Raw genomic sequence first — 61,296 nt, forward strand, 5'->3', positions numbered from 1 at the left:
CTGGGGTGGGTTGCAGTAAATACTGAATGACTCCAAACATTAAGGAGGAACAGAGATAAATTGTATCAAGCTCCCTCTGTGTTGGGTGCTTTACCAATCACATCAACTTATTTAATACCACAGGTCTTATGGCCCAATTCAGATTAGACTCTGAGGTTCAAGAAGTTAGGTGACTTATCTAAAGCAACACAGCTAGTAAGGGGGCAGAGCTAGGACTCAAACCCTTGTCTTGCTACTTCAGGACCCAAAAGAGTTGCTATGCACAGAGTGAATCCTAGGCTATCTCTGTTGGGGGAAGGTTTGGGGAGGTGAGCCAGATGGTGGGTGACGGGATAAGAACATATAGAGAAGGTCATGGATGTGGCATTTAACATGTTATGTTGACCAACACTCGCGGTCACTGCTTTTGGCATTGTGACTATGGGTTTCTTAAATTCCAGTCTAAGAAGTTCTCACGTGTAAGATCATCTGAAGAATTTTTTGTCTCGATTGCTACTTCCCAGGTCCAGAGATTTTGTGATGTGAACACTGCTGATGTTTGCATGCCCAGAGCTTCACCTGGGATGTAAAAGGTTCCCTTTGAACCACTTAAGCAAGGAGAACCTGCAAGATGGGTTTTTAGGTTGCAAATTTCTGCCACTGAAACTCTGGTTCCCACTTTTGAGGCAGACCTCGCCCCCTAGTGGAAAGGGGTGGACTCTGCATCACAATAAATTGTCCACCCATAGAAGTGGAAGTGAAAGTCGCTCAGTCCGGTCTTGACTCTTTGCGACCCCATGGACTATACAACCCATGGAATTCCCCAGGCCAGAATACTGAAGATTCCGTTCTCCAGGGGATCTTCCCAATCCAGGGAAAAACCCAAGTCTCCCGCCCTGCAGGCAGATTCTTTACCAGCTGAGCCACAAGGGAAGCCCAAGAATACTGGATGGGGTAGCCTATCCCTTCTCAAGCGGATCTTCCTGACCCAGGAATCGAACCGGGGTCTCCTGAATTGCTAGTGGATTCTGTACCAGCTGAGCTACCATGCTCAACCCATAGGGGAGTGCCTCATTAATTTTCTCTATTTCACATTACAGGAAATTTAGTTTTAAAAATAAAATTGGCCAATGTGGTGAAATAGATTCACAGGTTTGTTGCTGTTGTTGAATTTTTTTCACTGGTGGAGGAAGACAGTTGGGTGTGTGGGGTTCAGTGGGGAACCCTGCTGGGGAACTGACATATTCAGATCAGAGTTGTTTCTGGGTGTGACCCCAGACCTCCTGCATCAAGACCTCCCAGCAGCCCAGGAGATAAAAATGCAGGTTCTTGCCAATGAATAGCCCTGTTGGGGTGAATATTAGGTGTTCAAGAAATACTTCAATGAAACACCTTAAAACTTCTGGGTCTTCCCAGGTGCTGCTAATGGTAAAGAACCTGCCTGCCAGTGCAGGAGACGTAAGAGACAAGGGTTCAATCCTTGGGTTGGGAAGACCCCCTGGAGAGGGGCATGGTAACCCACTGCAGGATTCTTGCCTGGAGAATCCTATGGACAGAGGAGCCTGGTGGGTTATGGTCCATAGGGCCGCAAAGAGTTGGACACGACTGAAGCGACTTAGCACACAGCACTAAACTTTCACCTCTTCTCACTGGGCTGTGGAGGGAAGTGGAAACAGGTGGGCTCTCTGGCCAGACCTGAGGGGCCTCCCCCAGCTCTGCCAGTCCGAGGAAACTGGGATGCACAAATTTTGAACTCGCTGAGGCTCAGCTGCCATTCTCCCCGAGGTGGAAAATATACCTACCTTACGGGGAGTTGGGAGGATTCAGGGAGGGTGTCGAGTGTAGCATCTTTGTAATTTTATTTATTGGCTGTTCTGGGTCTTCACTGCTGCATAGGCTTTTCTGTAGTTGTGATGTATGAGCTTCTCATTGTGAAAGCTTCTCTTACTGGGCCCGAGGGCTCAGTAGCTGTGGCTCCGGGACTCTAGATTAAGGCTCAGTAGTTCTGACAAGCGCCTAGTTGTTCCGCAGCATCTTCCCAGACCAGGGAACAAACCCGTGTCTCTGCTCTGGCAGGTAAATTATTTACCGCTGAGCCACCAGGGAAGCCCAAGTGTAGCTTCTTCGAACCAGAACTGTCACTCTGGGCCTGACCCTCCCCACCCCATATGGAAATGACATCATCCCCTGTCCCTGACGCCCTAGGTCCGTTTTGAGTGTCTCCAACTGCTGTTCCTGGAGGCAAAGGATAAAGCATCAGCCCTTTAGACCCTTCCCCATCCTTTGCGAGGATATCTTTCTCCCACATCCCTGGCTGTTGGAGTCTCACAGTTCAACTAGTCACCCTACAGGGGCCTTTTTGGGAACTGACGTTCTGCAAGTTATTCCCAGTCCTGCGCACTCTGGGAAAACTGACATTGCGTATTCCAAACAGCTGAGCCAGGACAGGGGTTTCCCTCAGCAAGTGGGCAATCGTTCATGTCTCAGCAGCACTTCCTCACAGCGTCTTCCCTCTTGGACATCTGCAGACTTGCTTTTCAGAAGCTTTTAGTTCTTATCTTCCCTGTTACCCCCTGGACCATGGTAAAAATGCCACCAGGCTGCTCTGTCTCCAGACCCAGTGATGTCGATCCCCATCCCCTCGTCTGCCTGGGAGGCTGCTCCAGCGGGAGCTGTTACATGCAGGAGTGGCTGCAGGGCTTACAGCACCTGGAGAGATGGGAGACGGAGGGGCTGCCTTATCCCCCTTTTATAGACAAGGAAGCACCATTCAGAGACAGGAAGTGACAAGCGACTTTTCTGACTTGGCACAATTATTTTGGAGGCAAGGCAAATTTATCGTTGTTTCTTCTCCCAAGGCTGTGCTTCTCTGTGAAAAAAAAAACAACAACCCATCCTATTTAAGAACCATCAGGTTCTAAGGAAGAACTCATTGCATAATCCCATTTTGAATGGGAAGAAAACTCTAAGTACATCAAAAATAATTCAGGAAGGTCACCTGCCAAATGTCTGAATGATGGGAGTCCCACTGGATTTTATTCTTTGAATTTTCTCATTTTTTTCAGACAAGCCTATATTATTATACAGAAGTAGCATTTCAGGTATAAAAAGGAAATGATCTTGCTTATTTGAAAATAAACTGCAGCTCCCTATGAAGACTCAGATGTCTCTTAAACATAACATTGAACAAAAGGATGCAGGCATGTAAGAGGGCACGCTGCACAATCTGGTTCATTAAATATTCAAACTAAACAGCCGACATAATGAATGTGAGAGTTGGGATGGTGTTTACCTTCGAGGACCAGCAGTGCCTGGGAAAGGGTTCAAGTTGGGGGGGGGGCACCTGGGGTGCTGATCGTGCTCTGGTTTTGATCAGGTGGCTGGGATGGGGGTGTGTTCACCTGCGGTGATTCATCAACCTACATCATAGCTTTTTAGCATTGGTTTTGAGTTTTTATGATAATTCACCAAGTTCCTATTTGAAAGATGGTATATTTTGACACAAGGAGACTGCCTCACTTGCCTGGCCTTGTCCCAGCCCTGCAGGGGTGGGAGGAATAATTGAAGCCATGTTTTCCAACAGGCTACCCCACTGGGTCACACCTATCAGTTTATCAAAACACTTCATATCAGGGACAGTCTGAAAAGCATAAAGTATTCCAGGGTTTTCAAACAGAATAAATATAATAGAGAGAACAGATTACACAGATGAAGGAAGACCTCTGAAGGCAAACAGAGGAGAATGAGGCAACCTGGAGACCAGCAGGAAATCTTCACTGCCCTGGGGCTGGAGGGATACACAGGTGGTGTCCCCAGAAGCAGAGCAAGGCTATCTGATGGTCCTGAAACCACAGCAGGAGTCTGCCAGGTAGGTACTGGGATGACAGCGTGAGCTGGAGCCATAGACGAGACACAGCTCCTGCTGGAAAATGCTGTCCACAGCCCAGAGGGTGAGAAATCCCCAAGTTTCTCCCAGTCTCCTATTCTCCAAACTCCCAACACCAGTTCCTGTTGGCTGGACCTGGCCAGATGCAAGCGGGGGAACAGGCCTGCAGGACAGACCCATCTCCCAGTTCCTTTGTCCAAGTCTTCCACTAGGCCCCTTCTCACACTCCCACCAACCTCTCTCCCTGCCAGATCACTCTGCCCAGGGCATCGCTCCTCTGCTGGGAAGGGGGCTCCTTTAGCCCATCTGCTTCTAAGGTGATCATTAGACTAAGTTTTGTCTACCACCTTGTTGTCCATACAGCATCAGCAATGCTCCATCACGTTCCCAAAGACACCGGATAACACTCTGTGATGGACACACTCTAAAGTGATCCCTTGTATAAGCCTCTCCCCTTGAGTATAGGTACAACACGTGACTCTCTTGTAGCCCAGAGAACATGGTCAAGGTGATGGGTCATCACCAAGATAACCTTAGATTATGCAAGGCTCTGTCTTAGCAGACCACAGTGAGAGAAACTCTCCTGCTGGCCTTGAAGGACAAACAGCCATGCTCTGAAATGTCTCTAGAGAGCCCCATGTGGCAGGGAAGTGCAGGAGGATTCTAGAACCTGGGTGGCTTCTTCCCAATAACCAGTAAGCAGTCAGGCCCTCAGTCATACAGCTGTGAGGAAATGAATCTGCCAGCAACCTCACGAGCTTGCACATGGCTTCTCCCCACTCATGTCTTCAGATGAGAACACAGCCCAGCCACCACTGGATTGTAGACCTGACCCTGAGCAGGTGATGCAGCAAAGCTACCTGGACTATTGAGTCACCACAACTGTATAATAATAAATACACTCTGTTTTATGCCACTAAACTTGTGGTGCTTGACTACACTGAGATAGAAAACTAATCCACAGAGTGAGAAGAGAAACTCTCTTCCCTTGTTTTCTCCAAACCACAGAGTTCCATTTAAAAAGGTGGGACAGTCAATAAGTCACTCCATACCTTATAATTACTGTTGTCCCTTCCTACCTCTTCTTCTGCCATGGTCAATGGTCAGGTATGTTGTTCTGTGTAGCAGGCAGAGAATGCGTCACGAAAGGGGAATCCCTGCAGCTCCCCACTGGACTATGTTGTTGCTGCTGGTGCTCCCTTCAGAGTGCTCCTGAATGTAATCAAGTTAGAGCTGAACTCAGGGAGCTTTGGGGTCAGTGATGGCAACAGACTCATGGCTCTGGTACTTTCCATCCTCAAACAACACAAATGGGAGTGCTATAGTTTGAACATGTCTCCCCAGAATTCACGTGTTGAATGCTAACCTCCCAAGGTAATCTCATTAGGAAATGGGGCCTTTGGGAGGTGAATAGGTCTGGAGGGCAAGGCCCTCCCTATGGGATTAGTGCTCTCATTAAAAGAGGCCCCAGAGTGCTCCCTACCCCCTCCACCATGTGAGGACATGGGGAGAAGACAGCCGTCTACGAATCAGAAAGCAAGTTCTCACCAGACAGCACGTGGAATCTGCAGGCATCTTGACCTTGGACTTCCAGCCTCCAGACTGTGAGTAATCCAGTTCTGTTGTTTATAAGCCCCCCGCCCCCACAGTCTGCGGTGGTTTGTTATAGCAGCCCAACAGACCAAGACAGCGAACAAAAGGGCTAATGCGACCACTGCTAACAAGGAGAGTCAGCTGAGTATTTGAGCAGTCCCTTTCATGTTATTTTATTTCTTCTTATGTGGACCAGTGGAAGAAATTCTTCTGAAAACTGTTATGATAATGAGAAGACAAATGAAAAACTTGCATAGATAGGGATGCCCACAGTCTGGATTTTCAAGGCCTAAAAGATAAAACAAAGCAAATGAAACTTTTAGGATAAATGCAATCACCCTCTAGAAGGGTTGAAAAGAGGAAGGCCTAGCAACTGTGTAAGGTGCTTGCTTCTCAACTCTGGCTGCACACCAAGAATCATGTAGAGAAGGTTTTTAAAACAAACCTGAAAAAATTAAGTCTAACTTGAACACAAGAGAGTGCACCAAACTTAAGGATACATCTTAATGGATTTTCCCAGGTGAGCACTCCTATGTGGTCACCATCCTGATCATAATAAAGACCATTTCAGTTACTTCTGAAATCTCTCTCATATTCCCTCCTGGTCAACATTCCAGCTTCCCCTGCTCCCGCCTCCACAGTTCCGTTCAGTCACTCAGTCGTATCTGACTCTTTGCGACCCCATGGACTGTGGCACGCTAGGCTTCCCTGTCCCTCACCAACTCCCGGAGCTTGCTCAAACTCATGTCTATCGAGTCGGTGATGCCACCCAACCATCTCATCCTCTGTCGTCCCCTTCTCCTCCTGCCTCCCACCTGCACAAGGAAATTGCTATTCTGATTTCTAACATCATAGAGAATAACTTGAGAAGCTTTGAAAAATACTAATACTTGGGCCCCCCCCACAACCCCCACAGGATATCTGTTCAAGTCTGGGAGGCACTCAGACCTGGGAACTTTGCAAAGGACCAGGTGATTCTGATTGCAGCCAGGACTGGTGTGCACACACACACCTATTCCCTGAAGGGCAGTGAGGGCTTGGATTCACAGCCTCCCAGCACTGCAGACAGGCTCTCCGGCAGGTTCTGGATTGCAGTCATCAGGAGCAAAGCCAGGTACTGAATCCACCTGGATGCCAGGGCAGCCCACTGAGGCAGATGACCTCAGTTCTTCTCGGATGAGCAACAGGCAGGTGGGCTGGGCTGTGGATTTCGCTGGAAGTGATAGGTGATGTCCAGGCAAGAGTGGAGGTGCTGGCAGCAAATACCCTCCACCAAACATCCTGCTTCCCCCTAAAAGTACCCTTCCATATTTATAAAAAGAACCTGCGTGCATATGTGCTCAGCCACTTCAGTCATGTCTGACTCTTTTTGACCCTATGGACTGTAGCCCACCAGGCTCCTCTGTCCATGGGGTTCTCCAAGCAAGAATACTGGAGTGGGTTGCTATGCTCTCCTCCAGGGGATCTTCCCGATCCAGGGATTGAACACATGCCTCCTGTATCTCCTGTACTGCAGGATTCTTTACTGCGGAGCCACTAGGGAAGCTGGAGAAAGGACCTGGTGTGACCCAAGTCAAGCAGTCTGGTTTGACTTAAGAGTTTTCAGTATGCCCAGATTTCATTCTAGGAGGTTTCTCTTTAGTGTAATTTGAAGCTGTGATAATCCTTTAAAAACCTAACAAACTTCTCCCGTAGAGCACTGGAGATGTAAAGCCAGTGATCCCAAAAAAGGTGCGGAGAGAAAGAGCAAAAAAAAGAAATCAAAGAGAAAAGACGAGCACGCACGTGGCTTTTGCAGGATGGCTCGGCCAGCCCGAACTTCTGCGTGATCTGGTTCGTCCTGAACTCTTGCCACTTGCCGTCCACCGTGGTCTGGGCTCTGATCTCGTATGTCACCAGGCGCTCGGCTCTTAGGCTGATGGGAGTGTTCTCATAGACCGTGGAGGCACATTCCAAGTCAGTGTGCCTTATTCTCTGCAAGAAGGGGGACCCGCCTTAGGTGGGACTGAAACCAGGGACCCAGAGTCAGCGAAACCTGGTTCCTGGCAAGCCCTCCTGTCTGATGTGTGCAGGGAGCAAGCACTTCCCCATGGCCCCATTTCCCGAGCACACTTGCTGCTGAGTCAGTTGGCATTTGAACCCTCACCGTGAGTAACGGCCGATGGACTGGGGTTTGGACAATTCAGGAAAATGCCAGGAAGTCAATCTGTATTGAATTGGAAGGTCTTCACATGGCTTTGCCAGAATTTAGAAACTGACATAGTATTCATATGAGCTCTTCGACTACTGTTAAATAATTCATCTCTTCCATCCAGTAAAATCCATCATGTACGGAAATGCCTGAGTCACTGAAGACCAAGGACTGGCCCAAGGAAGAGAGGTGACCCACTCAAGGACACATAAAGAGGTGTGGCTAAGCTGGAAGAAAACCCAGGTTTCTCATTCATGTATCCATTCATGATCCAAATGTACCACCCCTACCTTCTTGATACTGTGATTGGCAGTGGTAATAGATATGATAGGACCTCCCTGGTGGGCCAGTGGTTAAGAATCTGCCTGCCAATGAAGGGGACAAGGGTTTGATTCCTGGTCTGGGACAATCCCTCATGCCATGGGGCAACTAAGCCCATGTGCCACCACTACTGAAGCCTAGAACCCGTGCTCAGCAACCACAGAAGCCAACGCACTTTGCAAAGAGGAGCCCGCACACTGCAACCAGAGAAAGCTCTCTCACAGCAATGAAGACTCAGTGCAGCTGAGAATAAATAAATTTTAAAGAGATATGGTAGTATTAAAGATACGGTTTCTCAAGGAGCTTAAAGTTTACGAGACTTCTAATCCAATCCCAAGTGGAGCATAAGGATCCACCATCAGAGTTGTCACCATCATCATGGGGCCTGTTCCAAGGTTTTTGCACAATTTAACACATTTAATACTCACAACAACCGAGGGAGGTAGGTTGTATTACCTTCTCTATCTTAAAGTTCTGGAGAGTGGACCTTAGGAGGTTCCTGAGCTCACCAAGATCATGCAGCTCACCAGGCAGTTTGAATTCAGTCTCTACTCTGAAAACCAGCTCTCCTGCCTCTCCTCAAAGTCCAGCAGGAGCTTGGAAGTGAAGGCCTTCACCCTCGTGCCTCCTCCAGGGTCCTGTCCACAGCTCTGCTTTGCCACCCTAAACAAGACCATTCCCTCTGTCTTTACAAGCACTACGCGCTACCTCCATGAAAGAAGGGCCACCTGTAAGGCATCACCCAGCATGTACAAGTTGAAAGCAAGTTGAAAGATTTTCCTGGCAGTCCAGTGGTTAAGACTTCGCCTTCCAATGCAGGGGATAGGGGTTCAATTCCTGGTTGGGGAGCTAAGATCCCGCATGCCTCATGGCCAAAAAACCAAAGCAGAAGCAATACTGTAACAAATTTAATAAAGACTTTTAAAATGGTCCATATAAAAAATCCTTAAAATAAAAAAAGAAAGAAAATGAATTGAGCCCCAGATGTGGTTTCAGAGGACTAGCATTTAACCCTGGCCTTAGCAGTGGAAGCCATACAAACGTGAAGACATTCAGTTTTGAGATCCTTATCCGTTAAATGGGCTAATAGCAGCAACCTCACCACGTTGTTGCAAAAATCAAATGACGTCAAATCTATCAGCCTGATTAACACCAGGCCTACAACACATTCCAAATGAATTAGCAATTCATGTTTAATCAATTATTATTAATTCAATATGAATTGACTGAATCTCAAAGGCTGTTTCAGAGACATGCCTCTCAACACCAGGCCTACAACACATTCCAAATGAATTAGCAATTCATGTTTAATCAATTATTATTAATTCAATATGAATTGACTGAATCTCAAAGGCTGTTTCAGAGACATACCTCTCTTAACACCAGGCCTACAACACATTCCAAATGAATTAGCAATTCATGTTTAATCAATTATTCAATATGAATCAACTGAATCTCAAAGGCTGTTTCAGAGACATACCTCTGCTCTGCTGTCTTTCTTACCTGCATATGAAAACTATAGGAGGTAGTGTCATGCTTGATTCCTTTTATCTCAAAGAAGAATCCATATAAGGTAATCACTTTTGAATGTGTTGTATACTCCTAAATGAGGAAAGGTAAGCAACAAAGTGACAGGAAAAAAAAAAATCTCCAGTATTCAAAGGGAAGAGGACATAGCAAAACCAATTTTAGATGAGAAAGACTAAAGGGACTGATTTGTGATGTAAAACACGGCAACAATTTTAGTCTAGGAAGGAGAAGAAAGGACAAACTGTAGTGACTTTACAAAGCTCTACAGGTTGGCACTCAGGGGCTATACTTTTCACTCTACATGCCCCTTAGTGGGGAGAAGAAGGAGTTAAGCACGTTCTTGGATGACCCTCAGTCTGCAGACCTTTAAAACAGAGTGTTTTGCTACAATTCAGTGGGCCTAAGAGACCCTCCATGCCCACAGCATTACAGGGTGTCCTGGCCACTGCTGTCTGCAGTCTGTCCACTTGGACAGATCTCTGCAAGCAAGGGGCTGGACCCAGCCCTTCCAGGCTTGACCCAGGGGCAGTATCTGATGATAGATTCAGGACCCCAAACCCCTAAAATATGAACTCTTTTGAGGTCACTTCTTAGTGGCTTTAGTGAAGAGGGAGGGTTGCAGTCATTTCCTGGAGAGCCACGCCTATCCAGGGAGCCCGAGACAGTGCAGCTGCTGGCCCCTTGGGCTCCTCCGGCTGTTGAGCCCCCGGGTGCTCTGCAGCCGAGCTCACGACTCACAGCTGGTTCGAGTCTGGGCTCCAACAAAATAGCTGCCCAGATTAGCCACCTTGGCAACCTTAACCATGGGCTTGGAGTGGAATCTCTTCTTGAGCGGTTGGCAGCTCACCATATTTGTGGTGAAGAGGATGACCAACTCATCCCAGGTTGCCCAGGTCTTTCCTGACTTTAGAACAGAAAGTTCCACATCCCCAGGGAAATGACTCCAATCCTGAAAACTGAGACAGCTGGTCAACCTCATGGGGTGCTGTAGCTGTGTATATCAAGTTACTGAATGGCCTATCCCAGGGCCCTGTCTTGTGAATTTTACCCCTGAGCAGATGGTGAGTGTTCAAGAGCGACACCTACAAGTTCCTTTTCTGCCTTGGCCATCTTGCCACAGGTAATAATTGACCACGGTCATTGTACAAAGGTCTCTAACCAAGCACGAGGTGGGATGGTCCTTCCCCTTGCTCAGTCTGGTGGTCAGTACCTGGTTAAAAAGCAGCCCGAATCTCACCGCCTGGGTGCTTAGGTCTTTCACGTGGGCCATGTCGCCCCCATTCTCCAGCTGAAAGGAAAACACACACCACTTACCAGCAACCTGATTCCCCAACAACATCTTCACTGCATCGATCCCAACATCCCTCACTGTGTTCAAAAGAGTTCTGTCTCTGGAGCCTACATTCACCCATGAATCCAGTCCACAGTACTTACTGAAAACCTGCTAGTCGGGTACCCTGCTCAAGGATTTCCCAGGATGCAAAGATGAGGACACGAAAAATGCCCCAGCATTTTTTTCTTAGCTGAGAAATAAAATGTGTTCATTGGGAGCCCAATCACAAGGCAGAGCATATTCTTGGCTACAAACTCAAGACCAGGTATGGCCCCACGTGGCAGGCTCCACGTGATGACTGGGGTCAGGAGGGAGCACATTTCAGGAGGATGACATTGGTGGTAGAGGGCAAAGGGAAGGAGGTGTGTGGGCCAGAGGATATGAAGAGGGAGGTGGGGGACTCCCTGAAGTGTCCAGCTCCAGCTCCGAGACTGTCCCCCCTCTCTCTGTCACCCCTCTCCTTCTCTGCTCCATCAGAGCACAGTTCTGAGTTACACCCCAGAAGAGCACAGTTCCGTGGAGACCTTATCTGCTGTGCGGGGGCCATTGAGCCCTGTGGTTTGCACATTACAATACGTGTTTGTTGAGCTGAATTGAATTTTAACTAGTGACTCATAAACCTTCAGAACTCAAACACTGCCCCATTTCATCTCTGAAAATGCACGATTGGAAGCACATAAGAAGCACAATAGTTTGCACGGACAATTCACAAAGGGGGAAACACCACATGGAAAAATATTCATATTTACTAGTAATAAAAGGGGTGCCTATTAAAAAATGAGATGCCATTGTTCACTTCACAATTGACGCAAGTGATGGAAAAGGAAAATGCTCTGTGTTACTGAGCTCAAAGGAAGGCACCTCATTTATCACTGGGGAAGGAGTAATTTGGTCCCAAGTTTGCTAATATATATCAAGAACAAAAGTGCACACTCCTTTTGGAGCCAGTATTTTTTACTCTTCAAATTATCCTATAAGAAAATAATTCTCAGTCAAAATAAACCATCATGTGCAAATGCATTCACCATACAGTCTATTTATAATAGTTAACAATCAGAAACACCATGACTTCTCTACAATAAAGAAGAAGCCAAGTAGCACTGGCCAGTCACCAAGTGGTAGGGTTAGGGTTAGGTTTTGTAGCACATCCTTTTGGTGAGTTTGCAGCCATTAAAAATGGTGATAAAAGAACATTTCATTACGCATTTCTTTTTTAAGACTGGAAGGTCATATGCAATGAGATGTTAGCAGTAGTTGTTTTGGGTGATGGGTCTGAGGGTATGCGTTTGCTTTCTTTCAATTTCTCTGCATTTTGAAAATGTCCAATAATAAGTACATGACATTTGCTTTGGTGAGGGGACTCAGTGTGGAGGGCCATGTGGCCAATGGTCTCTGACTCTTCAGGTCAACAGGGCTGATGCTCTAAACACCTGGGCTCCAAGGCGGGGCCACCTCCCTCCTCCCCTCCAGGCTTGGCTCTGTCCACTTCCCCTGGGGAAGGATCCAGATACTTCCCAACCTCAGAAGCCCAGAGGTTTCAAATGCAAAACACATCCCCAGAAAAAAGCAAAGGCAATAAATTTTGCTAACTGTTTCCTTGTTGAGTTGGCGACTTACCGCGTGGTAGTGGTTGGCTGTAACCCGGACCAGCCAGGATTCAGGGAAGAAGTTTATGTGCCTAAGCTCTTCCAGATCCTTGCCTGGGAAGATGCACAAAGGGAACATTCTTATGGATTTATTCCTCACAGAACTGCAAAAGTCTTGCTTACAGAGGAGAAGAGGAGGAAGTCAGGAGCTGAGAATGGGAGAGCATTCCTATCCCATCCTTAGACATGCGGGACCCAAGTGGGACATTCCAAGGCACTTTCTCCCAAAGTGTCCACAGCCAGCCTCCCCCATGCCCCGCCCACAATCCTGCCCAGGAAGGAGGGTTGAGATCCTATAAACAAGTGTTTTTGGAGTGTCTAGAAGCCATTTGGACAAATCTAGCTGGGCTCCATCAACCATTTGTTGGGTTTAGAGCTACTCATTCAATCTGGATGACTAGAAATGGCTTTGAAAAAGTTCTCCAATGTCCTTTCAGATGCAAAAACCTCACTGAGTGGCCACCTGGGCTGCCCCAAACACACTCCCCAAGAGTGCCCTCTTTTTCCAAGTCACAGCTGCCTTGCCTTGGGCCCAGAGCATAAGGATGAGGAAACTCTAGCCCGGAGCACAGACCCACCGAGCAAGGGAATGACCCAGAGGGGCTGCCGCACTAAGAGGCCAGGCACTTGGTTAGTTGGCAACAACCCAGTCCTGGGTGCCGAGTGCACTTTCACAATCACTGGGTCTCTTCCATCCATCGTCATGTTTCACAGAAACTCTGATTATCCCCGTTTTACAGACAAGGAAACTGAGGCTGGGTGGCTAAATGACTTTCCCCAAATCACACACTTTGGAAGTGATAGAGCCAGATCTCGATCTCGGCTGACTCTTTTGGAAATGGCTGGTGGGCTTCTCTGGGAGTGCTGAGGGGCGGGGCAGCCAACAGCCTCCCCTGGACGCCCTCCCACGGGCAGGACTTACCTTTGGTGATGCTGTGCAGACGCAGGCAAAGGAAGAGCGGGATCAAGTTCTGTCCCACATCACGGTCCAGAAAGGCACAGTTCTTGGGGAAGCTTAGCAGAGGTGCAAAGAGGATAAAAGGCTTTCAGAACCCTCCTTTCTGGAATAGGCTGGGGCTCATGAAAGTCACATCAGGGGCTAAGTGAGTCCACCCACCAGAGGTAGATGGTGCCTGGTTCTCTCTTGGATGGATGGGGAGTGTGGAAGCAGAGGGCAGCTGCCACTGAGGTTTTTACGAGACAAAAGGCTATATATCCCTGTGTGTACCACGTAGTGGGTGCTTGACAAATACTTATTAAGTGATGATGGAACACATGGGACTGTACAGGGTTTCAAAATACATTTTCTCACTTGAGTCTCACAAGCTTCTCAAGGGGGCAGACAGGACTAATACCATCGGCTCCATTTTACAGAGGAAAAAACGATGACTCAGCCAGGACTTGAACCTGTAGCTGCTGATTCTTCCTGCACACATGCTGCCCTTTGAGTAACTGGCCAAAGGGCAGCTGAGGCATTTCAAGAGCACTTTCTGGGACTTCCCTGGTGTTTCAGTGGTAAAGCAGCCGCCTGTCAATGCGGGAGACACCAGAGACACGGGTTCTGTCCCTGATTCTGGAGGATCTCACGTGCCATGAAGCAACTAAGCCCATGTGCCACAAATGTCGAGCTGCTCTAGAGCCCAGGAGCCACAACTACTGGAGCCCAAATGCCCTAGATCCCGTGCTCTGCAACGAGAAACCACTTCAGTGAGAAGCCCCCAATTGAAAAGCCCATGCAGCAACAAAGACCCAGCACAGTCAAAACTAAATAAAACTGTTTTTAAAGAAGCACTTTCTGGTAGAATTAAAAGGCAAGGTCAGATGAGTGGGTAACTCATTTTAGCAGCTGGTTCCGGGATCAGCTCTGCAACACTGTTAATACTAAACTCGGTTAATTTCCACACGTGGCTGACGTCAGGGCCGGGCTGAGATCACACTCACCTTGAGAAGACACGTACACACATCCACTCCTGTTTTGAAACAACTTGCTTTGTAAAATAGTCACTTTTGACCAGTGGGGACAACAAGGGATAATTTTCCAAGTCCCTTTGGAAACGTAGCCATTCCCTCAAGTCAGTTCCTGTATGAGACCAGCCAAGGGCACTTTTAGGATATTTTTCCATGAATCAGGAGTGGTGTCCAAATCACACCCTGTCCCAGCCAGACTGAACGCTCCATTGGCTCTGTGTCCTGCCTCTGCTGGGGGTGCCTACTGCCCTGCCTGGGGACCATTTGTTTTCACAAGATCTGAGAATTCCTGGGGCTCTCCAACTCCTCTTCATGGCAGTGGTCCCAGGAGAGAAGATCAGGGATGCTGAGGCATCGGGAGAGGGGATGGAGCACGAGGACGAGTGAGCAAATGCAAATTCAATGACTATTTATTAGAATCCACTGGGGACCTGGGCTTCCCCGGTGGTGCTAGTGGTAAAGAACCTGCCCACCAATGCAGGGGACATAAGGGACATAGGGTTCGATCCCTGGGTCAGGAAGATCCCCTGGAGGAGGGCATGGCAACCCACTTCACGGTATTCTTGCCTGGAGAATCCCATGGACAGAGGAACCTGTCAAGCTACAGTCCATAGGGTTGCACAGAGCTGGACACAACTGAAGCAGCTTAGCAAGCAAGCACTGGGGACCTATCTCTGGAGTGGATGGACCTGGCATAAATAAAGGAAGGCTGATACTTCCAGGAGTGCAGGGCTATTGATCCTGGAACCAGCCCTCCATTACCCAGGGCAGTAAGAGCTGGGCTGGTGGGGGCCATGCCAGTACCCCGAGAAACATGGACCTCTTAGCTGGACCAAAAACTCTTGCTTGCCTCCTTTTTCTGATTTGAATGCCACTTCCTTCTCTGCCTCTTTCTTACCATTTAATGGAAGAAGAAGCTGGGCAGCATTGTGGCAGGTTCAGGCATCAAGGAGGGAAGAAGGGGCTGATGGCACAGCCCCCCAGTCCAGATTCGTGCTCTGAGGAATAAGCCTGTACTCTCGGCAAGGGCTCCCCCAACCCAGAGCAGCCTGGGAGAAGACCAAACCTGCTGGAGCTGCAGGTTAATATGGTCTCAGCCCAGAAGGGAAAGGACCACCTAGAAGACAGATTTCCCCTCCAGCTCAGAAGCCCCCAGGTGACAACTCCACAGATTGTGGGAAGGATGCTGGGAGGGTAAGGAGGGACCCGAGGCTCCCTGCAAGAGGCGCTCAGACCTAACAACCATTAGCCAGGACCTCTACGGACAGACCTCCTCCCCGAGAGGACCCTGGAAGGGTTTTGTTAAGACAGGCCCCTTTGGGTCACAGGAAGTGGGACTGATGGTGGCTGACTTGGCTAGGTCACAAGTCAGCTCATCCATTGCCCAGCCATGCTTGGGGTCCCGGAGCTCGGGCCCTGGAGTCAGACAGACCAGGTTCCAGTGCTGGGGCAGCCAGCCATCAGCCACGGGATCCCGCCTCCCCAGGCTTCCATCTTCTTCTCCGTCGGGGGGGACAATAGTCAGTGTACTTCCCTGGGAGAAGCAGAGGTGACAGTTCTTGTGAAGTGCTGGGCACAGCTGCTGGTCCCAGTGGTCCTCCCAATCACCACCACCGTCTCCTCCTCCCAGGGAGAGACCTGGACTGGAGCCGGTCAAATGCAGATCAGGCTTTTGGTGGCGCTCATTATCACTTATTGTTCAGTCGCTCGGTCGTGTCTGACTCTTTGGGACCCCACGAACTGCAGCACACCAGGCTTCCCTGTCCTTCCCCATCTCCCGGAGTTTGCTTAAACTCATGTCCACAGAGTCAGTGATGCCATCCAACCATCTCATCCTCTGACGTCCCCTTCTCCTCCTGCCCTCAATCTTTCCCAGCATCAGGGTCTTTTCCAATGAGTCGGCGCTTCGAATCAGGTGGCCAAAGTATTGGAGCTTCAGCTTCAGCATCAGTCCTTCCAGTGAATATTCAGGGTTGATATCTTTTAAGACTGACTGGTTTGATCTCCTTGCTGTCCAAAGCTGCCACCCTCTAACTCAATGGAGCTCCAGGCCACATCAAAGGAAGTAAACAGTGGCCTCAGCTGCTAATTCTCTATATTCCCCAAACATCTGAGTGGTGTGGTCCAACCCCTTGAATCAATGGGCATAATCTTGCCACTAGAGCCAAGGGGGTGGACCACAGCAGAGCCCGGACTCTGTTGAGACTTCTGGAGACAGCCCGAGCATATCAGTCTAACTCAATTCCGCTGGTCAGGGTGGGGAGGGGGTGGCATCTGGATTTTCTAGGCCAAGGATAAACACACTCATCAGTCTCTTTATGTCACATAAAGTGGGGAAGCTGGCTGTGGAGTTAGAGCCCCTTTGCATGGCTGTTTGGTGGACTCAAAGGCTGGCCTGGCTTCCCCTGGTGCTGTGTTCTGTCTGTACAGACACTTTGGGGTTAGCAAGGGCATGGCAACCCAGTCTAGTATTCTTGCCTGGAGAATTCCATGGACAGAGGAGCCTGGTGGGCTACAGTCCATGGGGTCGAAAGGAGTTGAACATGACTGAGCAACTGAGCACGCACTGACTAACGTTTCTGAGAAAAGCTTCAGGCTATGGTGTCTGACTTTTAAAGGTCATCGGAAACCCTTGGAGCATGAGCCCCTTAGGGAGGATGGTTCATAGATCCTTGATCCTGAAAGACACACTCAGGTCACCTCTGGGTTCTGCTCACAAGGCACTGGGAACACATCCCTCCTTCTGACCTCCTGAAAGACAGCGCCCAGGAAAAGTCTCCATCACACCAGCGCAGGCTGTCGCTTCAGAGCTGCTGTGAGCCATGACCTTCTCCCTTCCTCCATCCTGTCATCAGAATCATTTACCCTTCAGACTCAGAGCCCCATTAGCCCAGCACTTCAAATTTTAGCCTTTTAAATGCACTCTACAATTCTGACTCATGCTACAGCACGGATGAAACTTGAAGACATTATGCTAAGTGAAATAAGCCAGACACAAAAGGACAGATACTGTGTGACTCCACTTACATGAGGTTCCTGCTGCTCTTTAAATGCTAAGTTGTGTCCGACTCTGCGACCCCATGGACTGCAGCCCACCAGGCTCCTCTGTCTGTGGGATTCTCCAGGCAAGAATACTGGAGTGGGTTGCCATTTCCTTCTCCAGGAAATCTTCTTGGCCCAGGGTTCGAACCCATGTCTCCTGCTTGGCAAGTGGATTCTTTACCACTGAGTCAACCTGAGAAGCAGATGAGGTTCCTAAACAGTAAAATTCACAGAGACAAAGATAGAACGCTGGTTGCCAGGGGCGGAGGGAGAGAGGAATGGGGATTTACTGCTTTACGTGTAGGGAATTTCAGTTTAGGAAGAACAAGTTCAGGAGAAGGATGATGGGAACCGTTATATGACAGTGAGAACGTACGTAATGCCCCTGAGATATACACATAAAAACGGGTAAAATGGTCATTTTTATGTTCATATGTGCTTTTTACCTCAATAAAGAAATTGGTGTTAAAAATTACTTCATCCCTATGAGAAATGTTTGAATATTTTAAAGTGAAGTTTGAAATACATGACGGACTTGGGGGCGATAATACACGACAAGAAAGGGAAAGGGCTTTTTTTCAAAAGGTAACTCGGTGCAGAAGACCCGGACGCCTTGTGAAACCCAAGAAGCAGGAAACGGTCCCCACAGCTCCCGACACCAAAGTGTGGTAAAGAAACAACAGTTCTGAATGTCACCAGCACCACCATCACCCACCAAATGCCACTGCCATTCAGGGCGTCCTGCCAAGTGCCAGGCTGGGCCTCTGCTCTGAGTCAGAATGAACCTACGTCAGACTGAGGAGGGAGCATTGTTAACCTCCAGTCAGTAAACAGCAGTAGTGGGACTCAGACTCATGGCTGACACCTTTCAACACACACTTCATTTATGGAATACGTTCGGCTCTGCTTCCTGGACTGTCAACTCTGTGAAGATGGGGATTTTCATCTGTTCTGTTTACTCATATTCACAGCACCCTTTACAGTGTCTGGCTCTCTGCCAGCTTGCAATAATGTTAAGTGAATTAACCAGATGAATGAACTGGTCCTTGCCAACCCACCAGGCTCAGTCCCACCATCCCACCCCTCCGCTTACCCGTAGTTCCTAGGAATGCAGTTCCAGCCCAGGACATGTGTGTGCACACATGCATATACACATCACACACATGTGCATGCACAGGCCAGGCTATTCTATGCCAATTTTCCTAACTCCTCATGGGGTTCTGTCCGTTGTTGCCATGCTTATTTGTCAAGCCAAGTCCTATTGGTCATTTATCGAGAGCAGTCAATGTCATCTTGATGAGGAAGATGAAGATGGTCCTGACCTTTGCCCAAAGGCAGAACTGAGACTAGAAACGTTATCTAATAAGGACTCTAACTGCCCTTTGCAAAGGCCTCCTGCCTTCAGACACATATTCCTTGTGTTCTCCAAAGTCTCCACTCTTATGGTTGAAGAGGACGTTTGGGGTTCACCCAGTTTGGGTAGAAGGGCTTCCCGGGTAGCTTCCCTTCCCACTTCCCAGGCATAGTGGTGAAGAATCTGCCTGGTAATGCAAGAGACGGCAGGTTTGATCCCTGGGCTGGGAAGATCCCCTGCAGTAGAAAATAGCAACCCACTCCAGTATTCTTTCCTGCCTGACAAATCCCATGGACAGAGAAGCCTGGAGGGCTACAGTCCATTGGGGTTGCAAAGAGTCAGACACGACTGAGTGACTGAGCACGCATGCACAGTTTGGGTGGAAAGCCAAGAAGCCAGGTGAGGGAAGTGCAAAGGTAGTAAGGAATAGGAATCAATGATATTTAGGCACCTTGAAAAGAAGGAGATTCAATTTCCTGGAAGCCAAGCTAAGGGGGAAGGGAGCCATGTGGTCAGAGTCAGAGAAGAAATCAAACCAAGAAATGCAAAAGTCAGGTCATGAGAAATCCTGACTTGAAATATATGAACCTCCCTGCATAGGGCTCAATGGAGAGACTCTGAGAGAGAACAACTTAACCACCTTCAATTCCATGATTCATGGAATACTTCAAAATGAATGTTCCTGTAAAGAGATCTGAGTTTCACACCGGGGTTGCCCGGTTTTATGAACACTGCATGGTTACATCTACAAACGCCACCCATTAATCACCAGAGATGCATGGCTTCTGCCTGACCTGGCACCCAGAGTTATAGTGCATTTCATTCCAGACGCCTGAGGGCTGGGCCACGAGGGGTGCAGGGCATGGCTGGGTGGCTCTCCTTGGAGGCTACTCTCGAGTGGTGTATGTGAGGAGGTGGTGCTGGGTTTGTAGACCAGGGTGCACACACAGCCAGCACATGCTCTTGTTCTCTCTGCAAAAGACTCAGAAGGAGTCTGTCCAGTGTGCAGGTGGGATCCAGGAAGACTTCCAGGAGGAGTCCCTAAGCTCTGCAAAAACTGGGTCAGATTTGGACAGGACATGAGAAGGAGGAGGAGCTTCCCTGGTGGCTCAGACGGTAAAGAATCTGCCTGCAACGCAGGAGACCTGGGTTGGGAAGATCCCCTGGAGAAGGGACTTGCCTGGCGAAATCTATGGACAGAGGCTACAGTCCGTGGGGTCACAAAGAGTTGGACATGACTGAGCGACTTGCACTTTTACTTTCACTAGGAAGGAGAAGACTTAACTGCAGACGTCAGGGAATCTAATATTTGGGACTGGGTGGAAACTGACCTCATTGACTGCTTTCAATGACCTCCTTCTGGTGAGGTTGCTGGAATCCACCCTTGCAGTGTCTGCGAGGGACCCATTAATGAAGCAGCTAAAGACAAGAATAACAGGTCTGTTCATGACTTGCCCTTAACTCTAAGATCTCAAAAGATGTGTCTGAAGATCTAGGCGCCCCAGGTCTACCCAGCTCCACCACCAATTTGCAAAAGTAAGCCCCTACCCTCCCTGGCCATTCATCCCTGAATAGATTTTACAGACATACTATTGAGTAAAAGAAGCCAGACATGAAAAGTCTATGCTCTAAGATTCTATTTATGTAAAATCCAAAAGCAGCCAAGACAATCTCCTAGAAAAAGAAAGCAGGATATTGTTTACCTTGGTGTGGGAGAGGTAGTGACTGAGATAAGACACATTAGGGGGCTGGTCAAGTTCTGTTTCCTGGTCTGGGTACTGGTTATGGGCTTCCCTGGTGGTTCAGACAGTCAAGAATTTGCCTGCAATGGAGGAGACACGGGTTCGATCGTTGGGTTGGGAAGATCCCACGGAGGAGGACATGGCAATCCAGTCCAGTATTCTTGCCTGGAGAATCCCATGGACAGAGGAGCCTGGTGGGCTACAGTTCGTGGGGTTGCAAAAGTGGGAAAGAGTGAGTAACTAAGCAGGTGTGTGCACTTTGCGGAAATTAATTGAGCTGTTCACTTAAGGTCTGTGAACTTTGCTGTATGTTTTATATTTTGATGAAAAATGTACTTTAAAAAAAAGTGGAAAATTTGCCTCTGGCCCTTTTCCCACGGATGAGTCTTTGCAGCTCCCCTGGGCTTCTCAGACTGCTAAGTGGAATGAAAGGATGACTTTTCCTCCATGGACCAATGAAGGCAGCGGGTTTGCTTACATTTTTTGTTTTTCTTACAAGGAAATGTTAAATTTAATTCTGGACAGCCTATTTGTTTTTCTAAATTAACTACTGCCAGGAAAACAGGCTGTGGGTGCTGAGCTGTGTGCCTGTGTGTGTGTGTGTATGTGTGCGCATGTAAGTGTACACACATGCCTGTGTCCTTTCTATACTGATGAGTTTAGACAAAAATGAAAATAAGCTTGAAGATGTTCTTAAACATGGTGATGAGCAAATAAATCGCCCCTTTAACTTTCCACTGGTGTCCCCAGGAGTGTTAATCGCTCAGTCACGTCCAACTCTTTGTGACCACACGGACTGCAGCCCGCCAGACTCCTCTGTCCATGGAATTCTCCAGGCAAGAATACTGGAGCGGGTAGCCATTCCCTTCTCCAGGGGATCTTATGGATCCAGAAATCGAACCTGGGTCTCCTGCACTGCAGGCAGATTCTTTACCCTCTGAGCCCTCTTGGTGCCCCTGGCATAGAGAAAATGTCCAATAAATATGTTGAATGAATGAAAGAAAATAGATGAATAAAACACAAGTGAGTACAAAAGACTTGGACATATATCTTTACTTGCAGGTACAGTGGTGCCAAAGGAGTTAACTACTTAGATACCTTCCCTCCTAGCTCAAGACATTGCCAAGACAGATGAGCAAAGGAGTGTCTGGTCTGTTTGGCTCAGTTGCTGCTCCAAACTCTCCTTTCTGGACACTGGGCCACTGCTGGCCCAGCTGGAACCCCGAGCTGCAGCTCAGCCTCACTCCTGGCTGGTCTGACACTCAGGCAGCTACTCTCGCTGCTGTCATGCTATGAAAGTCCTGTTGCGGAGGTCCACTCTGACCTCTCTTCTAAACCACTCTGTCATTTAAATAATTTCAACAACAGATGCAACTTTAAAAATGGGGCAAGCCAGCCAACTTCCTTGGTTCTCATTCCCAGGCCTGTGTACTGTCTCCCAAGGTCTGCTCTTCTGCCCCACCTTTCAATGCTCCTGGCGTGTCCCCGTCAGTGGCCATGGAAACTTCCCTGCCTAGCTGTTCCCTCTGTCTTCACTGGACTGTGGAGCTCAGCTCTCCTGGTGACTCAGTTCTGGAGACCATGGCTTCCCACAGGCTCCCTCCTCCACCCAGGAGTAGAGGTGCCTTCTCGAAGCCTGAGCCCTCAGGCCAGCAGCTCTGAAGCTCAGCCCTGAGGATCCTCAGGCCAACACAGAGCCTGGGCACCACCAGCGCCTGCTCATGTCCTAGGTCGGCATCACCAACCTAGTGAGACATTATTTCTTGCTGAGCCTCATGAAAGCCTTAGAACTCTTCCTAGTCTAGTCCACCAAACAGACCCTACTCATCAATAAAGATGGAAGGACTTCCCTAGCATTCCGGGGGTTAAGACTCTGCTCTTATCCACTACAAGGGGCGCAGGTTCCATCTCTGGTCAGGGAACTAAGTTCCCACATGCCGCAGGGTGTGGTCTAAACACATAAATAAACAAAAAAAAGCCACACCTCCTATTTTGAGTTGCAGCAGACATGCTGTTCTCTGAGTCTGGCATCGGCATAGTAAGACCCACTTCTCTGATGAATGTTTGATGGAGAAGGAAATAGCAACCTACTCCAGTATTCTTACCTGGAGTATCCCGTGGACGGAGGAGCCTGGTGGGCTAACAGTCCATGGGGTCACAAAGAGTCGGACACGACTGAGCGACTTGACTTCACTTCACTTCATCATTCCCTAAGCTGTTACATGCTCAGCATTGTGCTCCGTAAGCTAGGGCCACAATATAGGATTACAAACCCTCCCTTTCAAGCTGCTTATGATGTGCCCGGGGAGGCAAAATGCATGTGCCCACCAAGCCGTTCATAAGGAACCAGTGGTTGAAGCTCCCACAGGGTCCCCTCCATGGATGGACAGAGAAGAAGGGGCAACGCCAGCTGGCTGGAGTGGGGGTGCTGGGGAGAGAGACTGCTGATCCCTTGGCTCAGTTCAATTCAGTCCCTCAGTCGTGTCCGACTCTTTGCAACCCCAGGGACTGCAGCACAGTAGGCCTCCCTGTCCATCACCAACTCCCGGAGTTTACTCAAACTCACGTTCAAACTCATGCCATCCAACCATCTCATCCTCCATCACCCCCTTCTCCTCCTGCCTTCAATCTTTCCCAGCATCAGGGTCTTTTCCATGAGTCAGCTCTTTGCACCAGGTGGCCAAAGTATTGGAGCTTCAGTTTCAACATCAGTCCTTCCAATGAACACTCAGGACACACATTTGGGAGGTGAAGTCATTGACCAGGGAGACCTGTAGGTGCCACCATGCTGAGCGTGGGTAGTGAGCTGGGATGGTAGGCAAGCCACCCATAGTCCTAAAAATGGTCCATGGGCCTCCAAGTTGGGGGTGAGCCTCGGTGATCACCAGGGGGAAGAGCATCTGAGGTCCAGAACTGTCTCGTCTTTTCTCCCAAGAGGACACCAAACTTGCCGGAGGGAGAGGGAGGGGAAAGGAAGGAGGGATGCAGGGCAGGTGGGCAGGCTGGCAAGACTCTCTCCCACCCTGCAGTCAGAGAATATAGCGCCAGGTAAAGGATACCATCCCGACTGCTCAGGTTGGGCAGGGAGGCCATTTGGAAACACATGAACGGTTTCCAACAAGGAATCCCAGCAGGCTCGGGGCCTTGGAGAAATGCACGACGCAGAGGGCTGAGGTCCGGGATCAAAATGGAATCACTGTGGATTCGGGAGGAATGGAGAAGCTATAACTGTGAGACCTACCCCCAGGCAGGAGGAAGCTTCGAGACCCCAGCTCAGGCAGGCCCAGGAATCCTCACTTTCAGGGCCATAGGCCTCAGCTCCCTCACTTCCACTTGTTCCTCTCCCAGTAAAAAACAGTTGAAATGAATCACCTACATTCTAGCTCATTTCCTATCTCCCGGTTCTAGACGTTTCCAGTAGGAGACCTAACCTGGTGCCAAGTAGTGACTTTTCCTGGTGTGCATGACTCACTGGAAAAAGTGCCTCTTGGGCTATTAAAAGAGTTGGCGGGGTGTGGATTTAAGACATTCGAGTTCAAAGCAAATTATATAGAAGCTAAGCAAGGACATATCATTCTGGCAATGAATACTGCTTTCCCCCGATAAGACAGGAAAAAACGGGCTCTTTAGTTGACATGGTGCACAGATGTTCTAGGAAAGGATTAACTACTTCGGAACAAGGCCAGTGAAATTTGGCATAAGCTGGTCAACGTGCTGATGAATGTGTGGACGGTGTGTTTGCTAAATGCACTTGTGCAAAAGGAAAGGCATCTCCTGATTTCCTTGAACACACCTTATCTTGCTTGGAAGCCCCCATCACTGCTGATGTGGGGAACAGAAGGTAAGCCTGCCCATGAAGGTAAGACAGTCCATCTAGGGTAGATCTTCCTGGCGCTGTCTTTGCCCATAGGACCACCACACTCAGCAACCAGCATGGATGATATGAGAGTATTTACAAGGTTTTAATAGAGGCTAAAAAGACACAGTGGGTGTCCCAGGTGGCTCAGTGGTAAAGAATCTGCCTGCCAAAGCAGGAGATGTGGGTTTGATCCCTGATATAGGAAGATCCCCTGGAGAAGGAATTGGAAGCCCACAGCAGTGTTCTTGCCTGGGAAATCCCATGGACAGAGGAGCCTGGTGGGCTACAGTCCACGGGGCACAAAGATTGGACATGCCTGAGAGACTAAACAACAACAAAGAGATGCAAAATAGGTTACTGCTTTCACCTGCACCCCCAGCCTGTTCCCGGGCCCCAAACTGCCCAAGCTGACATTGCTAATGGGCCGAACAGACAGAAAACACAGGCAGAGGAGGACAGGGCAGGGGAAGGAGATGCGCTGCAAGGCAAGTTTAGAAGCAACTGGCTAATAACAGCACTGAACCGATGATCGGCAGCCTCAGGACTGTTCCAAACACCAAACCTGGGGATTCACTACTGAACCAACTGCAGCATGCACAAGAGAGGAACCCTCTCATTCCAGGAATGGGAAGCAAAGCTTCTTGGCAGTTGGCAAGTCTAGGTTCAAGTCAGGCTCTAACCCCTTATCACTTGTATGATCTCTGACAAGATAGTCATCTCCACCTCAGTTTCCTCATCTGTGAAATGGGAATAATAAATCCAGCCCCAAGTATGACATAGATTAAATGAGATTACAAATAGAAAGTACTGATCAGAATTGCTGCATTTAGTAAGCATAATTAAATGGTGCCCATCCTTATCCTGTAAGTTATTTTTAAAATTAACTGGAGTATAGTAAAATTATCAGAGTATAGCAAAATTATTAGAGTATAGTTGCTTTACAATGTTCTGTTAGTTTCTGCAGTACAGCAAAAGGAATCATTTATATGTATACCTACATCCCCTCTTTCTGTAATTGTCATTTTTCACTGAAATGTTGAGATATATAACTTTTAGAATTTATAAGCTTAGAGAGTCTAAGAGACTAGATTAATGCTATGAAGTCTTTTTAAGTTCAAATGCTTTTTCATCTGTCCAGAACATTCAGAATGCTGCTATCCAGTGAGACACAAACCAGAATGCTCTGGTCTGATTTAGGCATATTTTAAGTATGAAAAACTCAAGGCCAATACAGAATGGTAATTTCCCTGAGGGGAAAAAAGTACCTTTTGTATCATGCTTTTTACTGGACATAGAACACGTGACTGTCATAGACATGACATAGCCTGTCACAGTCATGGCACAGATGCACATGACTGTCTCATAACTCCTATTATACATGGAAAAGGCAATGGCACCTGACTCCAGTACTCTTGCCTGGAAAATCCCATGGACGGAAGAGCCTGGAAGGCTGCAGTCCTTGGGGTCGCTAAGAGTCGGACACGACTGAGCAACTTCACTTTCACTTTTCACTTTCATGCACTGGAGAAGGAAATGGCAACCCACTCCAGTGTTCTTGCCTGGAGAATCCCAGGGACAGGGGAGACTGGTGGGCTGCCATCTATGGGGTCACACAGAGTCGGACACGACTGAAGTGACTTAGCAGCAGCAGTGGTGCAAAGTTATCCCATGATCTTAGATCCCATAAGAAAACCGCCCTCTGAATGATACTATGAAAAACAGTATCACTAACGCTTCCTCCATGGTATTAGGAGCAAAGAAACAGTGTGTGCACAGTTCGTCAATCAACACTAAGTTACGTTACCTGCTAAAAAACATCAACACGGTTTGGTACATTGGAAACGTCTGAGTTTTGTTGTTCAGCTGCAAGTAGACCCACAAAAGGAGCGTTTTCAGAAGGTGAAACTCACTAAAAGTAAACAACCTGGCCAAAACAAAAGATTGAGAAGTCAATTGAGGAGTAGCAAAAACCATGCTGTATGTATGAGAGTGAAAAGTTGAGAGTGAGTTCAGGAAGGAGGCGACGCCACCCTGAGTCTGTATGTGGACTCACAGACAGATACCAAGTCTCAGGTCACTCAGCTGGTAACTGGCACGGCTGGGACTTGATCTTCAGCCAACCTGAGCCTTCACCCACCTGCTGTGCACTGTAAAATCATGACCATCTCATTGAATGAGCTCCTAGTAGGAGGCGGTGTTCTCAAGGTGGTTCCATATGTCCTTTTATTAAATTCCACCCAGTAACCCTGCAAAGTTGGGATATATTTCTTACTTTTATAGATGTGGCTTCCCCGGTGGCTCAGACGGGAAAGAAACTTCCTGCAATGCAGGAGACCCAGGTTCAATCCCTGGGTCAGGAAGATCTCCTGGAGAAAGGCATGACAACTCACTCCAGTATTCCTGCCTGGAGAATTCCATGGACAGAGGAGCCTGGTGGACCCCAGTCCATGGGGTCGCAAAGAATTGGACATGACTGAATAACACTTTCACTTTCATACTTTATAGATATGGATATTATTAAGACTGACCCTGTTTATTTAAAAATTTAATGTTTTGTTCAGCATATTAATTTTCACTGTAAAATATGGCACTAAGATATACTTTATCTCAATGGCTGAAGGTTTTTGGTGTCCCTTAAGTATTGCACCCAAGGTGAATGCTTCATTGGTCATATTCCAATTCTGGGCCCAACTGGGGAATAACTTGTCCAGAGTCACACAGTTCTGAGGTCAGACCTGGGCAGGGGTCAGTTCTGCCCCAAGTTGGCTGCGGAATCTCTTGCAGGCTGCTTTCCGGCCCTGCAGCTGCAACTCGCTCATCTGTAATGTAGCGATTACAGCCACTGCTAAGAGGGTACAGTAAGTTCCCTACACACACAAAGCTCTTTCTGAGAGCGAGCTCAGAAGTCCAATTTGTCCCTAAATCCAGCAAACTTTCGAGCCCTGGGTCAGGAAGATCCCCTGGAGAAGGGAATGGCAACCCACTCCAGTATTTTTGCCAAGAAAATTCCATGGGCAGAGGAGCCTAGCAGGCGGGCTACAGTCTATGGGGTCGGAAAGAGTCAGACACGACTGAGCGACTAACACTTTCACACTTTCCTACAAACTTAGCCTAGGTACCCAACTAACACAATTAGCTATTTACCACTTTTTTAATGCTTGTTTCCAGACATCCTAGACTTGAAGTAAAGATACTGTACCATATACAGTACAGTAAAGCACACAAAACCACAATTGCTTATAGAGGGTGCACACATGTGACAGTGTATGCCAGGCATGTGCACTATCTTATATGACTGGACATGAATGAATGCACGTACATCTTTGAAAGCTCGAAACTTGAAGCAGGTAGGAGACTGACTGTACTATGAAGGCTGTGTGGGGTGAGTTTGTACGATCTGTGTGAGTTTCCTGTCACTGCTGTAATAAACTGCCACAAACCAAGAGGCTTAAAACAACACAAATTTGTTGTTGTTTGGTCACTAATTCATTTCTGACTCTGTGACCTCATGGACTGCAGCATGCTAGCCTCCCCTGTCCTTCAGCATCTCCTGGAGTTTGTTCAGATTCTCAGATTCGTGTCCACTGAGTCAGTCATGCTATCTAACCATCTCATCCTCTGCTGCCCCCTTCTCCTTTTGCCTTCAGTCTTTCGTTCCAGGATCCCTAAGTACAAAATGACCCTCACTGGGTTAAGATAAGGGTGTGGGCGTGGCCATGCTCCTTCCTGAGGTTCTATGTGAAAATCATTTCTTTGCCTTTTCCAGCTCCTAGAGGCCACTGGCATGCCTTGGCTTGTGGCCCCTTCCTTCATCTTCCAGCCAGCAGCACAGCATCTTCAAATCTCCCTCTGGTTCTGACTCTTCCTCCTCCCTCTCCCACACTGAAGAGTCCGGTGATTCCATTAGGGGCACCTGGGAAATCCAGGGTAACCTCCCCATCTCAAGGTCATTCTAGTGCCACTTTAGTCTCATCTGCAAACTTGATTCCCCTTTGCTGTGCAACCCAACGTTTTCACAAGTTCCAGGGGTTGGGATGTCGACATCTTCGGGGGACCATTATTGAGCTGACTGGGCTTCCCTGGTGCCTCTGGGCTTCCCTGGTGGCTCAGATGGTAGAGAATTTGTCTGCAAGGCAGAAGACTAGGGTTTGATCCCTGGGTCAGGAAAATCATCTGAAGAAGGGAATGGCAACCCACTCTAGTATCCTTGCCTGGAAAATCCCATGGACAGAGGAGCCTGGCCAGGCTACGGTCCACAGGGCTGCAAAGAATCAGACACAACTGAGTGCCTAACACACACACACAGACACACTGAGCTGACCACACATACAGCCTGCCTAGCACAGTTCCTGGACACAGCAATGGGCTCAGAGGACAGCAGCTCCAACTCCTAGGTGGTGGGGCTCGATCCTGGCTCCAGAGCCCACACTGTGCCTGCAGCAGCGCAAGGCATCTCAATAAGAAACAAGGCGGACTCCCTGGCAGTCCAGCGGTTAAGACTCTGCGCTTCCAGTGCAGGAGGTGTGGGTTTGATCCCTGGTTGGGGAACTAAGATCCCATATGCCGCGCAGCACCAAAAAAAAAAAAAAGAAAGAGAGAGAATAAATCAAGAAATAAGGGATGAGGAGAAGAGGATGTTGCTGTCCATTAAGTCAGCTCTGTAAAGGATGCTTCCCAAACAGCTCCTCTCACAGCCTCTGATGACTTAGTTCTCCAAGGAGTCATTGCACCATTTCTTAAACCCATTGATATTTTCTGTCTCTGACCGTGGAGATGTACCCTGGCTTCAAAATGTATCACAGCCTCTTCACCCACCACTTCAGCGGTCATGATGGGTGCAAGCCAAGCTCAATTGTGACTCCAAGTGCAGCAGGAATGTCGCCTTCCCACCTCCCCCACTATTTCTGGAGGCGGTAGGACGGTCTCTTTCCTATTCTTTGTTCTTAGGCACCTACAGATGCACCGGTTTTGACTGTGGGCAGACAGGACTGAATTTGTCACTGTCTGGGCAATAATGGAGAGGCAGGAGGGGAGGGCTCATAGAACCTCCTGGAACGAGGTTCCCAAAAAAGAACTCTGCCAGGACTCCAACCACTGCTGGGCTGGGGGGCTACGAGTCTTCTGTTGCAGAACCCACGCTTGAGGTCCCCACGCCCAGAAGGTTCTTTGAGATCTTACTAAAGAGGGGTTTACGACACAAGGGGAGTAATGAAGAGCCCCATGGATAAGGACCCTGGTTACAATTTTATGATGAAAGATAATTGTCGAAATAAAGGCCTCGGTTTTTAGTCCGAGTATCAGCTGCTGTTTAGTCACCGAGTTGTACCCAACTCTTTAGCGACCCCATGGACTGTAACCCAGCAGGTTCTGCTGTCCATGGGATTTCCCAGGCAAGAATACTGAGGTGGGTTGCCGTTTCCTCCTCCAGGGGATCTTCCTGACCCAGGGATCAGACCTGTGTCTCCTGCACAGGCAGGCAGAGTCTTTACCACTGAGCCACCCGGGAAACCCAAGCATCAGCTGGGTTTGCACTAGGATGAAATCCAAGCATCACCCTAAAATATTAGTTCCTACAGGAAATCATCACACTGAGGACATTCAAACATTTTTTCATTTACCTAAGAGTTCTGATGATCTGAATCGAGATGGAACTCACAGAGATCCTAAACTTCCCTCCGGCACAGGCAAACATCTGCACTGCTCTACATGTGTTTTCAGGGGCTCTCAAGCGGCCACTGAGATGTAATGAGTGTAAGAATGCCTTTAACAAGACACTGTCCTCTATTTTTTGTGTGTGAGAAAACTATATATAAACAATAAATGTCTCCTTTTGAATACAAGCCCTAGAGAAAGCCATGTCCAAGTGAACAAGAAAATATGAATGAGGTTACCCATTGCAGCACTGACTGTCCTAGCAAGACAGGAAGCCAAACCAAACAAAAGACATTAGAAAGGGAATGAAAAAAATTGCTGTCTGTTCACCCACTGGAGCCCTGTACAACAACTAAAATTAAAAACGCTGATTAAGTACATAAATATCAACATGGAGAGAACAAGTCACATGATGTTCGTGAATAGTAGCAGAATGTCACAATCTGAGAAATTTAAACCTTTGCAAAACCATACTGTGCATAATTTTCACATGTACATATATGTAGCAAGCATGTAATCTCATGGGTTAGAGGCACACAAATTCACAACAGTGGCTTGGTTGACTTTAAGGAGAGGAGGAAGACAAGAGGAAAGATGAAGAATAAGGCTGTGAGGTGGAGGGAGGGCTGGGGAAGGTGACTTCTGCTTTGTTGGATGTTTTATTTCTTAATTTATGACAAAATTTTACCATGTGTTCATTTGAGGAGATGGATAATCCAACTGTATTTTGTATTATCTGCCTACCTTTGTAACTTTTTTTTATAACAAAAAAGATGACCATCCATATGTCTGGCCATCAATAAGGAATAAGAAGGTTTGGAGCAGAGCACATCAGTGGACTGATAATAACCATGGGTGTTGAGGCCACTCAGACCTGGCTTCAAATTTCAACTCTCATTTTGCATGAGGGGAGCAATCCCTTCCTGTGATCTCCATTCTGCAGGGGAAAACTACAAGGAACACCCTCCAAAGGGGCTGCTGTAAGAATGAGACCTGATTGCCCACTCAGAGTATTCCATACACCCCAGTGCTTCATAACTGGTAGGTGGTGGTGTTATCAGCCAGAGAAGCATTGTTGTTCAGTCGCTCAGTTGTGTCCAACTTCTTGCCACCCCATGAACTGCAGCACACCAGCCTGCCCTGTCCTTCACTATCTCCCGGAGCTTGCTCAAACTCATGTCCATTGAGTCGATGATGCCATCCAACCATCTCATCCTCTGTCCTCCCCTTCTCCTCCTGCCCTCAGCCTTTCCCAGCATCGGGGTCTTTTCTTATGAGTCAGGTTTTTGAATCAGGTGGCCAAAATATTGGAGCTTCAGCTTCAGCATCAGTCCTTCCAAATAGCTTTGGGAAATACTACATTTGAGAGGGAAGCCCATTGGTGCTGCAGATGCCGTAGAGGATGTGGCAGCTGTTCTCAGGGAATTCCTGAGCCCTCGGGACTCCTTGTATCATAGACAGGAAGTCAGGGAGGAAGACACGTTCCCCCTGGTTGCAGGGCAGCCTTCCGTGCAGCTAGAACTAGACAGATAACCGTCTGAATTCTCCACCCTCCTAAGTCGACACGGAGATTGGCTTCCAGAAAAACAGACCTTGGAATGAAGCTTCCGTAATATTAGAGTGAGTGAAACAGGGTCACTGAGTGATGACCTCTATGAAGAAAATTAACTGAAAACCAGAGGCCCAGGGGGTCAGGAAAACTGTATTTTACCGAAGGCCATTTACAAGATGGAAAGAAAACCCAAAGGAAGATGAGGTCAAAGGGACTTTGGGGAAGGTGAATAGCCTTGAAGTTGAAACATCTGCTGAGATGGACATTGTTTCCAACCCAAACACCATGACCACAAGCCGGGGATGGGTCACAGTCTGCGCTAAGTGGGGCCAAGAGACTCTCCATCCCTGACCCTGGGCTGGCCTTTCCACAGCTGCTCTGGGCCATGTGACTTCCCAGGACAGTCCAGATCTCACTGAGCTCTGGTTGTTGGGAAGCCTGGCTTCTGCTACACACAAGGAGACTGTGCAGCCATGAGGCTGGGAGCCTGGACCTTGGAGCCTGGAGCCCCGAGCTCAGGCCCTGCCTTTTATTACGCCTCCTATCTTAGGGACAATGATCATACCTACCGCATAGGGTTGTGGGGGTTAAAAGGGCCAGTGCACACAGCACAGCACACACCCAGAAGCGCTCGGTAAAAGTTAACTCGTCCAAAGGCCTCTTCTTAATCAGGTGTGGTCTGGGCGCCAAGCCCACCAGACACTCAGATGAAAAGCCCGAGCCAGATAAATTTCTAACCATGTCCCCAGGCACTGGGTGTTAGCCTGGGCCCCTCTTTCTGACCCTCGTTCCCCACCTCCCTCCTCCAGCTTTAAGGCAGGACATCAGCTTTAAAGATGACCAGCTTTAAGGACAGCAACCAGGTGGGGAGAGTTCACCTGGGAAGGTAAGAAGTGAGCACGAGGTCTGGTAGCTGAGAGTGTGATCCTTCCAGGGCACACTAGCTAATGATACGCCCGAGATCATGCAGGCTCCCCTCGCTTCCACCTCTGCCCGGAGAGCCTGGCACCATCGGTGCTGACAGCCATCTCCTGGGGAGGGGCCAGAGGAGCAGGACCCAGTTTCCACATCAGTCATGTCTCCCCAAACCTGAGTCTAGACACTTGACACGTAATGTTCTTGACCTCTTTTCCTGCCCAGCCAGCGTTTTCTAGGGCCTGTGCCATTGCTACCATGCTGGCTGTGGTCAGACATTTTTTTCCCCTTTCTTGGTTAAATGCTACCAAGTGGGGGAGGGACAGCTCAGACTTTCCAAGGGAGGGACAGTGTTACGAAAAGTCTAAGGGCTGCCCTGTTTATCTTTTCTTCAAGCGTTGCACAACCTTTGCTCCATGGAGGGTGGAGAGCACACGCTTCTGGACAGGCCATGGACAGCAGGGAAAAATGGTGGGAGCCCACCCAGGGCCTGGGGATGCCATTAGGACCCGAGTTCCCAAGATTGTTATTTAATATGTGGTCCTAATCAGATCCTGTACTGGAGGAAAAAGGATGCTATGAAGGTTAGTGTTGAGTAAAAGACCTTAAGGTATTACATCAGTGTCAAATCTCCTCAAGTTGTTAACTGCTTTGTGATTATATTAGAAAAATTCTCTTTATTATGAAACGTTGAAGTATTCAAGGTTAAGGGAACATGATGTATGCAACTTGTCCTCAAAGGATTAAAAAATGTGTGCTAATAGGCACACACAGATGCAAATAATAAAGCAAACAGGTCAGAGACTGAACCAAACAGGGTAAAGCGTACTGAGAGAGCCTTTGCACTATTCTTGTTATCTAATTTGTTTGAAACTATTTTCAAGTAAAATATACTTTTAAACACTAATAAAAACTAAAGTGCCTTTGGCTTAGGAACTTCACTTCTAGGAATTCAATGTGGGAAAATAATCTGAGATGAAAATAAATATATATCGAAGAATGTCACCAAGGTGCTATTTATATCAGTGAAACATTGGAAATAACCTAATAGGCCAAGCATTGGCTGGCATCTAAGGCAAGCCTTGTGGTGGTCACGTGGATAAGACAGGAGCCGAACTGGCAGAGCTAAAGACCTTTGGGTTAGCGATTTGATTGGAAGCGGGGTTAAGAGCAGGCACAAGCCTGGGTTAGCCGGCCCTGCGCTGATCCGGGTGGGAGATTCGGAGGTTTGGCCTCTGGCTGGTGCCCACGTGGAGGCCCACAGAGATGGGGTGCTCTTGGGGGGAGGATGAAGTGGTGTCCAGAAGGACTCCCAAGGGCATGACAGTTGGTTGAGGAACACTGGGTAAGGGGTGCCATAAAGGACAAGGGCACCAAGCATCAGGGCTTAGCCTTAACTGTCAGAGAGGTCATACAGGCAGTGGAATGCCTGGGTCTAGAGCCATTGAGGGGAGGGGCCTGGGCTGGAGACAGAAACTGATTTAGGCCTGAGAGCTTTTTTTCTTTTCCCCTTTTCCCAAGTTTCCAAATTTTCCATGATGCATGTGTCTTAATACTGACAGAACTTTAAAAATTATTTATACAATCGCTTAATTCATTACCATGTGAGTGAGACAGACAGAATCTGCCTGCAATGCAGGAGACCCAGGTTCCATCCCTGGGTGGGGAAGATCCCCTGGAGAAGGGAATGGCTACTCACTCCAGTATTCATGCTTGGAAAACCCCACGGACAGATGAGCCTGGCGGTCAATAGGGTCGCAAAGAGCTGGACACGACTGAGCGACTAACACTTTCACAGTGAAACAGCGGGCACCCAAAGGATCCTTACTCTGCTGAACAGCATCCTTCCCCCTGCCCGAGCACAGGACCCACGTATTGGCCCCTCCAGAGGCCGGGCTGTCCAGGAGGCCGGGACATTTGGGATGGAGGAGGCACTGCACACTGCGCATGTCCAGCAGCGGTGTGAGTTCGGCACTCCTCGCCCCATCCGTCTACCCTACCCATCCCCCCTCCCATCCCCACCTCCTACCCAGAGACTCCTTCCTGAGAGCCAGCTCTGACCTGGGGGACTTCAGCACTTTGTGGAGCAGCTCCTTTGGGATTTTCCGGAGGTGGATTTGTGTCCCCACCAGAGGGACCAAGTTCATCTCCATCCATTTCTCACAGGCGGTGGTGAGGGGCTCTTCCTTGTACTGAGAAGATAGGAAACGCCCATTGAAAAAGGAGTCTCTGGTACTTACCCTGGTGGTACAATGGTTGCGAGTCTGCATTTCCACTGCAGAGGTGTGGGTTCGATTTGTGGCCGGGGAACTAAGATTCTACCCGCCGAGGGTGCAGGCAAAAAAAAAAAAAAAAATTAAGGTAGAAAGGAATCGCTGATATCTCAGCGCCCTCTGCTGGAATATGATGATCCAACAAGCGTGCTCTTAGAAGGGCCGTGCTGCAGCCCTGCTCAAACCTCTTCAAAACACATGCACTGATAACATTTTCTGAGTGTTTGCGATGCTCAAGGCGCTGCACTAGGTTGATTCAAATCCATCCTGCTACCCTATGAGGTTGGTTCATCATTATTCCTATTTCACCAATGGAAAATCTGAGGCTTCAACATTCCTGCTCTTGCCTGAGGTCATACAACTAGTTAAGTGGTCTGACCTAGTTAAGTGGGCTTGCATGCTGAAATGCAACTAGTTACATGGGCTTGTATGCCGAAATCTCTGGACTGACGTCTGTGACTGATCACGGAAGCTCCACCGGCCTTGGGTCTCACTTTTCTCCTCTGATAATGAGAGTTAGAATACAGCATTTATTGCCAACCCTGACGTACTGACTGGGCCCAAATGGGATGCATTTCCCTCAGTCCCACCAAGAATGTCCTGGAACGTTGTCTGCTGTTTTGATGAGAAAGGCTGTCCCTTTTCCCGCCCTCTTTCCCAATTAAAGCTTTTCTATTTGGGGGTGGGGGGTGTTAAAATATTCTTTTAAAGATAAAATGATTTTTTTTAATTGTTCACTTGGCAAAATAAAAGGTGGGCACAGTTAGGTTGGTGCCATCAGACAGATTTCTTGGCGCTGAAATCCCAGAGTCTGGGTGCTCTTGAGGGTCCCCAAGATGCTGTGTGCCCGCCCAGGTTGTTCTCACCTTGCAGCCAGCCAGGTAGAAGTTTTTGATGGTGCTCGGCGTGAGTCCGCTCATCATGACGGTCACACACCTGCAGAGACAGAACACTGTTCCTGGAAGCCCCGGGCTGCGTTCAGGGAAGTGAGAAGCCCCAGAGGTTTTACTCAACCCCATGCCGGCAACAGGGTCCTTTCATGCAAGGGAAAGCGCCATATTTTAAGATAGTGGACATAGGGTTGGAGGACAAGACCAGCAAGGCTTGTTGCAAAGAGCTCTGGGCTAAGGGATGTGAGCTCTGAGATCAAATCTTTCCAAAGAAAACAGAGTAGCTTTGGCACCAAGGAGAAGTATTACTATTTAGAGATTAAGCCCCTAAAAGAGCCTTGCTGTTGTTGTTTGGTCGCTAAGTCGTGTCTGACTCTGCATCCCCATAGACTGTAGCCCACCAGCTCCTCTGACCATGGGATTTCCCAGGTAAGAATACTGGAGTGGGTTGCCATTTCCTTCTCCAGGGGATCTTCCCAACCAAGGGATCAAACCCTCGGCTCCTGCGTTGACAGATTTTTTACCACTGAGCCAAAGGGAAGTTGAAAAGCGCCTTGCTAGGTTTTAATTTTAGCCAGGATGACATTTGGTTGCCTTCCTGCTGAAGGCAAGTTTTTCCTGTACAGACCATTTGAGAGCTTCTTAGAGGGGCCTCCAGTCCTATTTCCTCTCTGTATGAGAGTAGACTGAAAAAGCAACTTTCTGATGAAAATCTCCATCCTTTTCACACCTAGGCCTCATTTACTTGTTGTTCAGTCAGTCGCTCAGTCACGTCTGACTCCTTTCAACCCTATGGACTGCAGCACGCCAGGCTTCCCTGTCCTTCAGTATCTCCCTGGAGTTTGCTCAAACTCATGTCCCTTGAGTCGACAATGCTATACAACCATCTCATCCTCTGTGGTCCCCTTCTCCTCCTACCTCAGTCACTCCCAGCATCGGGGTCTTTTCCAATGAGTCGACTCTTTGCATCAGGTGGCCAAAGTACTGGAGCTTGGTTCATTTATTTATCAAGGATCTGTTTACTGAGCACTTACTGTGCGCCAGGCACCCTTCGAGGCACTTGGGTTACCAAGAACAAAGCCAGTGGGCCCAGCACACATTAACATACAGACAGGTGACCACATTATGACAGCTGTATCCCAAAGCCGATAACACAGAGAGGCTCTGGTCACTCTCCTCCCAAGCCTCAGGCTCTCCTCTGCTGGCAAAACCAGGTAGAACCTGCTCCTATGGCCTTCGAGGTCTGCATGACCTGCAGTCAGCCTAACTGCCCCACCCACCTTTCCCATCATCTTTCCACATCCCTCCCTGACTCTAGCCACATTGATTCTCAGTGACCAAGCAGTTCCAATTTCTATGCTCTCATCGGCAGGAAGCCCCCTCTCTCACACCCTTGACAGCTGGACTCCTCCCAGGCTCAGTTCAAGTACCACCTCCTCTTGGAAGTCTCCGTGGTTGCTACTCCCCACGTGTTCCCTTTGCTTTGATTGCCATGCCCTTGTTCAGCCTGGGGCTTCTGCCTCCTTGAAGCCAGAGACTGCCAGGCAGCAGCCCTCCCAGCATATATGCATCCCAAGAGTCTCGTCTGCGGCAGCCTCTGTGGCAGGTTCTGGAAATACCTGCCATGTACAAGGCTCCTCCGCTCCTGGGGCTCCTGGGCTCGCCGTGAGCCGAGCTCACAGATCAGCGAGGGGAAACCAGCTGTGAGAGGGGCCATGCGGAAGGTTCAGGCCCCACCCCTCACCACGGGCGGTGTTCTTCAGGTGCTGGCTTTGCCAGGGGAGATGCGTGGGCGGAATTAGCTGGGTTTGAAGCTGGGACGCAGAAAACAGTGCTCCTCACACCTTCCGCCATGGTCCCCCTCCTCACCGTGAGCCTCCCTAGCTGGGCGGGCCTGGAATGGTCAGATTTCCCAGACCGGAGGACAGAGAGCAAGTTCTGGGGCCACCCAGGCCAGATGCCTGCGAACTCAGAGAGGCTGGGGATCTCCACTTCCGGAAGGTCTAGCGGCATCAGGCAGTAACTCACAGATGGAGTTCAACTTTGCACGGATGCAAGGAAATGTCCTTCCAGCCCCGTGGGCCTGGAGGGACCCAAGTGACTCTTCAGGAGGGTGTGTGTGTGTGTGTGTGTGTGTGCAGGCAACAACCAGTAACTATGATCCCAGTTGTGTCAAAGCAGTCACTGATGCAAATGATGTGTGCGTCTAAGGAGCAGCGCCCTGTATAATCCACACACACACACACACACTTCATCCCCTGAAGATGGGTGGCCTCGAGGGTGGGTGATTCAGACAGTGGCCATCCAGCGGTTTTGCGCTGGCGGGGATCTCAGCCAAGATGACCTCTGAGAGCCCATCCAGCGCACCTGGGGTGGCAATGCTATCAGAGTGACCTGGGGGACTTCTGCTCACCCACATACACAGTCGTGTGCACGCACACTGAGGCTTGCACTGCCACATCCCTGCCAGCTGCACCATCAGCCTCTCGAAGGCAGGCAACACCCACCCCAGCTGGGTGTCAGGCCCGCCTGGCTCTGAGCTAGGATTCCAGCCCCACCACAGTCATCTGCAGCACCTCGGGGAGGGCCCGTGAGCCCTAGGCGGGCCCAGATTTGCCCATCAGCGGAATGATAGTCTTGGCTCAGTATCCGGAGCCCTCCCTGCTCAGGCATTCAAGATAAGGCATGTGGAGGAGGAAAGAAAGGATGACCTGCCATTCCTGACTCTGCCCCAGATAAGCCACAGTGAGGGCTCCAGAAGGACCATGGGGCTTCAAATCTGGCCCCCGGTACGGCAGCCAAGCCTCACAGACAGGAGGTGGCTGGAGGGAAGCTGGCCTTCCAGATTTGGGGTCAGAGATATCTCCCTGCATGGCACCAGTCACTGAGAAACACCTGTGTACAGAAGCTGTGATTTCATAGTGATGATACGTCACAAGGCTACGTTCAGCTAAAGTCACATGACACACAATGGCCGGGGAGCGGGGATTCTCAGGAAAACCTGGACCAGGGTCAAGGTCAGACGCCTTGGTTCACCTTGAGACTCCACGACCTGTCCCTGCCTATGACAGCTAACCTCCCATCCCCCAGCCATCCACCAGTCTGGCCAGGCTGACATGCTGGAGTCCCTTGTCTGTGTGTCCTCTGCGGCCACAACCAGACCTCTGACCGCCTGCACCCCTGGGTTCAAGCGGCATCTGCATCACCAACGAGGCTTCAAGATGCTCCAGACTGAGGATCTGGCCAGAGTTATTTCAGGTGACCCCAGAAATGAGGCATTGACTCAAAAAAAAAAATCTGTGGGGTTGAATCTGGCGAGGTGAATTCTATTAAAAATGAGTTAGGTCCTTGAAAGAGATACTGCCCCTGCCTTTTACAGAGCTGCGGATGTCCTCTGTAGGCTAGGATGGGAAGCCCATTCATTCATTCCCTCAAATGAAGAAACGGAAGCTTAGGGTGGTGAAACAAACCAGGCAGAGCACCCCTGCCCTAAATCTCTTGTCTACTGAATTGCATCAGGAAGTAAGAAATCAAAGGGCGACAAGAAACCACCCCTGTGTTCAGGATGTGAGAGTAGTAAGCACACATCTGTGGAAAATCCCCAGAGAAGGGACAGAATATTCGAGAAAAATTAATCAATGCTTTTCCATGTGGTTCACTTACCTTTCATAAGCATTGATGGAGTGTAGGATTATTAGATGATACCAAAAAAAAAAAAAGTGTGAAGAGCCAACTCGTTGGAAAAGACCCTGATGCTGGGAAAGATTGAGGACAAAAGCAGGAAAAGGCAGCAGAGGATGAGATGGCTTCACTGACTCAATGGACATGGGTTTGAGCAAACCCCAGGAGATAGTGAAGGACAGGGTAGCCTGGCGTGCTGCAGTCCATGGGGTCACAAAGAGTCTGACCCAACTGAGTGGTTGAACAACAACAAAAAAAGGTGGGGGAGGGAGTTCTAAGAAATGCTCCTCCAAACTGCAGGTACCAATTTTACTTGAAATTAATTTTATATAACACAGAATTTTCCATTTGAGAATCCCCCACCTTTCACACCACCCCACTTCACTCTTTCCCAATGTCTCGAAGACAGTTGGACAGGAGCTTCAGAGGGCAGGGACCCTGCCCATCAGGCGCCCACTGCCTCTCTGGTGTCCTGGAAAAGCCCATGAAGTCATTCTTAAAGGAACACACGCATGAAGGTGTGGTTCAATCAATGGCTGAGCCAAATCCATCTGGCCCAGGGCCACTGAGGCGAGGGGGAGTGGGAAGGGTCAGGACCACCAATGAGAGTGGTGACGTCACCACCTCGTCTGAGCAAATCAGAACAGGAGGTGTTAGGGGGGCAGGCTCTGGGGCCCCTGGAGCCCTCGGGGTCCTGGCTGCTCTACCAGGAGGCTGGGTGGCCTCACCTTTGAAACAGGCTGCCAAACTGGAGGATGTGAGCAGCGGCCAGCACGCCCAGCACGTCATCTAGGCATATCTTCACCTCCCGCATGTAGAGGTTCTTCAGGGCCGTGGCGAAGGCTGGGGAGGCAGCATCCGAGGGCCAGCCATCAGCCTGGGGGCTCTGCAGCCCCCTGTCCCCCACGTCCAGGCGTCCCCTGCCCTCCACCCTTCACCACCAGCGTGCTGGAAGAGTGTCCCGAGTTGGGGACGGGCAAGATGCAGCAGCCAGAACGCACCCGCTCGGACCTGGGTGCAGACGCTGCCCAGGCTCCCAGCCCCCAAAGCAGTTGAGGATGAAGCTAAAGAAAACAGAGCTCTTATGAAAAATCTTGTGTGAGTCTGGGCCTTGGGGCTTCTGTCCTAACCTGGTGGGTCTGCGGCCTGGACAGGGAGGTGGTCACCGCCCAACATGTGTGCAAGGAGGCACGCTTTGTTTTCTTTGGACATACTTAACAGCAGGTTGTCCTCAGATTGTCTGACTCTCTGTGACCCCATGGACTGTAGCCTACCAGCCTCCTCCATCCATGGGACGTTCCAGGCAAGAGTACTGGAGTGGGTTGATTGTCATTTCCTTCTCCAGACGATCTTCCTGACCCAGGGATCAAACCCCGGTCTCCCACATTGCAGTCAGACGCTTTACTGTCTGATCTATCAAGGAAGCCTTCCTTAGAGTCTGGGGTCTTCAAAAAGGTTAAGGACCCCTGGGAAGAGTCAGGATAATGTGCTAGTCCCCAGTTAGGGGCAGACGGACCCAGCTTATTCCAAGTCCTGCCTGATCCCAAACAGTGCTGGAGTGCGTTCCGGGCACTCAGAGGACAACTAGCCCCATCGAGGCTGGACGATTTCCTGAGGGCACGAGACAGCAGGTTCTATTAACGCCTGTCAGCAGGTATTTCTAAGTGGCCAGGATGGGAGGGGGAGAGGCTGAGCCCAAGGAAGCCCTCTGGGCTGCTGGAAGGCAGCCAGAAAGGGCCCTGCGGGAAATGGTGGGGGCTGGGGGCTGCGGGGGCAGGGGGGCGATGCCCAGGGCAAGGGTGGGCCTGAGAGCGCTGCCTGGGCGCTACGGCCCATAAGGGCTGTGACATCGTCCTTCCCGGGTCCATCTGGGAAGGCTGCTTCGGCCTCTTTACAAGGATGAGCACCTCTCTGTAGCACAATTCCCCATTCTTTCATTTCCCCAAGTTGGCCCCGCCTCCTGCCCCGCCTCCTGCGCCTCCGAGCTGTTTACTAAGGAGGCGCTGAGCACTGTGCGCCTCCAGTTTGTGGTGTTTCATTTGCTTTCAAACCTGAGAGGGCTGCTGTTCAACGACGTTCTCAGAATGCCAGGACAGGGGCACGTTACCTTCTCTTGTGACCAGAGGGTCATTGATCTTCAAGGAGAGGATCATCTTCTTCACGGGGCGCTGTTCTCGGCTCCTCCCAGGCTGCTGGGCTAGGGAGAGAAACAGGACCAGGGTGCACAGGTGTGACAGCCGCAGTGCAAGGCACAGTGTGAGGCTGCAGGACCGTGAGCACAACCTTGACCTTGGTGTGGATCACGCTGTGCTTTGCTTATCTTTATTTGCTTTTTTTTTTTAGTGAATGTGTGGTTGAAATGATTATTTATTTTGAAATAGTTGAAGACTCGTAAGAAGTTGCAGTTTTCATTCCAATCCCAAAGAAAGGCAATGCCAAAGAATGCTCAAACTACCACACAATTGCACTCATCTCACATGCTAGTAAAGTAATGCTCAAAATTCTCCAAGCCACGCTTCAGCAATATGTGAACCGTGAACTTCCTGATGTTCAACCTGGTTTTAGAAAAGGCAGAGGAACCAGAGATCAAATTGCCAACATCCGCTGGATCATCGAAAAAGCAAGAGAGTTCCAGAAAACCTTCTATTTCTACTTTATTGACTGCCAAAGTCTTTGACTGTGTGGATCACAATAAACTGGAAAATTATGAAAGAGATGGGAATACCAGACCACCTGATCTGCCTCTTGAGAAATGTGTATGCAGGTCAGGAAGCAACAGTTAGAACTGGACATGGAACCACAGACTGGTTCCAAATAGGAAAAGGAGTACGTCAAGGCTGTATATTGTCACCCTGCTTATTTAACTTCTATGCAGAGTACATCATGAGAAACGCTGGACTGGAAGAAACACAAGCTGGAATCAAGATTGCTGGGAGAAATATCAATAACCTCAGATATGCAGATGACACCACCCTTATGGCCGAAAGTGAAGAGGAACTAAAAAGCCTCTTGATGAAAGTGAAAGTGGAGAGTGAAAAAGTTGGCTTAAAGCTCAACATTCAGAAAACGAAGATCATGGCATCTGGTCCCATCACTTCATGGGAAATAGATGGGGAAACAGTGGAAACAGTGTCAGACTTTATTTTTTGGGGCTCCAAAATCACTGCAGATGGTGACTGCAGCCATGAAATTAAAAGATGCTTACTCCTTGGAAAGAAAGTTATGACCAACCTAGATAGCATATTCAAAAGCAGAGACATTACTTTGCCAACGAAGGTCTGTCTAGTCAAGGCTATGGTTTTTCCTGTGGTCATGTATGGATGTGAGAGTTGGACTGTGAAGAAGGCTGAGCGCCGAAGAATTGATGCTTTTGAACTGTGGTGTTGGAGAAGACTCTTGAGAGTCCCTTGGACTGCAAGGAGATCCAACCAGTCCATTCTAAAAGAGATCAGCCCTGGGATTTCTTTGGAAGGAATGATGCTGAAGCTGAAACTCCAGTACTTTGGCCACCTTATGCGAAGAGTTGACTCATTGGAAAAGACTCTGATGCTGGGAGGGATTGGGGGCAGGAGGAGAAGGGGACGACAGAGGATGAGATGGCTGGATGGCATCACTGACTCGATGGACGTGAGTCTGGGTGAACTCCGGGAGTTGGTGATGGACAGGGTGGCCTGGCGTGCTGTGATTTATGGGGTCGCAAAGAGTCGGACACAACTGAGCGACTGAACTGAACTGAACTGAATCATGTCCCCATGGGCCAACTTTTCCCAATGATCAGACACAACTACTGTGACTTTCAAAGCAGGGACATTGAAGGTCACACTGACAGCGGCCCTCCCCCTTCCCTCCCTCTTTCTCTCATTAGGCTGTGAGCAGCCTGAGGGCTTCTCAGGTGGCTTAGTGGTAAAGATTCCCCTTCAATACAGGAGGCACAGAGACACAGGTTCGATCCCTGGGTTAGGAAGATTCTCTGGAGGAGGAAATGGCAACACACTCCAGTATTCTTGGCTGGTGAATTCCATGGACAGAGGAGCCTGGCGGGCTACAGTCCATAGGATTGCAAAGAGTCTGACAGGACCGAAGTGACTTAACACGCATGCATGCACTGAAAATCTTGGAAACAAGAGTCCCAGGGCTGGACACAACTGGTGGTGCTTGCAGGGGAGACACTGAGAAGTTGTGACAGTTTGGCCACTGAAGTCTCATTCCCGCACCTGCCTGATGTCCCCCAGCCGGGCCCAGCCTCTAGCACGGGGCTGCAATTAGAACGGCTGTCTTAGGAGGGCCCCATCCTTCAAGTGAGCCTGTTCTATGTCTTCTGTGTGTGTGGTTTTTTGGCCGCACCACATGGCATGTGGGATCCTTAGTTCCCTAACCAGGGATGCTTGGAGTCTGAACCACTGGACCACCAGGGAGGTCCCAACTGACACCACTCTAGACTTACTAAAGGCATTAACGATAGCACTGTTTTCCCCTTCCAAATTCTCTTGACTTTCCGAAACTACAATGAGACATCACCTCACACCAGCCAGAATGGCTATAGCAAAACAATACGTGCTGGAGGGGGTGGGGGGAGAAGGGGACTCTCCTACGCTGTTGGTGGGAAGGTAAATTGATACCACCACTATGGAGGTTCCTTAAGTAAAAATAGAGTTTTTTCTTATTTTTAGAGTTTTTTCAAACACCATATGACCCTCCAGTCCCACTCTTGGGCATACATCCGGAGGAAAACATGAGCTGAAACGATCCGTGCATGCCAATGTTCACTGCAGCACTGTTCATGAGAGCTGAGACGCTGAAGCAACCTAAATGTCCATCTACAAAGGAACGGATAAAGATGTGGCACGTGTATACAATGGAACATTACTCGGCCCTTAAAAGGAATGGAAAAATGCCATTTGAAGCATCATGCATGGACCTAGAGAGTATCGTGCTGAGTGAAGTCAGACAGAGAGGAAGAAATATCTTAAGGCATCCCTTATATGTGCAATCTAGAAAGAAATGACACAAATGAACTTAGTTACAAAACGGAAAGATTCACAGACTTATGGTTGCTGGGGGAAAGGGGTAGTTAGGGAGTTTGGGATGGACATGTACACACTGCTATATTCAAAATGGATAACCAACAAGGACCTACAGCACAGCACAGGGAACTCTGCTCAGTGTTATGTGGCAGCCTGGATAGGAGGGGAAGTTTGGGGGAGAATAGGAAAAAAAAACACAAATTCTCTTGATTTTCAAGGCACCCACTGTCTGGACCTCCACAGCCTTTCACTGGTTTCCCAGGAAGAGCTGTGACCTGGGCACAGGGGCCATGGGCAAAGAGCTTGGTGTCACTTTGAAGACAGTGGGACAAACGCATAGGAAGAGCAAAGAAGATTCTGAGGCAGTGTGAAGCTCGTTACTGTTCTGTGGGAATGCCGCAGCCTGCTCTGGGCTCCCAGCTCACTCGGGAAGGGCTGAGTCAGAGGCTCCGTGGCCGGGAAGATTCCGGCAGGCAGCCAGGTTCCTCTTCCTGGCTCAGGGCAGGGCGGTGACAGAGGGCTCCGGCAGCCTATCTGGCTCTGGAATATCAGAGCTTTACTGCCACGTCCTGGAAATGTGATTCCATCCTGGCTGGCATGCCGGCTGCCCCGCAGGCCTCGAATTTTTCCATGGCACCTGCTTATGAGGTGTCTGGAGGAGACGCCACTCTATATTACCTGAGAAGAAGCTGGCAAGGCTGCAGGAGAGGAACGTGTGGGACAGATAAGGAGCGACTGGGGATTACTAGGATTAAAAATCAAGAGAAAAAAGAAAGAAGTGACCTAAATAGCTTTGGGTGTGAGGTGGAATTAAGAAAAGAGAAACGAAAGGAAAAGAACAAAGAAAATTGATGGACACGTGTAAAGCTCCAACAAGCACGCTTAGGGCCAAACAAGCCACAGATGTCAAAACCATGCCCTCTTTCTAGAAAACCCATCTTCGGACTCAGCACCCACCCATATTCTCAAAGAAGTAGGCAGAGCCTCCTCCGTAGCAGGTGGAAAAGAATGTGTTCTTGTGAAAAAATACCTGACGCTTACTGAGTGCTCACGCTGTGCCAGGCTTTGCTCTAGAACTTTACACCTGTTCCTCCTCCACAGCGAAACACAACAGAACCATTATCCCATTTTACAGCCACGGAGACTGAGGTTAAGTCCGGTGATGAGGTCAGACCACGAGCCTTGTTCTTAATTGTAAGGGTGATCGTGGTCCCCCAACAAGTATCCAAATGCCCATCTGGGGCCTCTCTAACCAGAGGTCCTTGGGACGCCCGCCCTGGGTGAGAACCTACCTTGCAGAATCTTCACTGACTCCTTCTCAGGGTTTGCGTTGCCCCGGGCCAGGCCCATCAGGTAGAGCTTGGCCAAGGTCTCGGACTGAAAAAGCTGGGGCTGGTGGAGTTCCCATTTGAAGCCAAGGCATTCGAGAACCACATCTGAGGACGGGAAAAGATCCTGAGCAAAGGGTGTCGCAACGCCCCGACCTGAACACGCTGTCACTCTTTCTCCCGCATCCTCTCTGTCCGTCCCGTTACTGAGCAGACGAGTGGACAGGCAGCCTCGCTGGGCCTTTCAGGAACAAAGCTCCAGCCCCACGGAGCTTCCTGACAGCCAGGTGGATCCGATGGGCAGACTCACAGGGTAACTTAGAAAGTGATAAATGTCCACCAGGGCTGCCGACCAAGAGGGGCACATAGGCTGCCCTCCAACTCGGGGGCTGGAAGAAAAGCTCCATGGGGCAGGGACACTGGCTGCCACACTCTTGGAGTGGGGCTCACCTTGTCTCCCCCATTACGGACTGAGCGACTACCACTTTCACTTTCAATTCTCTGTTTTGGGGGGGATGGAGGGAGCTGTCCTGAGCACGGGAGGATGTTCAGCAGCACCTCTGGCCTCTACCCACTGAATACCAGTAGCCAGTCTCCCACCCCAGAATTGTGACAACCCAGGATATCTCCAGACATTGTCGAATGTCCTCTGAGGAGAAAAATTGCTACCTGGTCCCCTGTTGAAAAAGTACTGGGCTGTCATTGTTTATTTGCTAAGTCGTGTCTGACTCTTGTGTGACCCCATGGATTGCAGCCCGCCAGGCTCCTCTGTCCATAGAGATTCTCCAGGCAAGAATACTGGGGTGGGTATATTCCTCCTCCAGGGGATCTCCTCCTCCAGGGGATCTTCCCGACCCAAGGATAATACTCTTGGCTTCTGCAATGGCAGGCAGATTCTTTACCTCTGAGCCACCAGTGAAGCTGGGCCGTTAGTGCCTTATTATTACCCACCAGAAAGGCAACAGCATTACAGAAAAAAGCCCATATCCCCAGAGAGCAGAGTTCTCATCGGCATTGCTTTCCTCAAGGGAATGGAGGTCATCAGAAAGCCCAAGCTCACAGGGATGAAATGGGCTTACAGTGTGAAGAGGGTTCTTTATGCGGTAGCATAAATAATTTTAAAAAAAAGAAGAAGAGACTTGGCTAGGAAGGCAGATGGAGGATCCAGAGATACCCAGCCAAGTGAGACAGGAGAGGCTGTGGGTAAATGGGGCTCTGAGGCTGCAGTCCTGCATTAGCACAGAGCTGTGGAGAAGGGAGCCACGCTTGGGGTGATCCCTCCAAACCCTAAATCCCAGTGCCGGACAGGACCTGGGGTTCACCAGCCCCACCTCCTATACTTACTGGCTTTGTTATTATTTTGACTGTGTGACCTTGGGCACCTGTTTCCTCTTCCGTTACAATTATTGTTATTCACCAGCTTTACGATGTTGTTCGGTGCTGGGAGTCGAGAACCTGGGTTTTCATCTCAAATCTTGGGTCACCCTAGGTGACAGACTGGCTCTGCTGGATTAGAAGGAACTTTCCCCCAAGACAAGATTGCAGAGAAAGGGCAGAACTGCAGATAAAGAGTGTCCCCGCCCCCCCACTTCTGCTTTCAGGCTGGCAACGCAGGGCTGACAACACAACCCGTCTGGAACTCTTTCTCCCGAGTCTGGAGACAGCCTCACAGTACTTCTCACCCCCCTCCCACCCCACCATCAACCAGAATTGAAAGGTAAAAAGAAATCGATGAGCCTCCACTGGAGAGGGAGGCTGGCTCTGACCTCAGACGGCCATGCTGTGGGGTGGGGTTTATCCCTAAAAGCTCCACCAAGGAGCTGACTGTCCAGGCCCCTCGTGGAGCTCAGTGGGACTTTCCCAGCTGGACAGACCCAGTCTGATGCCTCATCCTACTGCAGATTAGTCCTCTTGGATGAATGCAGATGTGGACATCCAAGTGTGACTGCTTAGAGCCCCGAGGGACCCAGAACAGCTGCCCCGGGCTGGATGAGCCTCTGCTTCGTCTTCCAATCCAGTCTACTTAGTAAACTCGGCAGGTCTATATTCATCACGGCCATTAGCATATGAAAATGTGTTTGCCAAGCTTGATTTCATTCGTTGTGCATTTGGGAAATAATTTTGATGGCACCTATTTACATGTTGGGAATTCCCAGTGAAATGAAATGAAGTGAAAGTCATGTCCAGCTCTCTGCGATGGCATGGACTATACAGTCCATGGGATTCTCCAAGCCAGAATACTGGAATGAAGCCTTTCCCTTCTCCAAGGGATATTAGTGGTAAAGAACCCGCCTGCCAATGCAGCAGTCATAAGAGATGTGGGCTCCATCCTTGGGTCAGGAAGTCCCCTGGAGTAGGAAATGGCAACCCGCTCCAGGATTCTTGCCTGGAACATTCCATGGACAGAGGAGCCTGGCAGGCTGCAGTCCATGGGATTGGAGAGTCGGACACAACTGAAGCGATTTAGCACACGTTACACGTGGGACATTGTGCAGTCAGCAAGAACAGAAGCTTCCAGACTAGTGACCTGGCCACTGGTTTTCTTCCACAGAGACCACATGATGCCTCTGAGATTAGCAACGTTCTGAGGAGTTCACTGGTGACAGGAACTCACCTGCCTCTCTGCTTTGGATGGTCTTGTTCTTCAAATTCTCAGGGAAAATCTTCTGAATTTGTGAAATGCATAACCTCAAGAAAAAAAATACAAACACACAAAAAATCCAGGAGTTAACACTGACATTTTTCTTGATCTGCAACAAGTTATCATTCCAGTGTAAGCATCCCTAAAGCATTCCTGAACCAAACTTATCACCTCTCTCCTGTTGGGACAGTTTCCTCAGGTCCCCAGGGGTCTACCAGTCTGACAAACTGTAAGCTCTGTCTGATGACCAGCTCAAATCACTCATTCCTGTTGTCAGTTTGTGAGCATCCTTACCACGGACGTATGTGAGGTTACATCTGGATGCTGAATGACACCTCTTTGGGTAAGTGTCTAAAACAAAGCCTAGCATATAGTAGGTGCTCAATAAATAACCGCTGGAGAAAGGAAGAGAGGGTTCTGCACATGTCTGGGAAATTAACTCAGCAATACTTCTGGTTAGCGTCATGCATGCCCCAACGTGTCCACCATCAAACTCAAAATCTTCCCAAGGGAGTTTCCCAGTAGCCTAGCGGCTAAGATTCTGGGCTTTCACTGCCATGGTCCTGGGTTCAATCCCTTGTCAGGGAACAGATCCTGCAAGCTAAGCAGCATGGCCAAAAAATGAAGAAGAATCCACCCTGAGCCAAACCCCAATCCTCTGCCAGGATATAGCACCACCCGCCTCCAGTTGCCCAAGCCAGTATCCTGAATGTTGTCTCACCTGATCATTTGCCCAGATCTAATGGAATGTCTTTTGAATTCATCCATATCTCCTTGGGTGAATCCTTGCCCTTGTTACTGTGACCTTCATCCAAGCCACCAGTATCTCCCCAGTCGCTGCCAGGTACCAGGCATCCATCTGGTGCCCTCTGATGCACACCGCACGCTGCAGCCTGACCATCTGAAACACCAGTCTGATCTTGCCTCTCTCCTGCTGAGAATCTTCGATGTCTCCTCCATTGTTCCCAGGGGCAAGCCAGCCCCGGTAGCGTGGCTAACCAGCTTGTGCCTGTCTCTGCAGCCTCATTTCCCTGCACTGCCTGCTCCAGCCCTTCTCAAGAGTCGGAACCCAGCGCCTCTTGCTTCCCATCTGTGGACGCATAGCTCCCTCTCCTTCTCAGTGGACGAACGTCCACTCGTCCTCCAGATAAGCTTAGTGTTTGTTTCCTCTGGGGAGGCTAGGTGGGAAGCCCTAAACACCGCCTGTCCTGAGATTTCCCCCTGTTAAAACTCCTTCTGCAGGGTCTTCTAGTTACCTATTTCCCCACACGCCCTCTGGGTTAGACTCCGCAGCCTTTAGAGACAAAGTCGGCGTTTTATTTACTGCTGCAGCCCAGGACTCTTGCCTGGAAAATCCCATGGATGGAGGAGCCTGGTGGGCTGCAGTCCATGGGGTCACTAAGAGTCGGACATGACTGAGCAGCTTCACTTTCACTTTTAACTTTCATGCATTGGAGAAGGAAATGGCAACCCACTCCAGTGTTCTTGCCTGGAGAATCCTAGGGACAGGGGAGCCTGGTGGACTGCCATCTATGGGGTTGTGCAGAGTTGGACACAACTGAAGCGACTTAGTAGCAGCAGCAGCCCAGGCAAGGCCATAATGAATGTGCTCGATGATATCAGGGATTGGGTGGTGACAAAGATAAGACTCTTTCCCCTCAACACTAGATTCGTCCCACTGAGCAAGGACAGGCAACAAAGCTGGAGTCACACATTCACAGTCATTCCAAGAAATCCAACCAGCCAAGGAACACTCGCCACAATCCAGCCAGGGTCACCTTTGCCATGCTGTTTTCCCGTGATGCCGGAAATCTTGGTGGACCAGGGTGTCTGCAGGAGGGCTTGGGTGGGGGAGCCTGTGTACAGAATAATATTGACCACATGCTGCCATTTCCAAGCAGAAATGATGATTGCAAGTGACTCAGCCTCAGGAAGGCAGTGGGAGCTAGACTTGTTTATCCCACAGGAGCAGGGGGACTGACCCAAGCCAGACTCCAAGCCCCTAGTGGCTTGGGTCACACATCTGGCAATGGCTGGCTAAGGTCAGGAGTTCAGGCTGTGATCTCAAAATGGAGCAACAGATTTTGGAAATAATGGGGCAATGGCCATGAACTCAACTATCCTCAACAAACATCCGAGTCATCGGTTGAGCCAGGAGACGCCAGGCAACAGAAGTAATCCCACTGCCTTTTCCTGGTGTCTTGGCTGCTTGCCAAGATAGATCATTTATCCCGCAGGCTCTGCAGCTCCCAAAGTTGAGGCTCATTTCAGGCTCATCGGAAAAGCTGATGGAACACATGGCATCTGTGAGTTGTCCTCTTCACTCTGTGGGACTAAGTGGCCTGGGATGAAGCAGGATGTTGGGAACATGCTGTAAATCTGGGGCTCACTCCCAAGACAGAGAAATGAGAGAAGAAAAGGTGGGGGGACACTTTCCTGGCAGTCCAGCTGTTAAGACTTTGATTTCTAATACCGGGAGTGTGGGTTCGATCCCTGGTCAGGGAGCTGAGATCCTACATGCTTTGGGGCCAAAAAGCCAAAACATAAAACAGAAGCAATATTGTAACAAATTCAATGAAGTGAAGTGAAAGTCACTAAGTTGTGTCCGACTCTTCTGCTACCCCATGGACTGTAGCCTGCCAGGCTCCTCTGTCCACCGGGATTCTCCAGGCAAGAATATCGGAGTGGGTTGCCATGCCCTCCTCCAGGGGATCTTCCCAATCCAGGGATCGAGCCCAGGTCTCCCACATTGCAGGCAGATTCTTTACCAACTGAGCCACCAGGGAAGCCCAAGAATACTGGAGTGAGTGGGTAGCCTACCCTTTCTCCAGGGGATCTTCCTGATCCAGGAATCAAACCAGGGTCTCCTGCATTGCAGGCAGATTCTTTGCCAACTGAGCTACCAGGGAAGCTCTAACAAATTCAATGAAAGACTAAAAAGAGAGAGAGAAGAAAAGAGGAAAGTCTATTAAGTTTCTCGAAGACAAAAAGACTTCCTGCAGCTGACCACCCAAAGGGCTTCTGACTTGATACCTTTGACATGCAAAAATGAAGGGGAGTGAGTGTTAGTAGCTCAGTCATGTTCAACTCTCTGTGACCCCATGAACTGTAGCCTGCCAGGCTCCTCTGTCCTTGGAATTCTCCAGGCAAGAATACTGGAGTGGGTTGCCATTTCCTTCTCCAGGGGATCTTCAACATGCAAAACTCCAATTTAATTTTCTGGGAAGAGTAATGCAGACCTTGGACCCGCCTCTGGGACTCAGTGCTTCCCTTCCTAAGAGGGAAACCGGGACCACGTGGTGGTCGCTAGGGGCATAAAACGGCTGGTTCTTGGTACACTTGGCGCTGAGCACTCAGTTCTCCTATCAGCGCTACCCCATGGATCATGGTCTCTGGTCCACCTCTCCCAGAACTGCTCTCTGATAAAAACCGATGGGTCCCTTTATATCCTTGGCTCTTAGAGTGGCCTCTTCCCACTCTCAGAGTGGACTCGGCACTGAGATCAGAATGGGAGCAAACATGAGGCAGGATCACCTTTTCCCAGTGTCAAAGCCCCCTAAGCCTCCGGGGAGAGGTCCTTCCTCAGCCGTACTTCTTCATCCTGGATCTCTGGGTTCAGATGTTAGCTGTGTCCATACATGCCAAAGAACCCCAGGGAAACCGCATGACACGTGTTAATTGGGTATTTATTTCCCAGACTCCGTTCTAAATTCTCACTAAATTATGTCGCATAAATTCCCACGACAACCCTGTAAGAGAGCATCCCCAATATGCAAATAAAGAAACTAAGGCACAAAGAGGTTAGGCTGTTGGCAAGGAGCCTCATCTCTCAGGTTTCTTCTCCCCGCAGTCCACACCCCAGTCCCAGTGGAAGGAAGCATAATGAAGAGCCAGAAGAGACAGAGAGATGGAGTCGTTGGCATCTCTGAGTGATGGAGCCAAAAGCTCATTGTGTCACAGAAACCCACAGACCCAACCACAAGTACTGGCCAGCTGGGCAGAACCCAGGGCATTGACCTATGAGAGGCACAATTACATTTCTGAAATAAATGCGAAGCTGGGAGCTAGTTAACTCAGCTTTCCACTGCCAGTGATCTGCTTTACAGAACTTGTGAAATACGGATTGATCCAGCGCCTGTCAAAGTCAACAGCGCCCCCAAGTGGGAGAAGCAACAATAACAGCATCGGCGCCGAGAACAGGATTGCTGGTGGGGGCGGCCTGAGGGCTAGGGGGCAAGTGCCCAAGGACGTGTGTGTCGTGAGTACCGTTCAGGACTCCACCCTCCCCGTATCGATCTTGTTAGCTGACAAGTCTGAACGTGCAGAAGGGTTACCAGAATAAGTCCTTTATTTTATTACCTAAATTAAACAAAACCTTTGTTAGGCTCTCCAAGTTTATGTTTCCCACGACCACAAGGAATAAATCCCCACTGAGGAAATAAAGAAGATGAAATTTTGTGTTTGTTAAAGAAAAGCAGTTCCTCCCACACTGTAGTGGACTGCATCCATGGCCCCAAATACACAGCCTTTTCCTGCAGGAACTCCAAAGTGTCTTTCCTGCCCCTTGACTTTGATTTTGATTATGTGACTTGCCTTGGCTGATGGGATGTTAGCGGACATGAGGTGGCTGAAGGTTTGAACAGCACAGGTGCAACTGGGCTTGCCCTCTTACCCTCTGCTGTCACCACGACAAGGACATGCCCAGGCTAGTCGACTGTCTCAGGAACACGACAAGGGGCTAATGGAGCAGATGAAATTCACAGTTGAGCTGAGCCTATGTGGACTGAGCACCTAGGTGCTCTAGGCCTAGGTGATCGCCTAGGTGGGACACCAGTCATTGGCTGACAGAGCACAGGGCTGACATTCCCCCAAATCGAAGGCCAGGATTAGTACTTAAAACTGCTGCTCAGGCTATAAAGATACATCTCTATTCATTGAGCATCTAACTATTTGCCAGGAACAACACTGATCATTTTCAGTACACCATCTGATTTAATCCTCCAGCTTGCTCTTCAAGTGTGTGTGTGTGTGTGTGTGTGTTGGTTGTTCAGTTGTGTCTGACTCTTCGTGACCCCATGGATTGTAGCCCTCCAGGGTCCTCTGTCCATGGAATTCTCCAGGCAAGAATACTGGAGTGGGTTGCCATTCCCTTCTCCAGGGGATCTTCCCAACCCAGGGATCGAACTCATGTCTCCTGCATTGCAGGTGTATTCTTTACCATCTGAGCCACCAGGGAAGCCTTAAATCTACAACTCTTCAAGGGAGATGATATTATCACCATTTCACAGATGAGGAAACTGAAGCTCAAGGAGGTTAAGCCACTGGCTAAAGGTCACAGAAAGAGTGAATGTAGGAGAAGGAATTTCAACCCTGTCAAATAAGACTGCTGTGGTGATGCTAGTGGTAAAGAACCCGCCAAGAGCCCGCCTGCCAGTGCAGGAGACATAAGAGATGTGTATTCAATCCCTGGGTCAGGAAGATCCCCTGGAGGAGGGCATGGCAACCCACTCCAGTATTCTTGTCTGGAGAATCCCATAGACAGGGGAGCCTGGTGGGCTACAGTCCATAGGGTTGCCAAGAGTTGGACACAACTGAAGCAACTTAGCATAGCACAATAGTCCTAAAGCCCAGCACCAATGGCCATCACCCCCAGGCCACCACCCCCAGCTTAGCTAAGTGCCAGTGGCCACCACTCCCAGCTTAGCTCAGCGATTTCGCAAACCGAGTCCCAGAGACCTCTGCCCCTCTGGCCCAGTCACCATCCTCAGGTTTCTGGATCAGTTTGCCTATATTCCCAGGCCCAGCTCCAGCTCCTGGCCCTGGCGCTAAGGAACACAACAAACTTTGGCAAAAATCCTAAGATTTCTTCAGGGCTCTAACCAAACAAAATATAAAATAAATTCAAATTTGTTTAAGGCCATGAGTAGCCAGTGCCAAAAATAGCAACTCATAGCACTCAACTTTTTTTTTTTTAAGCTGGGTTCATCCGAGAATTTGGAGACCAAATCCAGATGGGTTTCGGTTTATTCACGTGTGCAGTACCATCATCTGTGGGGTGGGGGGCAACAGAGAGAGGCTGGCTGGTGGGTCTAGAAAGAGAAGACGTGGCTACTTGCTCAGTAAACGTGGAACCAGGAGCTCTTCTGGGCCAGGTGCTGCCCAGGCACAGCCCACACTCAGGTAGATCGAACTGAGTGCTCACAAGGCAGATGCCACCGGTCCAAGGAAGTAGCAGCAGCCAGGCAGGTCCAAAGGGCCAAGGAAATGAAGTGTTTCTTTGGCAAAGAGCTCCAGCTCTGCTTCCCCAGGAAAGGCAGGAAAGAACTTGTAACCTAGAGAAGTGATGCTCCAAGCCATCTGCTTAGAACACTCTGGGAGGGACCAGGGAGCCGGCTTCTCCCCCTGCTGGACATGCATGTTCCTGGGGATGCGAGTTCAAACTCTGAGCGGGGCCATCTCGCTGTGTTTGTCAAGAATCCAATTGATAAACTCAGAATCCTCTTAGGGTCCAAAGTTCCCAGTACAAAGGAAAATCTGGGGAAAAAAATTCTCCGTTTCTCTGGACTTTTATCACCACCCACAGACGTTCTCAAAGGAAGTTGTCACCCTGACCCTGTCCATCCTTAAGGGCTGGTCCCAAAGGCAGCCTTTTTGCAAATACCCAGGACAGCCCACCTGCCCAACCAGTGTGGCCCAAGTACTGGGCACTTCCCAGAAGGGCAGTTCACCCTGCCGTGGGCCTTTGAGCTTCCTACCTGTCTGGGTTCTTCAGAACTTCATCAAAGTCTATGTTGGCAGCCTTGCACATCTGGGAGAGCCCCAGCAGGTCTCCCGAGAAAGGCTGTCTGGGGAAACGCCACCGGTTGGTTGAGCCAGCGATTCGGCGTTCCAGCCGGGGTTTCTGCTGCTTGGGAAGCAAAGAAAGAGAGAATGTCTTTTTCTTTTAACCTCTCATAAATACCAGATTTTCCAAACTGTACAACAGAAAGGAAATTTAAGACAAAATTTAAAGAGCTGGTTAATTTTCAAAGCTGGCCAATATTTCTCCAGAGTCACATTCTCAAGGCAAATCTACTGCATTTAGGAAACAAGACTTTAAGCCACAAAGTAATCTGGAATTTAGCATCTGGGGCAGGAGGTGCCAGGGAGAAAGATACCAAACTTAGGAGATCTGGGGCAGAGACTTTTTGTTTTTTTAATTGCACTAAAATACACAAAACGTCTATTTTTGTTTTGTTTTTTTAATGCTGAAGCTCCAATACTTTGGCCACCTGATGCAAAGAACTGACTCAGTGGAAAAGACCCTGACGCTGGGAAAGATTGAAGGCCATTTCTCTGGACTTTCATCACCACCCACAGACATTCTCAAAGGAAGAAGAAGGGGACAACAGAGGATGAGATGGTTGGATGGCATCACCAACTTGATGGACATGAGTTTGAGCAAAGTTCGGGAGTTGGTGATGGGTGCTTTGATCCCTGGTTGGGAAGATCCCTGGAGAAGGAAAAGGCTACCCACTCCAGTGTTCTGGCCTAGAGAATTCCGTGGACATCCATGGGGTCACAAAGAGTTGGACATGACTGAGCGACTTTCACTCACAACCATGACAACTATGCATTCAGACAATGCAGAACGTTGTCATCACTGCAGAAGCAGGCTTTCTGCTTATTGAGTCATCCCCTAATTCCCCCCTCTCCCACTCCCTGGAAACCACTCATCTGCATTCTGTCTCTATGGATTTCTTGAAATTTTATATAAATGGAATCCTATAATAGTGGCCTTTTATGTCTGTTTTTTCCCTCGGCATGCTTCAAGGTTCAGCCACGTGCCAGAATTTCAGTCCTTTTGACACTCCATTGTGTGGACAGACCACCGTTTGTTTGTCCATTCATCAGCTGATAGAATGATACTTGGATTGTTACAACCTTCTGGCCACCGGCAGTAGTGCTGTGAACATTCATGTATGCGTTTCTGTTTGAACACCTGTTTTCAGTTCTTTGGGTATCACCCCAGGACCGGAACAGCTGTGTCACTGGGCAGAGACTTTTCCTTAGACATCTTCTTGAGGGCCTAGGATTCAGCAATTTCCTTAAGGAAGCCGTCCCAATAATGCATGGATGTAAAACCTCAGGTGTGGCGGCTCAAGGAAACTTATCCAGGACAACTGCACCACGAGAGACCCATAGGAATGGGTGAAATTGATTCTAAGCCACACCAGGTACCAGCAAGGTGGTGGGGAGGCAAGGGACCACGGAACGGAGGATCTGATTTCAAGTCTTGTTTCTGCCATGAACTAGTTGTGTGACCTTGGGCAAAGTATTTGCTCTTTTCATCCTCTTAGGCCTCATAGGTTAAATGGGAATAATGCCAATGATAATGAGGATGAAGGTGACTATGAACCATGAGGATGAACATGCTGTTAAAATGATAAAATAAAAGTTTGGGAACTCTGCTTTAGTATAGCGCCTGGAATATGGTGGATGATTTTGGAGTCTGAATCTAGATACAGCCCTGCTAAAGTGTGAACAGTGGTCTCTGACCGTGGGGCTCCAAACACACGCCCCCCCGCCAACCCCCGCCACCAGCAGAGTCAGCCAATAAAGCCTGAGGTCCCTGGGGGTGTGGGACCATCCCCCTGAGGGAACCCAGTGGCACACCTGTCACCCAGCGCTTCTGTTCCTCACCATCGCCTGCCCTCCGTGAAACTGAGCTGCTTACCGGATTCAGCATTTTCATGAAGGATCCCGGAGATTGCACAAAAGAGAAGCACCTGGAAGGTGAAAGAGGCAAATTTTAAATTTTCAAAAAACTTCCAAAGGGTGTTTTCAAAACATTATGGAGGAGATTGGCTCAAAGAATCTTTATTTTGCCACAAAAGGAATGAGTAAGCCTCAAATGTGACTGAGTGATCAAATCAAGTGAAAATCTAATTTTTGAAGGTACATTAGTAGAAAGATGATTCCCTGCTATTGTGCAGGGAAAGTGGCTCAGATAAAGCAAACTAGGAGCTAATCCACAATTTTCCACTCTTTACCCAGGTGATGGGAACCAATGGAGACCTATATGTGGACTGATCATGTAACCTGTCATTCAGATCAGGGCACTAAAAGGGGTGATATTAACAGTTACGTCTGGACAGTATACGTTGGCCAGCGCTGTCCTGGAGCGTTAGATTGGAAATAAAGTGCACACTGCGGGGAAGGATAGTGGGGAAGAGACAGGGAGTTTGGGAAGGTCACGTATGCACTGGTATAATTAAAATGTATCCAACAACGACCTACTCTTTAACCCAGGGAACTCTACTGGATGCTATTTGGCAGCCTGGATGGGAGTAGGGTTGGGGAAGAATGGATACATGTATCTGTATGGCCGAGTCCCTTCCCTGTTTATCTGAAACTATCACAACATTGTTTGTTAATCAGCAGTACAAAATAAAGCATCTTTTTAAAAAAGAAAGAAAGTGCACAGCGAGTGTAATGTGCTTGAATCATCCCCAAACCACCACCCCAGTCCATGGAAAAACTGTCTTCCATGAAACTGGTCCTTAAGGCCAAAAAGGCTGGGGACCGTCGCCTTAACGGGTTTTGAGGGTCAGTTCCTGGGTCACTCTAATCGGCAGGAGCTACCTGCGAGGGTGCCTGAGCTCTCAGACCCCTCCTGCCTCCCAGCCCAGACCCCCCGAAGCCCTCCTCTGCCAGCTGACCACATGGAACCAAGTCCAAGCAGTGCCCATCACTCGGGATGTCCTCTGTCTCCAACACGGATGGAAGTACCAGCGATACCTGCTGTCCTGAGGCTCCTTGGCCCCCGAGGGTGTGCTGACGGGGGAGCTAGCGGAGCGGAGGCACTCTTGTTACGTCGGTCTCTGAACGACAGGACAGCTGATGGCCCTTCACCTTCTGGGGCTGAATGCTCGGAGCGCTCATGACACGCGGGGCTCACTCTTTTCTTCCTGAGGGCAAGGAGCTTTGGCAGGGGAGCCGGCCTTTGGTTTCCTCGGGTCTTTGTGGGCACCATGGCAACATCAAGGAAGGTTCTGAGCACTTCCTGTTCTAGGCTCAGTCCCCTTGCAGGCTGGGGGCTGTGGGAGGGATGCAGTCTTACAGAGACCAACTGGGGTGCCACCGACCTCCACCTCAATCGCCCTCCTTAGGCGTGCAGTGTCATTACTGTTTCTATGTAGTGCCAGGCTTCTTACAGTGCCTGGGGGAATGCAACACTTTAAAAGGGGCCCACGGTGAGAACCAACCCCCAAATCCTCAGGCCTCATCTGTAACGTAAGATTAGACTAAATGGTAATGATGACCCTGTAAGCGAGACAGCAAAAGAGGCACAGATGTAAAGAACAGACTTTTGGACTCTGTGGGAGAAGGCGAGGGTGGGATGATTTGAAAGAATAGCATTGAAACATGTATATTATCATATGTGAAACAGATCGCCAGTCCAGGTTCGATGCATAACACAGGGTGCTCAGGGCTGGTGCACTGGGATGACCCTGAGGGATGGGATGGGGAGGGAGGTGGGAGGGGGTTCAGGATGGGGAACACATGTACACCCATGGCTGATTCACGTCAATGTATGGCAAAACCACTATAATATTGCAAAGTAATCAGCCTCCAATTAAAATTAAAAAAAAAAGATTAGACTAGAAGGTTCTCATATTGCTCCCAGCCTTGACACTCTGGGGAGCTCCTTTCCTAGCTCTAGTATCCAGAAATGCTTGGACAGAAATATTTAAACAAAAATTGGAGTGTTTTATATTATTCAACAGAGAAGGCAATGGCAACCCACTCCAGTACTCTTGCCTAGAAAATCCCATGTACAGAGGAGGCTGGTGGGCTGCAGTCCATGGGTCGCCAAGAGTCGGACACGACTGAGTGACTTCACTGTCACTTTTCACTTTCATGCATTGGAGAAGGAAATGGCAACCCACTCCAGTGTTCTTGCCTGGAGAATCCCAGGGATGGGGGAGCCTCATGGGCTGCCATCTATGGGGTCACACAGAGTCGGACCCGACTGAAGTGACTTAGCAGCAGCATATTATTCAAAGCTGTGCCTATGACTTACTTTGCTGGTAGATGATGTTTAATCTGCTCTCTCTGAGAACTGTCTAAAAGTTGGGGACAAGGCTGAGACCCTTCATTGCAGGGGTCAAAGTGGAATCTCACAGTGTTCTTCTCGGTGCCTTGGTCTGTGAAGCCTGTGAGGCGGGGAGGTGGGACCCTCCTCTATCACACCTGTGAAGCCTCGCCCATCGAAGTCCTGGACCTCCACCCCAGGGCTCATCGAAACGCCAACAGTAAAAGGGGCCTGGAGTTAGTGCAGCTCGTTAAGGCCTGAGGGTCTTCAAGCACAGCCTCTTCTAAGTCACATAAATTATACAGCAAGATAGGAGAGTAGCTACTCTGCTGCTGCTACTGCTGCTGCTGCTGCTAAGTCGCTTCAGTTGTGTCCGACTCTGTGCGACCTCATAGACGGCAGCTCACCAGACTCCCCCGTTCCTGGGATTCTCCAGGCAAGAACACTGGAGTGGGTTGCCATTTCCTTCTCCAATGCATGAAAGCGAAAAGTGAAAGTGAAGTCACCCAGTCATATCTGACTCTTCACATCCCCATGGACTATACAGCCCACCAGGCTCCTCCGTCCATGGGATTTTCCAGGCAAGAGTACTGGAGTGGGGTGCCATTGCCTTCTCCGGTAGCTACTCTACCTACTGGTAACTGTGCCCTAGGAACTATAACACATTTGATCAAGGAGAGGCATCTCCGAATGTACTTCCCTCTTCACCCTCAGCTCTGTGGTTCTACCCCCCTGATACCCACTTCCTGCTGTGCAGTCAGTGACAGAGGAGTGTCCGCTGGGGGCTTACACACCCCTGTGTCCCCCCAGAGCCCAGCACCAAACTCGGCCCCTGGAACATGCTCAACAAACGTCTCAGCTTGGATAACTGGAGGAACCAGTCCCTACCCACCGCTCTGTCTTTGCACATGGATGAGCACTGTGTGTGTGTATGTGTGTGCGTGTGCATTTCTCTGTGGGTCAAGGTTCCATCTCAGCAGAAGTTTGTCTGCAAATAAGCAGATTCACTCCCTCGCTGTGGCTCCCTTTTATCCACCCAGCTTTCTCCAGTCACCTGTCCCTGGAGTGCAGGGCCCCATGTAAGATTTCAGTTTAAGTTTGAAAGATCTAGCAATCCCATTCACTCCACTATGGGCCACACTCCCCGATGCTCTCAGGTACCACTTCTTAGGGCACAGAAAACAGGCCCTTGGGCGCCCTCTGGTGTCCACTCTAAGAAAGCATCCCAGGGTGGCGCACTTCTCTGTCCATTAACAGGAACCCTGGCCTTGGCTGTGTACATCATTTCCTCCAGTTCTAAGCTCGAGCATCCAGCCTAACAGCTCGTTCTAAGCTGAACGTCCTTTTTACATACATCTCTCCACAAATCTTGGGAGCTGAGTTACTAGCCAGAGTCAAAAACAACAAATACAAATAAATGGAAATGCTGCCCCAGCATGCTTTCCTAAGGGCTTCAGACGGCAACCGAACAACAAATGCTTCCCTAAAGCTCTTTTTCTGGTGATGTCCAGTTGCTTGGATGTGTAGTGACCCAGCCCCATAGGCCCAGACAAGTCAGAAATCCCAAGACTTCGGTGGTCCCATGCGGGGAGCGAGCTCCGCCCCTGGCAAAGGTCATGAGGAAGGAGGCTTGGCATACGCAAAGGCGGATCAAGCCTCAGGAGTCTCCCTGGAAGTTCTCGAGCAATCTACCCCCAAAACCAGAGTCTGCCTACTTTCTGCTTTGTGCTTTCACCTACACCTCTGACTTTACGGGGGGGGCTGTCCCCCACTACCTCTCTGAAAAAAGAGTTAGCTTACAGCTCCAGTTAATAATTCC

The 61,296-nt window shown here is 49.4% G+C and overlaps 1 protein-coding gene across 1 annotated transcript; it reads right to left on the minus strand.

Moving 5' to 3' along the window:
- Positions 1–5,615: 5,615 nt before the first annotated feature.
- On the minus strand, positions 5,616–57,134 carry BTBD16 (BTB domain containing 16). The gene is made up of 15 exons (XM_070363952.1): positions 57,117–57,134; positions 55,156–55,304; positions 48,374–48,447; positions 45,724–45,867; positions 41,515–41,604; positions 40,136–40,250; positions 35,703–35,772; positions 34,625–34,755; positions 26,249–26,368; positions 13,402–13,493; positions 12,451–12,533; positions 10,711–10,788; positions 9,474–9,572; positions 7,244–7,432; positions 5,616–5,747 (listed from the first exon to the last, which is right to left on the minus strand). The coding sequence occupies exons 1-15, from the start codon at positions 57,132–57,134 to the stop codon at positions 5,679–5,681; spliced, it is 1,521 nt and encodes a 506-aa protein (XP_070220053.1). The 3' UTR covers positions 5,616–5,678.
- Between the last annotated feature and the right edge of the window lie 4,162 nt (positions 57,135–61,296).

Source organism: Bos mutus, chromosome 26 (assembly GCF_027580195.1).
Source record: "Bos mutus isolate GX-2022 chromosome 26, NWIPB_WYAK_1.1, whole genome shotgun sequence".
Lineage (NCBI taxonomy): Eukaryota > Metazoa > Chordata > Mammalia > Artiodactyla > Bovidae > Bos > Bos mutus.

Bases quoted from the DNA above. Each gene is read 5' to 3' on its own strand.
- BTBD16 (XM_070363952.1), bottom strand. The intron at 40,251-41,514 runs GTAACGTGCCCC...CTGCCTCCCCAG, and splicing joins CCCTCTGGTCACAAGAGAAG to CCTTCGCCACGGCCCTGAAG. The intron at 13,494-26,248 runs GTAACGTAACTT...ACCTCTGCTAAG, and splicing joins GTGTTGATGTTTTTTAGCAG to CTTCCCCAAGAACTGTGCCT.